This window comes from Anopheles arabiensis, chromosome 2 (assembly GCF_016920715.1).
Source record: "Anopheles arabiensis isolate DONGOLA chromosome 2, AaraD3, whole genome shotgun sequence".
NCBI classification, from domain to species: Eukaryota; Metazoa; Arthropoda; class Insecta; order Diptera; family Culicidae; genus Anopheles; species Anopheles arabiensis.
The window spans coordinates 70,416,560-70,477,507 of record NC_053517.1 but is presented as its reverse complement, the minus strand read 5'-3'; the positions used below and the strand labels follow the sequence as shown (position 1 = coordinate 70,477,507).

At 44.0% G+C, this 60,948-nt stretch overlaps 12 protein-coding genes across 12 annotated transcripts; 7 read left to right on the top strand and 5 right to left on the bottom strand.

Moving 5' to 3' along the window:
- Positions 1–1,864: 1,864 nt before the first annotated feature.
- On the top strand, positions 1,865–4,347 carry LOC120896307 (G2/mitotic-specific cyclin-B-like). Its single transcript, XM_040300313.1, has 6 exons — positions 1,865–2,116; positions 2,343–2,834; positions 2,900–3,085; positions 3,157–3,273; positions 3,347–3,673; positions 3,751–4,347. The coding sequence occupies exons 1-6, from the start codon at positions 2,090–2,092 to the stop codon at positions 4,054–4,056; spliced, it is 1,455 nt and encodes a 484-aa protein (XP_040156247.1). The 5' UTR covers positions 1,865–2,089; the 3' UTR covers positions 4,057–4,347.
- Positions 4,348–4,854: 507 nt separating this feature from the next.
- On the bottom strand, positions 4,855–17,654 carry LOC120896306 (A disintegrin and metalloproteinase with thrombospondin motifs adt-1). The gene is made up of 13 exons (XM_040300312.1): positions 16,846–17,654; positions 9,224–9,296; positions 8,694–8,789; positions 7,660–8,584; positions 7,450–7,578; positions 7,121–7,370; positions 6,763–7,049; positions 6,649–6,700; positions 6,124–6,574; positions 5,788–6,047; positions 5,425–5,688; positions 5,147–5,342; positions 4,855–5,076 (listed from the first exon to the last, which is right to left on the bottom strand). The coding sequence occupies exons 1-13, from the start codon at positions 17,008–17,010 to the stop codon at positions 5,021–5,023; spliced, it is 3,204 nt and encodes a 1,067-aa protein (XP_040156246.1). The 5' UTR covers positions 17,011–17,654; the 3' UTR covers positions 4,855–5,020.
- Positions 17,655–21,181: 3,527 nt separating this feature from the next.
- Positions 21,182–22,560, top strand: LOC120894285 (proteasome subunit alpha type-4). Its single transcript, XM_040296787.1, has 5 exons — positions 21,182–21,317; positions 21,460–21,665; positions 21,740–22,037; positions 22,103–22,226; positions 22,299–22,560. The coding sequence occupies exons 1-5, from the start codon at positions 21,315–21,317 to the stop codon at positions 22,445–22,447; spliced, it is 780 nt and encodes a 259-aa protein (XP_040152721.1). The 5' UTR covers positions 21,182–21,314; the 3' UTR covers positions 22,448–22,560.
- Positions 22,561–22,589: 29 nt separating this feature from the next.
- Positions 22,590–23,893, bottom strand: LOC120894284 (protein immune deficiency). The gene is given in 3 exon segments (XM_040296786.1): positions 22,590–23,023; positions 23,104–23,451; positions 23,453–23,893. Coding segments are annotated over 3 exon segments (843 nt in total). The 5' UTR covers positions 23,780–23,893; the 3' UTR covers positions 22,590–22,855.
- A 116-nt stretch (positions 23,894–24,009) lies between these two features.
- Positions 24,010–28,232, top strand: LOC120894281 (GPI ethanolamine phosphate transferase 2). Its single transcript, XM_040296784.1, has 8 exons — positions 24,010–24,385; positions 24,461–24,860; positions 24,935–25,123; positions 25,784–26,126; positions 26,204–27,191; positions 27,264–27,585; positions 27,649–27,821; positions 27,884–28,232. The coding sequence occupies exons 1-8, from the start codon at positions 24,234–24,236 to the stop codon at positions 28,116–28,118; spliced, it is 2,802 nt and encodes a 933-aa protein (XP_040152718.1). The 5' UTR covers positions 24,010–24,233; the 3' UTR covers positions 28,119–28,232.
- A 204-nt stretch (positions 28,233–28,436) lies between these two features.
- LOC120894283 (origin recognition complex subunit 1) lies at positions 28,437–31,379 on the bottom strand. Its single transcript, XM_040296785.1, has 3 exons — positions 31,191–31,379; positions 30,926–31,111; positions 28,437–30,852 (listed from the first exon to the last, which is right to left on the bottom strand). Exons 1-3 carry the CDS (start codon positions 31,301–31,303, stop codon positions 28,524–28,526), a joined length of 2,628 nt encoding a protein of 875 aa, XP_040152719.1. The 5' UTR covers positions 31,304–31,379; the 3' UTR covers positions 28,437–28,523.
- Positions 31,380–31,748: 369 nt separating this feature from the next.
- LOC120896148 (DNA replication licensing factor MCM4) lies at positions 31,749–35,130 on the top strand. The gene is made up of 7 exons (XM_040300063.1): positions 31,749–31,943; positions 32,014–32,564; positions 32,639–32,737; positions 32,805–33,784; positions 33,857–34,223; positions 34,291–34,743; positions 34,817–35,130. Exons 1-7 carry the CDS (start codon positions 31,859–31,861, stop codon positions 34,910–34,912), a joined length of 2,631 nt encoding a protein of 876 aa, XP_040155997.1. The 5' UTR covers positions 31,749–31,858; the 3' UTR covers positions 34,913–35,130.
- Positions 35,131–35,502: 372 nt separating this feature from the next.
- LOC120896149 lies at positions 35,503–36,568 on the bottom strand. The gene is made up of 3 exons (XM_040300065.1): positions 36,166–36,568; positions 35,820–36,080; positions 35,503–35,748 (listed from the first exon to the last, which is right to left on the bottom strand). Exons 1-3 carry the CDS (start codon positions 36,470–36,472, stop codon positions 35,552–35,554), a joined length of 765 nt encoding a protein of 254 aa, XP_040155999.1. The 5' UTR covers positions 36,473–36,568; the 3' UTR covers positions 35,503–35,551.
- A 2,034-nt stretch (positions 36,569–38,602) lies between these two features.
- On the top strand, positions 38,603–40,282 carry LOC120897234 (rhythmically expressed gene 2 protein). The gene is made up of 3 exons (XM_040301930.1): positions 38,603–39,040; positions 39,173–39,255; positions 39,649–40,282. The coding sequence occupies exons 1-3, from the start codon at positions 38,673–38,675 to the stop codon at positions 40,206–40,208; spliced, it is 1,011 nt and encodes a 336-aa protein (XP_040157864.1). The 5' UTR covers positions 38,603–38,672; the 3' UTR covers positions 40,209–40,282.
- A 1,802-nt stretch (positions 40,283–42,084) lies between these two features.
- On the top strand, positions 42,085–44,570 carry LOC120895078 (COP9 signalosome complex subunit 1b). The gene is made up of 3 exons (XM_040298095.1): positions 42,085–42,272; positions 42,421–43,770; positions 43,842–44,570. Exons 1-3 carry the CDS (start codon positions 42,249–42,251, stop codon positions 43,926–43,928), a joined length of 1,461 nt encoding a protein of 486 aa, XP_040154029.1. The 5' UTR covers positions 42,085–42,248; the 3' UTR covers positions 43,929–44,570.
- Positions 44,493–46,042, bottom strand: LOC120895079 (corepressor interacting with RBPJ 1). The gene is made up of 3 exons (XM_040298096.1): positions 45,841–46,042; positions 45,482–45,762; positions 44,493–45,406 (listed from the first exon to the last, which is right to left on the bottom strand). The coding sequence occupies exons 1-3, from the start codon at positions 45,910–45,912 to the stop codon at positions 44,722–44,724; spliced, it is 1,038 nt and encodes a 345-aa protein (XP_040154030.1). The 5' UTR covers positions 45,913–46,042; the 3' UTR covers positions 44,493–44,721.
- A 2,098-nt stretch (positions 46,043–48,140) lies between these two features.
- On the top strand, positions 48,141–49,248 carry LOC120893910 (odorant receptor 82a-like). The gene is made up of 4 exons (XM_040296122.1): positions 48,141–48,358; positions 48,431–48,878; positions 48,938–49,090; positions 49,174–49,248. The coding sequence occupies exons 1-4, from the start codon at positions 48,141–48,143 to the stop codon at positions 49,246–49,248; spliced, it is 894 nt and encodes a 297-aa protein (XP_040152056.1).
- Positions 49,249–60,948: the final 11,700 nt, after the last annotated feature.

The following is a 60,948-nucleotide window of genomic DNA, read 5'->3' as shown; positions in this document are numbered from 1 at the left end:
GTCCATGCTCGTTAATCGTGACGGACACTTCGCGGATTGGTACCCTCGGCACCGTGGATCTCGACGCACAAGTTTTTGTCAACGATTTTATTCCTCCAGATTGGACCGTCTCATGGAGAAATGTATTGTGTCGCACATGGCAGTTTAGTAGGGAGTGTACGTGATCCGACGGAAGGTTATGTGATTGCGTCGATCGCCGCGCCATCTCAGGATACTTGGCAAAAATTGACGTGTCCACGACTGCTACTGTCGCAGGATTCACATTTACCATTTCGACGTTAGCGGGCTCACCAATTTCACCATCACTCACTGCTATCGTACACTGTTTCTGCTTGTGCTGTTGCTGTTGCTGATGCTGCTGCTGCTGTTGCTGCTGCTGCTGCTGCTGCTGCTGCTGCTGCTGCTGCTGCTGCTGCTGATGCTTGATCCGTGCATCGGTCGCAGATCGAATTGATGCCTTTTTTTCCTCGAGCTGAAGCCGAATCTTTAAATGTTCGAGCTTGAGGTTAGCCATTTTGAGCTCGTACTCTTTTATGGCCATCTCCCGTTCTTGCTGTTGCACTTCCATAAGCTTTTCGAGTGCCGCTTGCCTAGACCTTTTGTGTTGCGCTGTTGTCGGTGAATTTGCGGTAGGAGGCCTTTTTGCAGCATGGAATATAGTGGGCTCTTTTTCCTCTGTAGCCAGCTTATTCGCCGAGGCTTCGCTCTCGCTATGTGCTGCTCTTTTGGCTCTTTTGTCGCCTTCGCAGCTTTCAGCAGGCACCCCAGTCATCGCAATGGCTTCCTTAGAGGACTTTAGACGGACCATCTCCTTAGCTTCGCATTTTGCCACCTTCATCACACACAAATTGCACCAAGATTTTAACATCACAGTGACGCCGACACACCCGTAATGGTACCACTTTCTGCACTTTTCGCAAGGCACCATATCTTCCACGGTGTTATGCTGCTCGCAGCCACTACAATCAAATCCGCGCTTGGTCATCGCGAACACTTTTATAAGAAATAACTTGCGTTAGAAAGTTTCGCACGAATTTTTAAATGTTGCTACGGATGTAGCTATCTATTTATTTCGAGTAGCTTGATAGACGTTTTTAGAACTGGCTTTGTATGTTTCTATTTATTGCGCAGTTTAAAAATTCGTCTGTCCTTTCTGGCTTAATATTTGCTACTAACTGCGTTTGGCGATGGCGCCCTGTTCCTCGATCAGCTGTGCTATTTGACCCTATTTGACCTGCTCGCGAATTGGCCCTTATTTCGGAGATCTGGTTGTCGCACAATCTAATCGTGTTATCTCTCTTTGTGAATCTTGTACGCCATCTGCCGGGTATTTTGGGTATTTGATCGAGTTGTCAAGTCAGCATAATGTTTGTAAATAATGCTGTTCCCTGTCCGATCACATGCGGTCGATATCGTGCCAACAGCTATTTTTAGAATGCATGAGTCGTTTGCCGTCTGCTAAACGAAGTCTTTCTATATTCCGTTTAGGTAGAGAGCATGAGTCATTTAGAAGCCGTTTAGTGGTCGTTTAGTGGATTTGTGGCACTTGGGACAGTCTGTTCCCGAGTTACACGGTTATCGACTTACGCTGATTCGGAGATACGTGGTTTTCTAAATTTGACAGATTAAATGTCAAATCACTACAATTTGATTCAAGTTCGGTATGTATTCCCAAGTGCCACAAATCCACTAAACGACCACCAAACGGGTTCTAAACGACTCAAGTTCTCTACCTAAACGGAATATAGAAAGACTTCGATGAAATAAACAACGCTGTGACGGTTTTGCCATCCATGTACCCCCCGGCACTGTCATCGCAGAACGCATTGAAAACGCACTCTCCTGTAGACAGTTCGCATGTGTGTGTGTTGGATGATGCGAAGAGGCCTTTTGTTTCATTAGCGCTCAACGCCTCCAAGAGTTCGTACGAATTCAAACGGTTTTGCTGTGTCCGGCCGATCGTGAAGCTCGGCAAGCCGTTGGCGTGTGAAACAGCTGTGTATATTTTTGTAGCGCCTTTTTGTGCCGTGTTGTTTGTGCTACCTTTACTTCTCTCATAGTCGAAGAAACTTCTCTAAACCTACTGAAAATGTCCCGCATTATGAGAATTCATGAGGTAAGATGGATTTGTATTGTAGACGCAAGGTTGATGACGCCATTGACTTTGGATCAAACGGGCTGGCTGTGATTCGGCATGGTAAAGCAAAGCCGCGTCAAGATACAAAAATCGATGGCCGCCGGAACCATTTTGCACAGCTTGCCCCACAGTCCTTCTAGAAGAAAGTATTTGCAAAGAGATCGATGAGTACATCTGTTGTTGATTGTTCCCTTTTGTCGTTCAGAACCAGGTAGCAGGAAACCTGCATGAAGGTGGAATGAAGAAAGTGGTTGCTGCCAGACGCCCTGTGTTGGGAGAGCTTGGCAACAAGGTGCTGCGCAATGCTTCCCAGGACCTGCTCGGCAAAGGTGTGGAGAAGGGAGCTGCGCTGAAGAATGCCAACCCGACGCTGAAGAATATTAAGCCACGCGTGGACACTCGATGGCGAAAGGCGGATACTGCTGCGGCGGCAGTTGTTGTTCCCAAAAAAGTAGTCACCCGATCCGATTCGCAAAAGGTTGCGGTAGAGCCTAAACCGTCTGCCAACGCGGATGCTGTAAAGGTGCACGTCCAACTGAACAAAGGAAACGAGGTAAAGCATGTAGCGTTAAAGCGTGAAGACAGCCAGCTGTCGCTGCGGACATTGGCGAAGCAAAATCGTAAGGCTCAACCGAAAAGCGCTCCTAGCAGCGGCACCTCATCATCGGACGAACATGGAATAGTATCAATCTCTAAGGTACGTATTCGAATGTATGGGAAGTCGAAGGTCAATGAGATATAAATTCATATGTGTCTGTGCAGAAACCCGAAAGAGTGGAGGCCCATTCGCAAAAGCTGTTGGAAAACATCGAAAACATCGATGCGAATGATGGCTGGAATCCGATGTTGGTGGCGGAGTACGTGAACGACATTTACAACTATTTGAACGAGCTAGAGAGCAGGCCAGGATATGCGCTGTGCGAGAACTTCTTGGATGGTCATAAAGAGGTAAGTCGTGTGTAAATAAGAGGTGTTATGACAAGAGGTGTGGGTATATTTAACGCATTATTCATACGCAGATTACACATAAGATGCGAACGATTCTGATCGATTGGATCAATGAAGTGCATTATCAGTTCAAACTGGACATCGACACTTACCACATGACAGTGTCGCTCATCGACCGTTATCTGCAGGTAGGTGCAAACTTGTCTCCAGTCTAATGACGTGAAATTAAAACACCCGTTGGCTTTGTTTTGCGCTTTGCAGACGATGAAAACTGTTCCGAAGAAGAAGCTACAGCTGGTAGGCGTGACGGCGATGTTCATTGCATCCAAATACGAGGAACTGTTTCCACCAGAGATACAAGATTTTGTGTACATAACCGACGACACATACCAGAAGTATCAAATTCTCGAGATGGAAAAGGAAATGGTGAGAACGTTGGACTTCAATCTGGGAAAACCTCTTCCAACCCATTTCCTGCGTCGGTTTTCGAAGGCAGCGAAGGCGTCGGACGTAAATCATGTGCTGGCAAAGTATCTTATTGAGCTTGCCAGTGTGGATTACAGTACCGCGCATTACAAACCATCGGAGGTAAGTTAGCATTTTGCCAGGAAATCTGCTTTTCGAGCCAAAACCAGGTACATGTGGTATCGTATGTGTCTTTACAGATTGCGGCAGCTGCGTTGTACATATCGTTGTATCTGTTTCCACTAACATCCAACGGCGGGAACGGTACGAGTGCAATAATCTGGACTAAAACACTGGAGCATTACACGCACTACAATGTAAAGTACTTGGGGCCAATTGTGCAGCGGCTCGCAAAGGTGATCAAGGCTGTTCCCAAAATGATGGATAAGAAGGTTAAATATCCTTGGTTGAAGTACTCCTCGTCTAAATTTCAATGTATTTCGACGCATCCTAAACTAAAAGGATCAGAAATCGAGGAGTTGCTCAACAATGAGCTACGTTGTTAGCGGCCATAATTAATTGTTTTGACTATGTATGACTTAGCAGTGCTTGTCACTTCGTAGGAAAATAGTTAATTTTTTAAATTAATGTTCAAAAGAATGACTGACAAAGCTGCAGGCCAAGACGAAAATGGTTACATTCCTGTGTAGTATGCAAATATTTTAATCAATTGCTAATTGTGTTTTGTTTTAGATTTGTTTAACGTAGTACGAAAAATAATATTAATGGGCATAATACAATATTCTCTTGTTTACCTCTGGTCAATGACGAACGAAAGAAGAGATGAAACTAATCAATACCATGCGTTTTCTTTTAAACATCTATCACAGTAAGGGTTTAGTTAGTAAAGATTCATTGGTGATGGTGACATAACTAATAAACTAATTAAAACAATAAGTTAGTGATTGTTTCGCACATTAATTTGGCTTGATGATTGCTTTCGTACGCGGCTTGATCGTCAGAACTCTTGTTTATTGTACCTCATTTCAGTAATAAGCATATGGTGTAGAGGAATTTGCTTTAATTTGTTTGTTATGTTTTTCTGTCGATAATATGGAATTTTCGACGATAATCTTAATGTAAAGGAGTTTTTTACCATGTCATATAAACCCTCTCTTAAGAAATTTTTAATAAATTCAACAATTTCTTACTTCAACAACAATCTTAAGTTCTCACAAGATCGGAGGGATACAATACCCGTTATTCTTTCATATGTTACAGAATGTTATTTTAAACATACATTTTTCTACAATTGAAAAAGGATTCAATACATCATGACCAAAAACATCTACATATGCACTGCCTTAATTGTAATTAATGGAGACGATTTATTTGGGTGTATATTTCGGGGAATAAATTACATTACAAAAGTTTCGATAATAAATAAACAGTTCCATGCATACCGGCAGCACGGCAAGCGCGACGCGGGTCAGCTTTTACTATCACGTTGATTTATGTGGATGATTTACTTCACGGGTCAACATAGATTGGATTTTTCAAGTCAATATGTTCCTCCAAAACAATATCTGAAAAGTAGAAAAGTGAATTTGAATTAATCACTACATTCGCTACTCGTCACTTAACCAAAGGCGTTACTATTTTCGTTGGTAGTCCGTCCAAAGTCGATGTTGGCAATTAAATTTTCCAAAAACTCTTGGCTTAACCGTTCGGTCACGTTAATCTGAGCAAAGTACTCGAAATGCCGCTTGGTTCTGTTTGTGGATCGTTTAATTCGAACGTTAGGAAGCGCATTGTACGACTCGTTGACCGGTATATCGTCGCTGCCAAAATGCTATGTATAGAAAAAAAGAGATTCCAAAATGAATGAAAGTTCTGTTACTCTAGGAGCCTTTTTGTTAAACGCTAAAGCATACCAAACATTTGCCATTGATGCAATAACGATTCGACTCATTGTGATTGCATCGCGTCCCGAAAGGAAAGTGCCCTTGCTCTCCATTCACCAGGTAGAAACGATGCCTGATGAACGTATCCTGACACGCCACCCGACAGCTTCGATCTGGATCCTCAATGCTGGGCGCTATTTGCATGCCAATACCCGACAATCCCGACACCTTCTGCTGATATCGCTTGCATAGCTGCGTTGCAAATTCGTACGTTGATAACACCTTATCACAGGCCTAAGAGTATTGAGCGAAAACAAAGCAAAAAAAAACAACATCAAAATTCACCCTGAAACGTTGGGTTCACCGAAGAAAGAAGGTTACGAGGACACTAACAATCGTGTTGGCGGTGCAGAGCTGAATGTTGGTGTTGGTCCCGGCTGTCGAGGACACGATTTGCACTCCCTTGCCCCGTTCCATGCAGCTAAAGTGACAGCCTGACTTCACCTCCCAGTTATGCTTACGTCCTTGCAGCTCGGACAACCTGTTGAGCTCCGATGACGAACGCTCACGCCAGCGGTTGAACGTATTTTCTGCCTGACTGCTGTAGCCTTCCGTATCTGGTGGAGGCTTTCGTGCGGTATAGTTCCTTAATGCTTCAAAAACAAAAAAACGCCCAACTGTTGTAAAAATATAGGTCACTAAAAGGTCGGTGAAAGCATTTGGGCGTACCTGTTCGTATCGTAGAACTTTCAGCCCTGCGGTCGATTGGGTATGCGTTCTTGTTCAATGGTAAGCTCTTATAGTCCCGAACATTTTCCTGGTGAATACTGTTGCCACTCCGTTCGGTGTATTGGTACACTTCCGTGCAGAGTGCTCCGTCCATTCGGTAGTAATTGTTGGAGGTATTATTGCAGCTAAACTTTTCACATCGTCCACTGACACAGTAGTATGCATCGTCAAAGTCACCGTTCTGCACCTTACAAGCGGTACCGTCCGGGTAGATCCAACTTTTGGTCTTCGGCACACCTGCCTTTGTTTCGCAAAACACTTTGCACGAGTCTTCCGGGTCTTCGGCAACCTTCTGCAACCCGTACCCGATAATGTCCGGATCGAACTCTTTAGCGCGGCCACAAATTTGATTGGAAAACTCCAGTATCGTTGTCCGTCCGATGTTGTAACACTGCAAAAAGCAAAAAGTGCGAATTATGTGAACGTGTTACTGCTATGCGTGCATTTGCTGTACGTGTGACGAACCTGTTTGGCAATACACGTCTCATATTTGCGGCTAAATCCGGAACAATTTTTACTGTAATCAAATTAGCATATTATCAAATTGTCTGAATCAAACAAGTTATTTTTAAATCTTACCGTTTGTCTAGACATTTTCTTGTAAACTGCCTTAACCCAGTGCTTCCTTCCTTCAGTCGACCGGACTCACCGTATAGACAGCCGGAAACACACTCTGTCGGTTCGCTCCATGAGTCCCACGTTGGTATGGTATTTAACGTTCGCGATATGTCCTGCCGCAGGCTGGCAAATTTCAGCCCCTCTAGGAACGTTTTCTTATCGATCGTTTTGAAAGCGGTGATGTGTTTGCCAGTAGATTGTATCGTCAGGCCCGGAATTTTGGATACACAAACTCCACTTCGGCACCACTATATAAATGAAGATTCGTTTAGTGCCACGTAAGGAGGCTAAATTAGCAGGCATAGGAAATTACACTAACCATTAGCTTTCCACAGTTTGTTCCTTCTAGTGCAGGGTGCGATGTCCACGTGTAACGATCACGCTGACAGTGAAGATCACGGCAAATGTCGGCCAAATCCTGGGACTTGGAGCGTGTACTGTCTTTGCCATACTTCAAAAGACACTGCTGGTCAGCATCGAAACGCTCGCCCGGTAACCGACCTTCTCCAGTGTGATCGAGCGATGATCCGTAGTGTCCTCGATCAAACAGACAGGTAGCTTGAGAAGTTCTAGCGGGAGAGAAATACATACGGTTTATCGCTTAGATTTCACCTTTGCGAGAGATACCGCCAAGAAGTTACCACTTACTTTAGAAACGTGTTCAGGTAATTACGGCTACAGGATGACCATGTGATCTTACCGCTGCCCAATGTCGGTGACATAATGTACAGGCTAGGATCACAGTTGTTTTCCGACGTGTCGTGTCGCATTCCCAAGCTAAACATTCACCAGAAATATAATGTTACTGATGCCAAACCAACGAAATGTGATTAAAAGCGATTAAAATCGAAAACTCACTTGTGTCCAATTTCGTGCGATACAACGAAAACGCTCTCGAAATGTTTTCCCTCATTGATCGTACAGCTTGAAGTGATCGTGCACATGCCGGCAACCGGCGCTAGGCCTACGACCTGGTTGCTTACCTTACCGTTTTTGCTCACCACGAACAGATCCAGCCCCGTAAGTATGACCGCATGGTCAAAGTGTACTGGATCAGCGTCGGAAATGGGATTCATTTTACGCTGCCAGCCGCAGAAACTGTTCAGATAGATGTCAATGTCGCTGGAACGGCGAAGATCTTTCGGATCGTTGTGCAGGATTTCTAGTCGCTTGAGGATGAAGTTGATCGGATGACCAAGCGATGGATGGTTGTAAAGCAGCTGCACACCATTGATCATTGCCAGCACGAAGCGTATCAGATGTGCTTCGGTGTTTTTTGGATAGTTCTTCGACATGTGCCTATACAGATCCTTATCGATGAAGATAGCCGTCTCGATGTGCAGCACGTCCGGCACCTTGGCGTTGTGATTTGAGCTGATGTGCCGTTTGAGCCGTGATTGTTGACTCTGACCGTAGAAAGGAACGGTTGGCCTCCGGCGGGTTGGCTCATTCATGTCCGGTTCGAACATGACTTTCGTTTCGCCACTTTCATCACTTGTTCTGGTTTTGTTTCGGTTCAGAATGACATGTGCCCCGGTACCGAATCGTTCCGGTAGCGGATGTATGACAATTTCCGACTCGTTGGTTCGAATCAAACCGCGCACGCTACCCTCGCACAGGTCGAACGCTGCACGCTCATTGCGATAGAAGCAATCCCGATACTTGAGCACACGATCGTACGAATCATCCAACAGTTGAGTGGAATTATCGTAGCTTTCGATGAAAGCAAATGATTCATCTATCAAAATGTCTGACTTTTGCAATCGCAAAGCAAAATTGTCCTCTGAAATGGAACGCGAGAGTTGCACATTTTATTCGTCATTGTGGCACCACTATGCACGTAGAAGAAGGTCTGCAACGTAACGCATATTGTAACGTTTGGGGACACTTACCGCGGCCGTCGCTAAGGTTGAACTGCAGGAATCCGCTGCCTGGAGTTGACCTGCTTTCACGTTTTCTTTGCCGCACGTTAACTAACTTGAAATCATCTGGAAAACAATTAGTCAACATTGAAATGTGCGAAACAATGGTGTTTTTCTTCTTCTTCTTTTGGCAAAGCGTTTCAAAACCGTAGCAAAGAAATTTATCGACAGCCCGTAGTTCTTTGCAGGCTGAGGAACACGAGGCGTATCGACAACCGACTTTGCTCAATAGGCATGAACTTGAACTCTGGACAAAGAAACCCGTGCAATGCGAGATGTGGTTTGAACTGCAACGCTAAAACAGCATGAAGAGAATGATCATTTGTGTTGCCTAAAGGGCTGTGCAAGAAAGGGTGCCCGCAACCCCAGCCAAAATACACCGCCAATGACCGGAAGGTGTGTCAATACGATCAAAACTCCATTCGACGATAGATTCGTCATCAGCTCAAGTGTTGCAATCGAGACATACCGGTGCCGAATAAAGTATGTACCACACTTACCAGTTGTACGATCACCAAACAGCAGCAGTTGTTCATGTTCCTCGAGGAAATTATGCAAATTCCTTTCATCGATCTGCAACAAAAGAACAGCAAACAGAAGAAGCGTTCGAGCAATTTGTAGGTTAAAATTCATGCAATACACACATTAACAAACAATGCTTTCCATCGCACCCCAGGGGACAGGCGGAGGCAGATCATCTGTCCTACACTGAAACACTGCACGTATCATCATGGCACATTCCATGTGGCGCCTAATGAGTATCGTTTCGCCGCTTGTTGCATATTTGCCGAATAGCTACTGTACGTGCAGCAGCGCATGAGAAAACGGCCCTAGCCCGTCTGCTGCAGCCCAGCATTCTATGGACGGTATGCATTCGACGGAAGAAAGTTCCATTCCACACAACCGAGAAAAAGAAAGGCAAGCGTGCACCTTGAAAAGAATGGTTAGGACATTTCTTTTCCTTCGCCTCCCGTTGCATTGTTGGCCGTTTGGCCGTTTGATGAATGTGCATTGTGCACTGGTCTATTGGCTATGGAGGTTACGGTGAGTACGAAGACCCTTGATTTTCATTAGCATCCGTGGCCTTTCTCCTGTATCTATTTCAGCGATGATACATCTTGACAGCACATTTCACAGTGGAAATGGGTTTTAATTAAATTTTATCTCCCTCAATCCACATGACAATGGGATGCACTTTGCATTTATCTGCAGATGTGTTTTAAATATATAAAAATATTTGCAATCGTTTGTGATTCTCCATGATGGATTGAAATAAGACGATTTAGCAATGTTCAATTCAATGGCATGATCACTTCTGGGTGGCTTTGGATGGCATTTAGGCTGTGGTTGTCTTGTGAATTTTTCTTCTATTTGGCGTAACGCATGTCCTCTACACAGACATGCCCGTACAGATAGACCTGTACAGGCTTTCGAGAACTTATTATTACCACGCAGCCAGACACAGTCAATCCTTGCTACGGGGGGACGGTCCATTCTAGGCTTGAACTCATGATGGGTATGTTTTTATAGTTGTTCGAGTTGGCGACTGTACCATTGGACCGCCCCTCATGAATTATTGTATGTTTTTGACTAATTTTAATACCGGTATTAGATGATACTCTACACATAGAACGAGCCCTCCTGTCATTCAGGGAAATGTACGTACTGTGTTCGTACTCCAAAATTATTCCATATAAAAAATCAAATTTGATATGGGTAGCAGTTGATATTTCAAACCCAGGGCAAGCATTGTGGGACATATTTATAATAATAATAATAATAATAATAATAAATAATATCGATTGCCATCCGCGGACAAAAAAAATGTAAATAAATTGTGCATTTGCTCTCAAAAAAGTAAACTATTTTTTTATAATTTACCATACCAATGAAATACATTCCAATATGAAATGATTCGCGTATTGTTTAGGGCAGTGCTCTCCAACCTTTTAAGGATCTTGGACCACTTGGCTTTGAAAATACACTTGCCGCGGCTCACATCCATTGAGGGCATACATGTTTTAGACTTACTTCAAAGTTTTAAATGAAAAATATGTTTAAATTTTATTCTAGACATCCTTGTTTATAATGTAATCTTGATTGTGGGGAAAGAAATGCACGATATGTATAGTAATAAGCTTTTTCTTCAAAAATAAATTCTCTCACGGATCATGTAAGTTGACGCCACGGACCACAGGTTGGAGACCACTGGTTGGGGTAACAATAATCGTTCAACGGTCACACCAAATATATAGCTATTTGCTATTTTTATACAAGTTCAAATTTAATGATTTAATAATAATTATCTGCAGCTTATATGTTTGTCTGTACTAGCTAAGTAACCCAGTTCCACGCGGATTAGCACAATTTTTCCGTTTTATTAAACATATAGAAGAATGTGCAAACTGAAGAATACAATAACAATTCCAACAATTTTGAAATAGGTATCAAATCAAAGCCTCGTTCCGTCTTATCTGGCATAAAAACTGTAGTTGGTCTAGATCTGCTTCAGTTACTCATGTGCTTGGCTATCAGTTGGTTGCTTATTTTATCCATATAGCAGGATAAACAGTTTTGCGTATGATGGACTTGACTCATTCAACATTTGAACCCTTGACGGGCGAATGCGTTGATGAAATAATTCAAAAAAATTGAGTCGGTCGTGCTTTGCGGCAGGTGGCCAACAAATATAACACAAATTTAAAAAAATCGACTGTTGCATGTGTCCTGCTTCGTCTGGACGTAAACCTGCTTGTCCGTTTTGGCCAAATAATTATTACAGTAGCTACAGTTATTACAGTAGCAGTAAAGTTATTAGGCTGATATCAGTCATCTACAACGCACAATAGAGCCAAATTCAAATTCTTCAACGTCTATGTTTGAATGTAGTTGTTCCACAAGTTGTAAATTAAATGAAAATACTGTCACATATGTTATGCTTACGGATATGTTAGGGTGGAATGATGAATGAAATAATAAATGAGATTCAAAAATAGATGAAATTTGTTGGGAACGATTAACAGATGAATCGGTTGTAATCAGTGCGTTTTATCAATATATGCGATACAAAATTTTATAACTTTGTGAGTATCTCAATAGGGCCCATTAAAAAAAGGCACCAAGCACCAACAACACAAATGTAATTAATTTTGCAAATTCACACAGAATCCAAGAAAAAAATAGAATATTTGAGAATATTTGATCAATGTTTTTTTTTGGAAATTAGATACCAAAATCAAATGCCAATATTTCTACACAAAAACCAATAACCTGGGATTCGCGTATTCGCGTAAGTTTAATATCGCGTTTTTCAGCCAAAAAATTGTTGATAAATGGTTATTTTTGATTGACTTTAGTGCTTTTAGGTACTAAATTACACATTTAATATAAATCTTATAAAAGATTACATTATTTCTGGCTTTTTAGCGATTGGAAACATTTAATGATAATTCAATTTATTTTGCACTTGAAAATTAGAGAAATTTTGCATATATTTTGCATTTGGAGTTGGAGAAATTTGGACTGATTTGACATAAAAACTGTCAAAATTAAAAAATTGCGTAGCTCGAATTCGCGTAACTCGAGTGTCGCGTATCTCGGGGAAAGACTTTACGCAAACTTAGTGGCTACGTGGGGCCCCGAGAAAGCAAGGAAACACCCCGCGCATAAATAAATTTGCTTCTCAACCATTCTTTGGTTTAAAATTCATCGCTCGACAATTCAGAACTCAGTTCAGAATCAACTCTTGTTAATCCGTCACTGCTATTATTATGAGTTAAACAAAGTTATTCCTCGACGAGATAAGAAGCTATAGGGGTAAAAAGAGCACACAACATCATACCTACAACAATGAACCACCGGCAAACATTAATTTTTATTTTAGTCTAGATAGTTTATTCTGTTATATGTTTGAGATTGAGTAATATTGAACATTATATTCAAATGTTTTCGTTAAAGAGCGATTACATTGTTTCAACGTTACCAAAAATTTAGTTTTATTCTGAATGGGTGGTAGCCAACGATTTTCTTTATCGAGTAACTTAAATAGCAAAACTTTTATTTAAAATGTTGTCACATAATAATCAGAAAGGTTATATCTTTGGCAGCTGTGTTTCGAAAGCAGAAAACGAACAACAGGATCGTTGTGCATTTAAGAAAATCATTTTAATTATAACATTATAAATCCAAAGGTACACACTAAACTGCCAAGGTTACTAGAACAAAAACCAAAGTCGAGTACGGTCTAAAACTACAGTATTCTTTAGCATACACTTCAAGCAAGGACGTCAAAAATTGTTGCGAAAACTATAACCCCGATGGAGACTTTAATTACACCCAAACCCATTGTTGAAAAGTAAAATCGTGTCGTCGCTTCGCGTTTGAAAGGTCATCCGATGGGAAAACGTACACCAGCATTGTACGGACCAACGCGGAAGCACGTTCTAAATGCTCCCCCTTTTTTGTGTGGCCATTCTAGGCTAAATTCTCTTCTAGGTCAGCTCATGGTCATAAATCTCACCCCTCAAACTTTATGGCGAGGGCGAGTGCAATGCAAAACAAAACCACCCGCAAACCGCTGCCTAATTATTCGGTTGAAGACAAATGTTTCTGTCGCCTCGGGCTCATCATGTTGCCGATTATCCGACGGGCCAACCCACCTGGCCTGGCAGGTGATAATGAAAATTTAAATAAGAAAAATGATCATCTACACCCCTCCGACCAGTAGCAGCATCCCTTTGCCCGTTCCGTGAGCCACACTGCGCATCTGGTGCGCAATGGGAACGGTGCTACGCATGGAACAGAGCTGAGAACGTAGCGCATAAATTAGCATACCGCCGAATGCAGCTACATTAAGCCACGACGAGAGGACGATGGGACAGGTATGTTTGGCGGGCAGGAATGTCATAGAAAAATTCTGTTACAGTTTCGCTTTTTTTTCTCGTGGCGTGTTGTGTTCGTTTGAAAGCGCTTTCAACGTGCTCCGCGCAAACAATCAGTAATGAATGATTTTGGAAAAAAGAAGAGCGAAGGGTAGCGCCCTTCTATACACGGCACATTATGCGTACGTAGCACAGTTTTTGTTTGTGTTATGGTTTGCCGACGCGCTATCGTGACCTGCACACGATGTAACCATTACAAATCATTACGGCGATCATCGGTCATCTACATCACGCGCGGCTGCGGTTACGGTTGAAGCACACAACCACACCGCACCGGTTCTGTTCTGTCCGTCCGTTTTTTCGACTGTTGAGTCGAGAAGTTCTAAAACATCCTCTCTGAACTACAGGGAAATTATGGGAAACTCAGTGAAGCAATAAACACGTATATAATTGCATTCTTTTCGGTTGCGATCGTCAAGAAGCATTTACTTCGTGAGCAATACTGACTGGCAAGGAAGCTGCACTTCAATGTCACTCTCTGTTGGATGCTACAACTACTTCATTCATAGTTTTTTATGTCGTTCGCTTTCATTTCGGGTGCCAAATAAAGATACGAAACGTGCCCGCACGCACAAGGTGTGAGAAACTCAACTAATTACTACTCTTCCACCCAGTTTTTTCGTTATTCTGATGTAAGTAGCTCATCCGCACTGGTAGCGATGAGCACATTCAAATAGCAAAGATGTTGCGAACATGCTTTAGTGATCGTTTTGTTTCCATTCGCGGGGGGTGGGTTGAGGTTTCTTTTCTTTTGCTTTTTTAGGTACGCCACCATTCGGTCGCACCATTTAGCATTCGCACCCGACGCCATCTCAGCTGATTTTTTCCCGTGATACCATACCGCGAAAGAGGTTCGTCGCTTCGTTCTTTCGAAAGACTTGAGTTTCGGGGTGGTTTTTATAGTGCGATTGCGTAAACCATTTTTGGCCACCCTTCCGGCACAGTGTGGCACAGGTTAAAATGGTTGGTTTGTTTGAAATTAAACAAGAAATAACAACAACAAAAACACACAGACACACAGTATGGTGTGTTCCAGTACGATGGGCTTTGGGCTAGATAGAAATGATAGAAACGGCTGCTGTTGCTGCTGCTTCGGAGTGGCAAAGCGGTTGGTCCATCATTTGCCGCGAGCAAACACTAACGCCCGTGTCCGCAGATTGAAGTTCCGTGATAAATCAAATCAAAGTTTCGTCCAAATAGATGGGTGGGCTGGCGAAAAATGGCGTCCATTACGGCGTGCGCGTACGCCATCAGACCAAAAACAATGCCTTTTGCTGCGGCGCGGTTGTGCGATAAAAGCTAATCGAGCAAGCCCTTGGGGTCTGCGCAATTTCACTTTTACGATGCACTTACGATGCACGATGCTCTCCCGTCGGTGCTTCCTTTTGCCAAATAGCTTCATAACGAGGTGAAAACCGAATAACTAAAGTGATTATCTTTATTTGCAAAGTTAATTGAAATTGCAGCTGCAAGAAAACTGTGCAGCAGTGCAATGTATTGATTCTGGTGTTTTTTTTTTTAAATTGTCTTCTACACTTCGTTTAAATCAACACTAACCCTAACCGATCCTCCCGCGCATGATGTGTTCCGAAAAACGTGGTGTACCAGTTTTACAATCGTTTCAAGTTCATCTCGCTGCGGGATTTCAAAACAATGCCATTAACATTCAAAAATTCAACCTTTCCAAGAATCACCTTCACTAGAACTAACCCAAATGAACTCGAGAAAGTGTAGCAACAACCTGCCAAAAAAAAAAAAAAAAAAACAACAACCACAGAACCTTTCCCACTCCTCTCGGGAGCTGTTTTTGACATTCAAATTATACAAATCCCATTGTGTTGGCTTTGCTGTGGGCGGCTAGTGCCAAAATTTAAATTTCAGCTCCAAAATGTGTCTTCCAACTAGAACCATTGGTAGTGCATTGCTCCAAACCATTTATCCGTCCGTAAGCGTAGCGAAATTATGCTTCCAGCGGTATGGGACTTGGGGTTGAATGGAACCGTACCGTTTGGGGCATATAACTAATGATTCAGCAAGTATTAAGCGTACACGCGGCAAGCGATAAATGTGACAATTTACACTACCGTTTGTGCCGAGGATAATTGTGAATGATTATGTGCGTCATGCTGCGGGACGCATAATCCTTACAAAAAAAGAATACACAAACACACTTTAACAACTTTGCGTTTTTTTGTTTGTTGCGCTCTACGCACCGTGAATGACCTTTGGTTGCGTCTGCATGGGATTCGCGCGCTTCGCAACACAGTTCGCGATTATTGATGGCCCCAATGAGTTGAGTAAACTGTCGTGTGACAATAATCGTGTGCCGGCACTCCGGTCGGCGTACAATTAGAATTTCAGGTCAATGAAACCCACCGATGCTGACCGTTTTTGCGGTGTGTGGTCTCGTCGTTCTAAATTGATGCGTACGGGTACGCAGGAGAAGTGTCATCGTGCGCGCGAAGCGAGGCGTGTGTGCAGCTGCCGGTTGCCGCCCTTTGGATGGTGGTCATTGGGCACAAAGTCGAAGCGCGCGCGCGTTCACACGATGGACAATGCAAAGTGGTGGCGCTGCTGTTCCGGTGGCGCACTACAAATGCACAGTGAGTTAGATTATTAGTGACATTTGATTGTATGGTTAAATTCTGTTATGCTGAGCTACACATGGTGTAACAAACTTGCAGCACGAATGTATGCTGCAGCGTCGCCGTGAAAGACGTGTCCTTAGAATGGCTTTGGGGAGTAACTCATGTTGGGGCATTGAGATTCATCAGCTGGGAATGACATTCAAAGTAACCCCTCCAAGCTACAGACTGGCTTAATTAAAAACCACGCTTCCCATAGCATTCGTACTGGCTTGACAAAAAAATAAACGAAGTCTAGTCAAATAATAAGTATGAGACATTGAAGCTTCCGTTAAATGCAGAAGAAACAATGGAAGGAAATGGAAAAACTTCCTCAAATACCGCTCAATACCGTCTTTGAGGGTTGCATGGTGAGGAAGATTGGAAGTACCATCGCTTTACCATCTGAGTGTGGCCTCGGCGCAAACAAAACACCTTCCTATTTTTTGCCGCAGCATCGCTTGTACTCGAAGTATTTAAATAATAAAAAAAAGTTTGTTTAAAAAAACCTGAAAAAAAGGAAAATAAACTGAAAGACGAACACATTTCTCTTCTCACCTTTGCATTATCTAACACCAAGTGGTTCACTCGTTCCACCTCCATGTGAAGACAGCGGACGGTGGGGTTGCGTGCCGCTATCAAGATTAGCGCCAGCAGTGCAACGATCTGTAGCATAACGCTTCCTACAGCTGTGAAGAACGGTTGTAGTTGTGGTCGCGGCATTTTTCACTTTTCACATAGCTTTCGGATTTCGAGTGACATCTACCGCTGCAGCAGCACGGCTTGCACTCGGTGCATTCGGACACTCGGGAACGGAGTAGTTTGTATGCGCGGTTCGGTAGAAGTACCGCGACACACACACACAGACCTCGTCGCCGTGTTATGTACTCCTGGAGCACTCCTTCAGGTACCGTTGGGTGGCCGCTATTATTCAATCTTCATTTTAATTTCACTTCCTTGCCTCCGTTGCCCGAGAGTGTCTGTACACACGAGGACTCCTCGCGTAGCCTACCGTTTCTACGCGGTCACGCTTCTACATAATACGATTAACTTCTACTTGAGTGACTTTTCCGTATCGAGATGTGCAACCGTCCTCACCGAATGAGGCATACCGGCTGTTCGTTCTCGTCAGGTGCGTTACACCCCACTATCAACCACCCACAATCACTGGAACACACACACACACACAGACGCACACAGACACAGCTCCGCTCGCGCCCACAAACTGTGCGGTTTTACGATGAGCCCAATTTAACGTACAATTATTATTGTTTGAAATCGCTCGAGCTGCTCACAACAATCCCACAATCTGGGCATCGGGCGCGGTCGTATGGCGTGGGCGTGCAGAGCGTAGCGCGTTTGAACACCTCGACCGTTGGCACTTAACTGATGCTAACATTCCGGTCCAGCGACGGACGAGCCCTTGTAGTTGGGCTAGTGCAACGTGCCAAACAAGGGGGGGAGATGCGCATCCCTTCTCCGAGCGACGATTAGTGCGCTCGCGCATCGTTTGCACTAGTTTTGGGGAAAAGAGTTTGTGTGGGCTTTTTTTATCGCTTGCGCTCGTCTCTTGCTTCGGGTCGGGGCGGTGAATGATGCTTGCGGATGGTTCTGATCGTTCTGCGGAATGCTAATTGAACGATGAGCAGCTTTTCATGCTCCAATGTCGTGCACTAATTCTGTGCGCCATGGTTTGCGAGCTTTTCGGCGATTTTCTGTGTAGTTTTTTTTTTTAATGAAGAAAGTTCACATAAAATTAAGAGCAAATAATATTTGAAGATTTGATCCAAGTCTTCAAAAAATATATGTCTTCAATATATATGGGGCGGAAAATATATAAGTTAAGTGGAGCACTGTTGTATACCAATAAAAAAATTACATGAATTTCATTTTGAAAAATTGGTTCCCTTTTGATATCAACAAATATTTATTTGTAAAAAATATTGATGCCTTCCTTTTTTGGCTTAGCGTGGTCATCATGCACGTCTTACAGGCTACCGAGTCTTAATTGTATCACGCAGGCAGATAGCCAGTCCTTGCTAGTGTAAGAAACTAAAACCCATCTTTAACTTTAATAAACTTATTCATTTCATTTCATTTATGTAGTCTACTTAATGGTTTAACAAAATTATTAATTGCTTATACAGGGTTTTCCATAGAACTCAAGACTACGGGACACTTTGCTGAATCTTCAATCGCAAGAATACGGAACCATACGTGATAACTGTATTGGTGAAATCCTGTAGCTATCCTGAACTATTGGATCAGGTGAAGTATGGATAGAAATAGAGAGGTGAAAAAAGGAAATTTAGAAAGGAAACTAAAGAAGGAGTAGAAGAAAAACACTGGCTGGAAATCGCGTCGGTCCGCAGCTTAGATCTAAATGACGCCGAAGAAATGCGTCATGATCAAATAAGTGAAGGGAACCGTTGAAGCATATGTTGCAGTTCAGAAACGAATCACTCATGCCAAATTGAGTTCGACGTCTGGAAAGGGCTAGAGGGGGACGATGTCTTAGTAGACGGGGAGGGACATAAAAGTCGATAGAGGAAAGGAGAGGAGGGACGTCGACTTCATGGAGTAGGATGGAAGCGATAAATGAGCCTGAGTACGACGTGATTTGACTCAAGCCCAAAAAAATGAAGAGAATATGAAGGGAGTTTGTGGCCAGGACCTAGGATTCCCCGGAGAGCAAAAACATGTGAACGCTTTTTGCACTCTTTCGAGTCTGAGGATAGAGGTGGGAGAGCAAGACGATCACACTATGCTCCCGAATTCTAAGTTTTGTGTGACTAGACTGCAATACAGAGCCTTCAAGCACTTTGAGTCCGAAAACTTGGACCCAATAATTTTGTCTTGGTGCAAAGTAAAGCAGACCTTATCGTCCAACCAAAATCCTAGATTTTTCTCTGACTTTACCCTTTGAAGACAGACATTATTACATATATAGTCAAAACGTATGGGATTAGGAGATCGACAAAAAGAGATTGCAGTATATTTAGGGATGGATAACGATAGATCGTTGCAATTACACCACTTTGGAAAGATTGTCGAGATGTGATTGGAGTAACGAACAATCTGATGAAATAGGAAAGAATTGGTCTATGATCAGCTGCCGTCTAGCCATACAGATAACAGATCTGAAGGCCAATGATATTATTTAGAATATTTGATACAAATATGCTTTGAGATATCATGCAGCCAATTCGTAGCATTAAGCATCGTGTGCGGCATGGAGATCGCGTCCGGATTCGTATGTGTTGTATTTGAAAAGCTTCTAGTTAATTAACTTAGATATTAGTTAAAGGACATCATATAATCGAATATTGCTCAAGTACAGAGCTGAAAAAGGATAAATAGGGAGCTCTGAAATAGTTAATTAACACTTAAGGGGTTAATAGGAGCAGTTGAGTAATGGTTAACAAAACGGTGAATCTCTTTATACGTGTACTAGAAACACGTTTACTGGCATGTATAATTTCCCCCGTGAATAGCATCTTCTCAATTTTTGTTCAAAATTAACTAAACATTTGTATAGTACAATCAACCCGGACTACTTGGAAACTGGCTACTGCGTAGTTTAAATCGATACGCTGAATTACTATATTGGTTCCGGATTAGGAAAGATCCATTGTTGATACAGATCAAACGATTGGTTTTGGGCTGCAATAAGACAGGCAGCATTTTTCAATCCGTAGCCGTATGGGTCAGAAGCAGTTCGATGATCGGTATTGATTTGGAATTAGTTCACGGAACGGCATGGGTTTGGCATCAGTTCCAAAACTACTATAGGTTAAGGATCAGTTACAGGAAAAAAAATGAGTTCAGGATCAGTACCAATACTATGGGTTCAGGTTCAGATCTAGTGCTGGTACTATATGGCTTAAGGATCAGTTAAAGCTTCTACCTTTTTGCATACTTTTCCACGATGAAGGGTGCATGTAAGATACCATTCCCCCACTCAGAAGCCTCACAAAAGGTGGATGGTGGTAGTGAGGGGGGGGCTTTGCTAGACAAGTCAGTATAGGGGAGGTACATGAATTTTGGTTATCCTGTTTTACAATTTCTGAACATTTAATAACTTTGCTTGTTTTTTTTTACATGCAGATTTTTCCCTAGGACCTTTTTAAGCCTAATCACTGCCCTTTATATTGAGTCCTCTAATTCCCAACCCCAACCCCGAAACATGATTTCCTGTTGCTACCAATCGAAAGGCCACCTAATAACATTTCTACCTTTCATATAATTTTGCAGCTTCATAAGCTTATTCTGGATTTGATAGAGAGTATTTGCACTACAATTTTTAGATTCATCAACCTTCTACATTGTTAATCTTTAGTTGATTATGGGATAAATAATCGTTTTTAATATGAGAAACATACGAATAATCTAGTTAAAACTCATTCGATTTTGCAAAAACTTGGATGAAAATTATCCCCCAAAAATTATAATTCCCCTCATGGGGACAATCCCGCATAACAAATTCTTGCTACCAAGAGGCAGTGTGTATAAGCATTAAATCCGTTCTAGTTTTGTGAGAACCGATACGCCTTGTTCTCTTTGTCGATTTCACAGTGTAAAATAATTCTAAAAGCTGTGTGTAAAATAATAGGCCAGTGGTCACCAGAGTATTCTTCTCTCTGATCACAGGATGCATCAACTTTACTCGATATAGGTTTATCTATGCCACTAATGGTTTACCCATAGTTTGAAAGTCAGCCCTGAGTATGAGAGGGACTGTGCATGTACCGGTGCGTTTTCCTAACGAGCTTTTAAATTTTAAAATGTTTAAACCACTCGAACTGTAATGTGCTCGACAGCCGGGATTTTGCCGCCACTGCTCGACCGCCCGGATAATCCAACTTTGCCAATCCCGACGGCAATGACAGTTCAAAATACGCTGTGCAATTGACAGTCATCAAAACTGGAGTTACTGTTTACGTCCAAGTTCTGAATAGCTGTGTTAATTTTGCTTGTATTTAGCAATCTTTCCGTAGTTCATCTCGTTTCTACAATAATTATTGAAAATGGTAAGTGTTACCAGCTTAAATGCCGCTAAACATACGTCCCACTTCATTTGCGGGACAGCGGTGTGGAGGACAATGCAGAAGCCGCATCAGGCATTGAGGTTATAACCTGTCGGATTTGTGCTAACTCACCTTTGGGCTGCAGGCTCGTCGTTATGATTCCAGGACCACTATTTTCTCGCCGGAAGGTCGCTTGTATCAGGTGGAGTATGCTATGGAAGCTATCTCACACGCAGGCACTTCGCTTGGCATACTGGCAAAGGATGGAATACTGCTAGCGGCCGAACGGCGCAACACTAACAAACTGTTGGATAATGTGATCTTCTCCGAGAAGATCTACAAACTGAACGAGTGAGCACAATAGCATAGCTTTGCGCAGAAAAAAAATCAACTAAATTATGTTTTTTTTAATCTCCTATTCAAAGTGATATGGTGTGCTCAGTTGCTGGCATTACTTCGGACGCGAATGTGCTCACGAACCTGCTGCGGGTTATCGCGCAGCGTTACCAGCTGAATTACGGTGAGGCTATGCCCTGCGAGCAGTTAGTATCTCACCTGTGCGATGTGAAACAGGCTTACACGCAGTACGGTGGCAAGCGACCATTCGGCGTTTCTATTCTGTACATGGGCTGGGACAAGCACTACGGTTATCAGCTGTACCAGTCGGATCCCAGCGGCAACTATGGTGGATGGAAGGCAACCTGTATTGGCAACAATTCGGCGGTATGTCATAGCAAGAGCTCACTGTTCCATTTGGTTTTACATTAATTTTGTTTTGTAATTTCCAGGCCGCCGTTTCCGCATTAAAGCAGGAACTGAGCGATAGCGATATCAGCCTCGTGCAGGCGCAGGATTTGGCTGTGAAAGTGCTGTCCAAAACGCTCGATATGACCAAGCTCACATCAGAGAAGAGTAAGTGCTGCAAATCTCGCTTCTAGTCGTATTATTATTACCCGGTTGTTTGAACGCCCTTTTTTGTTGCAGTTGAAATGGCAGTTCTTACCCGTGAAAACAACAAAACAGTCATCAAAATTTTGTCCAGCGCCGAGGTGGACGGCTTGATTGCAAAGTACGAGAAGGCAGAAGCTGAGGCAGAGGCCGCCAAGAAGGAAAAGCTTGGCCAAAAGTCGTAATTTGCATGTAAGTGTTTGGTTCGGGTTGAGTTGGCGCAAAAGAAATGGTCGGGCGGAGGAAAATATTGAAATAAAAAAAAGCACCATACGTGGTAGCGTTCACGATTCTTAAACAACCTTTCCTTAATAGCTCGCGGCCGAATTCTATTTTAAAATACTTTATTTACAAGATGCTTGGTATGATTGTTTTATAAATGTTTCGCTTTCCCTACATTCTAGTTGTACTTTATATCATATGTGGGAATGTGACAAATGTGTTTCATTTGTTAAAAGGCACTTCAGAATTTGTTTCGAGCATTTCTAACGTTCGATATCACAATATCCACTGATGAGAAGAAGAAAAGGTATCGGGTATGTTCATTACACACCCGTGTATAATGCGTTTCACTATAGAGGTATGCGATTATGCTAACTGCTCAGTTCGGGAGAATTTTTATCTTCTTTTCGTTTCTTCCACACCTGTTTAATGTAGTATACTGTTTCCTTGTGCTTGTTGTTCCACAACAACGTCACAAGACGACCAAGTGTAGGATCATCATCGTTGCGGGTCCAGTCTAACATAAAGCTGTATATTTGCTGAAAAAAGGATACGACTCTATTAGCGACTGCAATTAATTACACGTTTGATCCCAAAACCTTCCCCTAACCCGACTTACCTCAGCCAGTGTGGAGTTGTCCGCTTCAAAGGCATCGATTTGCCCCTCCGAGTATTCAAGCCTACGGGCGAAGCTTTTCCATTCATAGCCCAAGTGGCGCGACACCGTATCAAGCAGCTCCGTGTCCACCTCGTCCTGGCTCTGCATCATTTGCGAAATAGTGTTCGACAGTCGCAAGTTGGCCCACTTCACGGCGGATCCGGCACCCGGCAACGATCCGCTCGTGGAAGCACCTTCGTCCACCACGGCCGCAGTATTAAACGTGTAGCTGTTTCCGATGTGTAGATTGCTCGCGTTCCTTATCTGATACACCTGCATTCCAGTTGTGTTGGAGATGGAGGTTTGGGGGGGCTGTGAGCGTGTTGTGCTGCACATTGTTCACCACCGTCTGCGGTGTCGCTGTGTGATGATCCCCCGCAACTGGTTCTAACGACTGTGACGATCCGCCCGGAACAAGTGCTAAGTTTTCCATTCCTGGCACAACCTGCACACCATTTGGGAAATTCCCATTTTGCGTAGCAGCAGCAGCAGCAGCAGGAGTGTTGGTATGAGCCATAGTCTCGTCCCCGTACGCATCGGCCTTTCGTCGGGGCGGCAATGGAGCAGCATCGGTCTCTAGCTTCGATGCTGCACTTTTACTGAACAGAGTGCCTATTAAATTTGAAAACTTCACCATTTCTTTGTTTACTACACACGCATAAGCTAACGGAGTGGCAGAGCTAATGTTTCTTTTTCTGCGTATGCTGCTGTTGCGCGTACAGCCAAAACACCTATGGCGTACAGCTGTCAGTTGTCACAGTGACTAATTGTGGACCGAAATTCGTACACTAAATTTCATTCACATATTATAAATAATATAACATTTAAAATATTTAACAAACCTACAAAACGTCCTTTCTTTTTAAATACAAAATTTTTGAAAAAAAAAAAAATTACTGCATCTGGCAACATTTCTGCTTTGTTGTCGATTCCTCCTTGCGTCAACAATAACCCTTGACAGACCATCGCAAAATTGCATTGTTTATCAAGCAGCCAGACGAAGAAACGGGCATCAGCGGAGAAAAATACACTGCCGGTAGCTTAAAATGAAAGTGAAAGTGTTTTAAACTGCCTGCAAGCACATTTGCGCTATGAACGCGCGACAAGATCACATTGCGGTGTACACGTTTGTGGTGTTTTTGTTTTCCTTCAGTTTGTTTTGCTACGGGTTCTTTCCTCTATCATTTTCGCCTTCCACCAAAGCCAACCTAGATGAGCTACCTCAAGGCGTCGGCAATGCCAGGTAAGAATTATGGCCTCCGCTTTTTGGATTCGGATTGTTTAATCGTCTATTCTTTATTTTGTTATTTTATTTCAGCTTTAGCGGCGTTGACTATAAGCCAAAAATATCGAGAGCCGTGTTGATGGTAATAGACGCCCTACGAATGGATTTTGTGCTGCAGGAGGAAAACTTCCAGTTCCTCAACCAGCTGCTGGGTGATGGGAAGGCTTGTCTGTACCGTTTGCAGGTACATCCACCGACGGTAACGATGCCGCGAATAAAAGCAATGACATCCGGTGCGATACCGAGCTTTCTGGACGTGATTCTGAACCTGGGCAGTCCCGAAATGAAGCTGGACACGTTCCTCTATCAAATGAAGCAACGGCAGCAGAAAACAGTGTTTTACGGTGACAATACCTGGACTAACATGTTTCCAGAAACGTTTCATCGCCAGGGCGAGAACTCCGACTCACTCTACGTGAATGACTTTTACAAGGTAACTCGGGTTTTACATTGGTGGGTTGGGAATGGGCGTGGACGATCGTGACTGCAATTGATGTTCTGTTCTAGGGCGACCGAAACATAACAAAGTTTCTTAAGCTGGAGCTAGAGATGTACGATTGGAAGTTAATGATTCTGCATTATCTTGGGCTGGACCACATCGGACACGTGGAGGGCCCATTCAGTGACAAGGTACCGGGCAAGCTGAAGGAAATGGACAAAGTTATAAAAACTATCTATCAAACCATGGACAAATGGGTATGTTATGACAATTTTGTACAAATACAATCGAAGGGAATCTAGTCTAGTGATGGGTAAAGTTGACAAAAATCCGGAGTCGACTTCGATCCAATTCCGATTAATCCGGAATCGACTCCGGAAGGTAGTCCTGCATTATCCGGAGTCATTCTGAATCGTCTAGAATATCGCAGGGTCGTCCGGAGTCGTCTAGAGTCATTCGGAGTCGTTTGGAGTTGTCCGGAGTAATTCGGAGTCGAAGTCGTCCGGAGTCGTTCGAAGTCATTCGAAATCAGTTGGAGTCGATCGTAGTCGTCCGGAGTCGGTCAGAGTCGGCCTTTGAAACAAAGGCCTGTTAAACCGCACGGCTCCTGTGGACTCCGACCGATTCCGGTCGACTCTGATCGACTCTAGACGACTCCGAATGACTCCGATTCCGGCCGACTCCGGACGACTCCGACGACATCGAACGATTCCGGACGACTCCGTACGACTCCGGACGATTCCGAAAGACTCCGAACGACTCCCCGTGACTTTGGACGACTCCAACTCCGGGCGGAGCTGGTTCGGATTTTGCCGGAATCGGACTAACAATAGCCAGAGTCGGATCGGAGTCGTGGCTGCGCTCCAAAGAGCACATCACTAATCTAGCCAATGATCATGTACTATTCATCGTTACAGAAACAGAAGTACTACACCAAACCATTGCTAGTCATAACGGGTGATCATGGTATGCGAGATTCGGGTGGCCATGGTGGTTCGTCACATCCCGAAACGATCGTACCTGTCGTCATTGTGAGCGATCAATGTGCGAAAAGTGAAGAAACATTCCTGCAAATCGATCTAGCTCCCACCATGTCCATCTTGATGGGCGTTGCCATACCCTATGCATCGATTGGTTCGGTCATTGATCCCGCACTGAAAATGCTACATCGAAGGGAAATGCTGCACGCACTGTATTACAACACTCAAAGACTGGCCACGAAAGTGGAACTAATTTTAAATGATAAATTTACAAAAAGCGGTAAGTCGGAAGAGATACGTTTGTCGGTAGTATTTTGTGGAGATGCGACTAACATTTTCTTTTCCATTCCCCTTTAGAGTGGCAAAATTCCTTTGAAGAGGCGAAACAGCTACATCAGAAGTTTATGAAAGATGCAGCCGACATTTCCGCCTACAAACGAACCGTTTTGCTGTACACATCCGTGTCGAAAAAGATAACGCAACTGCTGATTTCAAGCTACATACGATATGACATTCTGTTTATCGTGATCGGCATGGTTATGGCTTTGTTTTGTGCTGCAATTGCAGTTTTGCAGCTTTTGCAAGATACAAATGAGAGCGTTTTAACCCTGCAACCGAAACTCTTTCCCAGCATCAACTGTATGCTTTTAAGCTTTCTTCTACTGAAGCTTTTGTCGTTCGAGAAGCAATCGTCTGCGGAACCGTCCAATTGCTTCCATGCGGTATTAGTCTCCCTGTCGGTGGTCTACTTTACGCTGTGGGCAATACTTTCGCACTTGCTCAAGAGCATGCAGGCATCGCTATGGACACTACTCAAAAGTGCATCGTTGCTTTCGCTTTTCATTTGGTTCGGTACAAGCTTCCATTGTATTTCGCTGGGCAGTAGCTCGTTCGTGGAGGAAGAGCATCAAACTTGGTACTACCTCACCAGCACCATAATGATACTGCTTACCTTAAAGGAGATAAGCGTAATGAACACCACGATCGGCGCGCTCAGTCGACACACGAAATCCGATGCATCGCTGGTGGAAGTGTGCAAAGAGGAACGGAACATTTTCTGTGCCGGTTCGATCGCTTTCTTGTGCATTCACGTTGCTGTACGACGCTTCAATCAAACGGGCGACAAGTGGCAACACTTACCGGACGTGGGCGATTGGCTATCAAAGGAGGAACATAAAGTGTGGCTTAGCCTGACCATGCTGGTCGGGTTGTGCTATTTGGTGTATCAAATCTGCTACATGGCCGGACTGCTCACCACTGTACTATCGCTGACGGCTTCCTTGCTTATCTACTACTACCGTGCTGCGTCTGGCACCGTGAGCATCTTCGGGTTAAGTGCATCCAAGTAATTATATCTAAAAGAACACACCCAAAAGATACAGCACTTGATGAATTTGTTTTTGCACTCCCATTTCAGCTCAGCAATTTGTTTGACCATTTTTTGGATTAATTTGGTAGAAATATTCTTTATCGGATTTTTACCGATGATGTATCGGGCAATTATGGGACGTACTTCGCAAAAACGCACGGGAGAGCTGTTCAACAACTGTATTATCATCGTTGCGCTGCTGTCCGCACTACTGCACAAACCGCACAATGTATTGCTCGTTGGCGCACTGCTGGCTACGAGCAGATTTGTCGCTGAACGTATAGACCGCATTGCGGATGACAAGCACTGTAGCATATTGCTCAAAGTAATCACTCATTATTGGTTAGGGAAAACGTTTTATTTCTATCAGGTAAGCTTTTCTGAGACGCTAAAGAGAAATATTATTAATCTTTATACGTCAATACGTTTGCAGGGTAACTCCAACAGTTTGGCCTCCATCGATCTCAACGCGGGCTATGTGGGACTGAACAACTTCGACATGCTGCGTGTGGGGTTGTTCCTTACTCTGCATACCTTTAGTGGGCCTATTTTAAGTTTCCTCCTATTGCTTCATCACACTTTCTCCGACAACGAACGAGATGCGAAGTATGGACAGCTTAAAGACCATTCAAAATTGATTATTTAACTTTGTTACCTCTTTTTCGCAGGCATCTACCGGTAGTGACTAACGTAAGGGAAAGAATGCTTACACTTACTAACGTACTTATTACCGTACCCGGGAGCTTTTTCATAACAGTCGCTACGGTATTGCGCGACCACATATTCGCGTGGACCGTCTTTTCGCCAAAGATCATCTATGAGTACTTTACCGTGTGGTTGGTATTGATTCAGGTAATGCTAGTCTGGCTACTGCTGCCAAAGAAATCGTGTGCCAGTGTGTGAAATTAAGGTAAATTTGCAATAAAATTAGACGGTGTATGGCTGCATTCCTTCGATTTGTGTACAATTTACGATCCATTTCAAGTGTGTGATAATTTAATAAAGTAACAGGCCTAACATTCTATGCATCATTGTCAATCTTGCTGGTGGAAAGAACTTAATTTGATAACAATTTGAGAGTATTGACTTTCTGGAAGAGGATCATAGTTGTAAAAAGATGAATGAGATTAATGAAATGTTGAAAAACAATTCTACAATAATTGCAACGATTTTCTTTCGATTAACGCCATGTCATGTCAAGTATATAATTGTTCATTTTCGTTTAGATGATAGTACAGTCTTTTTTAATAGATCTTATTAGTTACTATGTTAAAATTATTGTCAAGTGTGTTTCCAGAACAGCTGTTTTTAAAGCAATTTGCTAGCCTGCAGGGCAAAATGTACATCGTCCGTGCTGATGTTAAGTAAAATTTTCTGATAAATATCACTTTTACCGCATTCGCATATAAGCAGGCGGGACGCCGCCAGACGCGCACAGATCGCCATAGCTCGGCCTGGATTGGGCACGATAATACCCGAAAATGCGGCCAGCGATTCGAACTGCGAATAAACGCCCAGAAAATTGCATTCCTCAATACCGGTACGGGTGACCTCCGCTGTAACGGCTTGCAGAAACAGTTGTTCCAAACGGGAACAGCTGCGGATGGTTTTCACCTTCGCGCTGGTGATCATTTCCGTCAGAGCTTGCTGCACGTGTATCATGGACACCGTAACCGACTCGTTCGATTTTCTTGCCTGATCGTCGGCCAATTCGGTGGCCCTGCGGCAAATGTCCAGTGCACGACGGGCATCGCCAGAAACGGCTGCCACTTTACGCGCCACCAGTTGCACCGCATCGCTGTTGAAAGCACTCATGCCTACCAAGCGGGCCATTACGATCTCCTGCAGCTGGCGGAAGTTGTACGGCTGGAACGTCAAACGTGTCAGCCCAAGTCGGGATGAAATTTTGCCCATCAGCAAACGCTCGGGCAGATCCATCGTGTTGGCAATGGTGACAACGATCAGCTGAGCCGTTGGCATGGTGGGCCAGTTCAGTAAGTTGTACACGACATCCTGCCGCTTATTGCAAAGAATGTCCAGCTCGTCCACCAGCAGCACCGTAGTGATGCGCCGCGGTGCTTTCGTGGTGAACCGTTTGTTCAGCAAATTGTACGCTTGCTCCCAGGCTAGTGTCTTCCCTGTCAGCTGCCGATAGATGTGCACATAAGCCTGACGTGGCTCGGTCAATCTCATACCATTGATGTCGACAAACTCGAACTTGGGTATGTCCTCCTCTTCGGACAGATGTTTGAGCGCCCGTAAAACGGCCGTCGTGGTGGCAGTCTTGCCCGTGCCCGGCACTCCCGATATATACATGCAGCCTCCGCAGCCGTCAAAAATCTTGCCCTCCAAAAAGTTGTAAATCTCTTCGTACTCTTTCTCGCGACACGGCAAACTGCTCGGTGTGGCCGACACGTGCAGCCGTTCACGCGCAACAGCCAGTTCGTTTGCACCGTCCTGTACTGGAGCGTCGCGGGAGTGAATGTTAGGTTTAATGGTGCCGTCACGGATGAGCTTCATTTTGTTCGCACTTTTGGGCGTCCCTTTGCTGGCACTTGAAGGAAGTGTGGCACCAACAGAGGACAGACGACTGTTTCGTTTTGGCGTTTTAGGTTCGTCTATCGGCAGAGGTTCTAGTTTTTTGGGCGACAGCTCTAGCAGGCGGGACACGCGACGCCCGTTGGAACATTCCTCGATTATGTTAGATAGTTGAATGTTTCGCTTTGGAGTGCCAACTTGCGATGCGTGTGTGCTGGGTGTTTTCAAAATGCTTTTCCTATGAGAGCGTCCCGACGGGGTGCTTACGCTTTCAACATCCGCAGGCAGCAACGATTTACGGCACTTGGGAGGTGAAACGTGCTCTGGAGGAACGGAAGAAGATGTGACTCTTTTGCGCAACGATTTGGGTGATTCTGTATTTTTTTGATTCTCCGAAAGTCTCAGTTTTATCTTTATCTGCCGCTCGCTCGTTGTTGCTCCGTCCCTGACGATTGAGTAGTTCAAACATTCGTCATCGGTGCCGCTATTGGACGCGTAAGCGCTTGGCTTTGGGTGTAGCCTTAAATTCATTGAGCTTCTACGGACTTTCTGCAGCTTCTCCTGGTTTGCAGTCGGTCTCCTGTTTTCGCTATCGCTTATCTCTATCTCGCTGAGAATGTCCGTAATTTCATCGATATTTTGCTTCACATCAATCAGCTTAACGGCCCAACGATCTTCGATTAATTTACTTTTCTGGTTCGGGCTGAGCGAAGCCATATTTTCCAACGACTTGGTGCGCGTCAGCTTCAGCTTGGGCGTTTTGGGCGTTTCTATGATCGGTTCGTTCGACCGATCGTACATCGATCTTCTCTTTCGTGGCGTTGTCGCATCGACCATCGGAACCAACGCATTTAGGGACCATTTTCTTCCGGATGCTTTTTCTAGCTTGTAGCGAGCGAAAAACGATGGGCCGTGCGAGGAAGATTTCAGTGCTTGTATCTCTGCCAAATTGGTCTGCAGTGGCACGTGTTCCACCCAGCAAAGGTTGAAAATGGTTTCAATCGATATGTCGGGACTGAAGCGAGAATCGGCTATTACTTCACGGGCATCGAAAGTGTAGTTCTCGTCGCCCGTTATCAGTTTTGGTAATGCTGACGGTCTGATTGATGAGAAAAACAAGAGCAAAATAAATTATTTTCAAACGTTCAAACTGGTGCCCCATTGACATTTACCTGGAATACCATTCCACAATCGCTCGGCATGGGTCCATATTGGTGCAGTCCGAATTCAACACCTCGTACATGTGGACGATGCGTGCCACATCACAACCATCGATCGAGTCCGGTTCCGCCGCATCCATGTCGGAGACGAGTACGTAATTACCCACCTCTAGCGTGAGGGCGCCGAAAATACATTTTCTTCGCAACGAAAAGTAAAAAGTAATTAATACATCATTTGCTATGTCTGCCAACCATATCAAGAGTCTGTGCGACTTACGAGTAGAACGCGGCAAAGCGATTTTTCACACAATTCACATCTGGCTGGTACTGCTTGCCTACCCATGTAATCGGCGAGCTAAACTTATTATTATTATACGATTTGCTTTTCATCTTTTTAAACAACTTTTACAACAAATTGGCCACAGCACCGTAAGAACAACACAACCACTGCTATTTGGCGCGAACACAGTGATGTTTATGAAATGAAATGGTTCACAAACGGTTCAACGGTTGAACCGTTTCGTGCATAAGGTCTGCTCAAGCAAAGGTGAGTAGAGATTTGTTTTGTTTATTATTTTATACTTACAACAATAAAAGCGTTATGAGGGATGAGGAATTATAAAACTGAGAGGAAAAATACAACACTTTTTTGGTTATTCACTATTTTATGTGTAGAATACGTATTTAATCTGTAATAAAACAATATAAATTCATTTTCCATTGTATACACTTTTGTGAACCTTGATATTTGCTTGATAAAATTCTTCGTGTTATTATTTTCTTGGCAACTGTCGCAAAGCGCGCGCTTTTTCTGTTTATCAAGAGAATTGCCTCGCTTGTTGTACTGTGTGTGGTGTTGATTGCTAGCTGGTCCGATTTTCTAACTCATTCCCTGCTTTGCTCGTGCTGTTAGTTGTTGTCTGTCTAATTTCATAACGCACTAAAATGTCTAGCCCTGCAAGATCAACCCGTAGCCGTCGGGGTGGAGATAGTTCGCAGGAAAATTCTCAAAGAACTCCAATGAAGCAGAGTAAGACGCGCGAATGAATTGACGTTGAGTACGACGACGCATCACCCTGAAACTTTTTTCTATTTTACAGGCACTTCCAACAGTGAAACGGAAACGCCAATGCGCATTGGAAGCAGCATGCCGACCAACGGGGCGAGTGTGGCGATCGAAAGCTCCGATCAAGTAACGGTGCCCACTTCGCCCGCGGTCGACCAGCCGGTGTTGCAGGCGACCAGTCCCTACGGCCGTGCTGCTGGTATGAGCCAGATTGACATCAGCTCTCCGCTGAACTACGGGACACCCAGCTCGATGGGATCGATTCGTACGCCCAGATCCGGTGTTCGCGGTACACCGATGCGCCAGCGACCGGATCTGCGGGTGGATAAGCTTCCGCGCCAAGTGAATGTAGGCAGCTCGGATGCACATCTCGATCCGATACAAGAAGAGAGCCAAGCCTCGGCGGGTGACATTCCCAGCTCCGGTCCCCGTTTGGTTGTGTGGGGCACGAATGTCGTCGTGACGGAATGCATGAGCAAGTTTAAGCAATTCATCTTGCGCTACATCGACCCGAACGCGGCACAGGATGAATTGACGGAAGGCATCAATCTGAATGAGCCACTGTACATGCAGAAGCTGGAAGAGGTAAAGGAAACGCTAGGGAGCTATACCTACAACTTCAGTGTATTGATTGTATTTTTATTGTTCGTTTTGTACAGATCCACACATTGGAGGAACCGTACTTGAACTTCAATTGTTCGCATCTGAAAACGTTTGACGAGACGTTGTACCGTCAGCTGATATGTTACCCGCAAGACGTAAGTTTAAGAAGGATCGGCATTGTTAAACCGCGTAAGTTAACCAATCGGTTTCTGTTCCGTTCAGGTGATCCCTGCGCTGGATATGGCGGTGAATGAGATGTTCTTCGAGCGGTACCCGGCAGCTATACTTGAGCATCAGATTCAAGTACGTCCGTTCAATGCGGACAAGACACGCAACATGCGTGCACTCAACCCAGAGGATATTGATCAAATCATCACGATCAGCGGCATGGTGATCCGTACGTCAAACATCGTGCCTGAAATGCGCTGTGCGTTCTTCAAGTGCTCGATTTGCAGCTTCTCCGTCGTGGTGGAGCTGGAGCGGGGCCGCATTGCAGAGCCGACGCTTTGTTCGCACTGCAACACGAACCACTGCTTTCAGCTCATCCACAATCGCTCGCAGTTCGCTGATCGTCAGCTGATCAAGCTGCAGGAATCGCCGGACGATATGGCGGCTGGGCAAACGCCCCACAACGTGCTGCTGATGGCGCACGAAGACTTGGTGGACAAAGTGCAGCCGGGTGACCGTGTGACGGTGACCGGTATCTACAAGGCGATGCCGATACAGGAGAACCCTCGTCAATCGGCAATGAAATCGGTTTACCGCACGCACATCGATGTGCTGCACTTCCGCAAGGTGGACGAGAAGCGGCTGTACGAGGAGGAGGAGGGTAAGGACCACATGTTCCCACCGGAGCGGATTGAGCTGCTGAAGAAGATTGCGGAGAAACCGGATGTGTACGATCGGTTGGTGCGCTGTATCGCTCCGTCCATCTACGAGAACACGGACATCAAGAAGGGCATCCTGTTGCAGATGTTTGGCGGGTCGAAGAAAAAGCAGGCCACCTCTGGGCGGCAGAACTTCCGTGCCGAAATACACATTCTCATGTGCGGTGATCCCGGAACGTCCAAATCGCAGCTGCTTCAGTACGTGTACAACTTGGTACCACGCACCCAGTACACATCCGGCCGTGGATCTTCGGCGGTCGGTTTGACGGCCTACGTTACGAAGGACGCCGAGACGCGACAGCTGGTGCTGCAAACGTACGTACTCATTTGCGCAAAGGTGTGGTTCGAATTTCACAAATAATGTGTTTTTTTCTTCCTTCAAAACAGTGGTGCTTTGGTGCTGGCAGACAATGGCGTGTGCTGTATCGATGAGTTCGACAAGATGAACGATTCGACCAGAAGCGTGTTGCATGAGGTAATGGAACAGCAAACGTTAAGCATTGCAAAGGTGGGGATTATCTGCCAGTTGAACGCTCGCACATCGATTCTGGCTGCTGCCAATCCTTCCGAATCTCAATGGAACAAGAACAAGACGATCATTGAAAACGTGCAGCTGCCGCACACGCTGATGTCCCGCTTCGACTTGATTTTCTTGATCTTGGACCCTCAGGATGAGGTGTTTGATCGGCGGCTCGCGGCTCACTTGGTGTCGATGTATTATGCAACTCGCGAAGAGGACGAAGATACGCTAGTGGTAAGTTGCCATTCGACTCCCTGCCTAGTGTCCATTCCATTATAGCAATTGTTTCTCCGCTTTTCAGGACATGAGTGTGCTGCGTGACTACATTGCATATGCCAAGGAACACATCAATCCTGTGCTGTCTGAGGAAGCCCAGCTGCGGCTCATTCAAGTGTACGTCGACATGCGAAAGGTGGGCGCAGGTAGAGGGCAAATTTCGGCCTACCCTCGGCAGTTGGAAAGTTTGATCCGTCTGTCGGAGGCTCACGCTAAGGTGCGTCTCAGCGAAACGGTAGATGTGCAGGACGTCGAGGAAGCTTGGCGACTTCATCGAGAGGCGCTGAAACAATCGGCGACGGATCCACTGTCCGGCAAGATTGATGTCGGTATCCTTACCACGGGCTTGTCCAGTGAGGCTCGCAAGAAGCGCGCAGAAGTAGTGAAGTCAATCAAGGCAAATCTTAAAGCAAAGGGTAAAATCTCCACCATTCCATATCAGAAACTGTTTGGCGAAATCAAGGACGGTTCACAAGTGGTAAGTTAGACTAGCATTGCACAATAATGGAGATCTAAGTTTGATCTTGTTTTTTTTGTTTTTGCTTTTGCAGCTCATTACAAAGGAAATGTTTGAAGACGCTCTCAAGGAATTGCAGGACGAAGGAGTGATCGTTATCGTTGGCAACAACACCATTCGCGTTTGTTAATTTTCTATCCTCATAAGCTTACACTATCATCGTGTGTGTGTGTTTTTTTATGAACATATCGACCCATTGTACCTTGAAATGAATAGTTTTTGGAATAATCCTAAGGTAATATTTTTCATTTACTTCATAATAATAAATAATTAAAAATAATATTTACTTATGTTTGTCCTAGTAAATATTACGATTTTTTGATAATACACATTGCCATCCTTTTCAAATCGTATGAAGTAAATCAATCATGCCAGAGCTTTACTTATGGAGAATCACTACACATTTCGCATTGGTTCGGTCCTTTGTAGAATCAGAATGTGCAGATATGCATCCTATTTTCCCACAACGTGTAAGCATGAACATTAAGATAAACGAGACTTAATTAATGTTTCATGCCTTAGCGGTCGTGACCGACCTCTAGTACAGGATGACGAGTGTTATTTATATCACCGAACCTTCATTTCTTTCTTTTTTTGCTGCGGTTGGACGGGTTAAATGATAATCGAATCAGGGCACGATATTTTACTGAAGCCGACAGATCCATCATCAGTTGCTCAATGTTTACCTGAGTATTCAAAACGCTTTAAGAATGTGACAAATTTGTTTTGCCTATTTGTATGCTACAATAAATTTTATTTTAAATAACTATTACACCTTTCCACTTTCACCTTCTTTTTTGAGCGGTTTCAAATCGTCCAAATAGATGGTGTGTTTTTCGAACAGCTGAACCAATTCTTCGCTCGGCTTATTGTACTCTCGGTCAAACTCGGACCCAACGCTCCAAAGCGACTCCAGATCGTATTGTTCTCTCGCCTTGGTGGAGAAAATGTGCAGAGCAATGTTTCCTACAAGCATGGTACAATGGAACTCCAGTGAGTATAACTATAAAGCGTTTTGACAGCATATTCCACATTACCTAGATCCAGCGCCATCCAGTCGCTGCTAGATTCGCCTTCAATCTTTGGTATGATATCGCTGGGATGTCGTTTCATTTTGAACACCTTCCGCACAAACTCGGCCATTCCTCGCATGTGTCTTACACTGCGACCCGTGACGATGCACATGTAGTCTACGTACTTAATGTCCTTTGGCACCGTGCATACAAAAATATTTATAGCACTGTTCAGTCGCAGTACCGTTACCAAATCTTCTATCTCGTACACTCCTGTTTTGCCTCCTGCAATGAGGAACAAATAATTATGCAACAAAGAGTTAGATTGTCTGTCACCATCTAATTATCCCGGTGGCTGCCGCTTACTTACTGGACAAATTGATACCACTGTACATGTCTGGCAAATCGTGAATCTTTTCCGGCTGTTGTAAACCCGCTTCGTGAATCTGCCGCTCCTCGTCCACGTCTAGAATTACCGGAGCGTCGGTATCTCGAAACACCTGATATTTGGCAGCAATTGAGCGAGCGCTTGGGACGTGCTGTTCTTTGCCCTTCGTTTGTTTGCGGATATCTTCTAGGGGAATTTTCGACGAAAACTCATCATGAAATGATCGGAATGCAGGTAATACTAACGCTCGATTCAACTTAGGTATGGATCTTCGCATAGCGTTGGCCATAGTTAACACCAAATAGCAGTACAGGCGTTGGTAAGAGATCGAAAACAACGTGAAATTAGGAAAGAATGTAACGTGCGACGACAGTATAAACAATAACAAACATTGCACAGTAGGAACAGCTAGGTCATGGCTGGATGACTTTTTTATAGCATAAACATTATGGTATGTTTTGAAAAGTTTCCATTGACAGAAAGTTCATGCGGTCCCCGAGATACACGGTTTATGGGGACCGAAAACGGCCGCAAAATACCGCGTATCTCGGATTTCCGCGTAAGTCGAATCTCGTGAATTCCAGCTAAAATCAGCGGCGGATCTAACGGTAGGCGGACTAGGCGGTCGCCTGGGGCCCCGCCGATTTAGGGGCCCCGTAGATCGCCATTCTATAGTATGCCGTATGGGCAGAGTACAAGCGACAAGGGCCCCCGGAAGGATGGCCGATAGGGCCCCGAGGTTGGCGAATCATTTGTACCCCCCCCCCCCGTCAGCAACAATTTTTAGAGTTTGCGACTGATGATCGAAGGGGGCCCCGCTGATTCATTTGCACCCCCCCCCCCCCCCTTAGCAAAAACTGAAGAGTTTGCGACTGATGATCGAAGGGGGCCCCGACGGCATTTCAAATTTACTGTTCAATCTCCCAACAGCAACTTTAGTGCCGCAACCCCCCCCCCCCCACAACATTTACCATTTACAGAGGGCCTCTACTCGTCGTTCCGCCTAGGGCCCCTGATACCCTAGATCCGCCACTGGCTAAAATATCACTAATATTCGAGTAATTTTGCAAGTAGGGGGCGGTTTTAGTCACTTTATGAATTATTTGATATGATTCTGACTGAATATAACAGTTCAAAACATTTTGAAATAGATTTTAACATTCGATCGAACGGGAAATTATTTGGCAATTTACAATTGGTGTGTCAAATCAGTGCAATTTGCTCAAAGAACTATTAAATTTAGAAAACCGCGTATCTCCGAATCCGCGTATAAGAGGTACCGTGTATCTCGGGGACTGCCTGTATTCATGATAAATTCAAAAAATATCCGTTAAAGGACCGAACTTTACACCGTATTTTTACATGTATGATTGATAAAAATTAATCTAATCGATTGCAAACCTATTTAAATTACTGTGTATTTGTTTAGCATCGGTACATTTGTAACGGATCTCTCTATTGTTTTATCATAATCTTTCAATAGCTTAAGGCCGGGTTTATGAAAATGTTGCGATTTGTTGCCAAATCGTATAGATCAATTGGCCAATTTATGTTGCGGGAACATTTTTGTTGCAAGCGAAAGAAATCGATTTTTGTCATGTTTTTTTTTTGCTGCAGGAACATTTTCGAACCAAAAAAAAAGTTTTACTTAGTTTTGAATTGTTTTTGTGACCAAATACGTGCATAGTTTTTTAAATAAATAGAAAAATCCAGAAATGTTGCCATTGAACAAATGTTACCGCACGATGTTGTAACAGATACGAGCCTAAAATGCTCCTTTTGTTGAACATTTTCAAATAAAATTGATGCAACGTATTAAACACAATCAAGACTATTTTACAAAACTCTGCAAAGCTTTACAATTCGTGAAAAATAAAATAAAACAATGCCACTGAAAGGCGATTTCACAATAAGACAATATGTAAAATGCGATAATTTGTTATCATCGAAACCATTTCGGTTGTTGGATGCTTAAAGAAGAGGACGCTACGCAAATGCTGTTGATATCGATGTAAAAATGACGAGATAGATGTATACAAAACAAGTTGAATGACATAATGCGCCGGTTCAAAGATACGTGCTATGTATGATGGTTGTATTTGTTTCTGTTTGCCTATAAACAGCTATGTCAACAATAAGCGGCATTTGCCCTTTTCTTAGGGACACTCTAAGATGCGTATAGTGATATGATTAAGTAGATAAGCACGTTACACGGAAGACGCGAAAGCAACCATATATCATGGACGTTTTATTGCGTATGCAGCTTTCGTTCGTAAGGTGAAATGCATTCCTCTGCAACATAGGAAAAATATCATATCTTCTGTGTGGGGTAATAGTGCGAAGAAACCGGTTGTACGTAGTAAACTTTTAGCAAGAATATTTGTACAGCTCGTAACACAGAATCCATCCCGACAACACACGAAAAATAAATCAGTAACCAAAACATTGCTCGCCTTATCAATGAGATAAGCCGTGTCACGCACACACTGATGTTCGCCGGGCAAACACAACGAAAAGGCTTGGCCGTGTTCGGATTGGATGCATCTGCCCATCTATCTCGGGACACGAAGAACCAACTGGCCAAATCAGCCGGCGAGGTTGCACGGTTGTTATTACGCTTGCGACTGTTGAACCGCACGCTTCGTGATACGCAAGTAGCTCGTCCCTGGTTTGCGCAAGTTTTAAACCTTAGATTTCGCACGATGAGTTTGTCCCGGTTCCGTTTGATTACGTTCGATGTACATAATACGCTGCTACAGTTCCGCTCTAGCCCAGGCAAGAAGTATGGTGAAATTGGTGCAATGTTCGGTATAAGCAACAACAACAACCAACTAGTCTCAAACTACGTCCAAAGCTGGTAAGTGTTAGATGGCGGGGGCTCCACGGGTCATGTTGGGCAGGGTGCTCGCCCAACGCGATATCGGTCCGGGTGCGATAACGAGGATTCTCCCGTCTTTTCGATTCTCTTTCCCCGTTATCCGATCGATAGGCACAAAATGAATCGGCTCCATCCGAACTTTGGACTGAAGACGAAAATTACCTACAAACAATGGTGGCAGATGATGATAGACGGTAAGTCGATGGATTAACATAAATTACGTAATGCTCAGGACATACGACCTAGCATATTATGCAGGAGTGAGCTGGCAAACTAAACGGAGAAGGAGTAGTTTGTAGCGATCTTGAAAATGACGGTTGTATTCTTTCGAACAAGAGTGGGTCAGTGTCGGATCGATGGATAGAAGCACATGGCCTAGTGTGTGGTTGCCGCCACCCTGTGAATCGTTATCAAGCGGTGCTTTAGTGCCATTGAATCTAATGGCCGATAGGGGCATGCGTGGTTGCGATTGTGCGATCTGATAGGGTCAATGATTTATTTTACAGTGGTTTTACAGCTCTATGATATTGATTTGTTGGTGTATTTTTTACATGATGCTAATCATACATTTTACGTTTGAATTTTAGGCATTTTTAATGAAAATGGTACACACAACACGCCGCCAGAGAAGATTGAACAGATGACCGAGCATTTCATGGAGTACTTCAAAACGAGCGTCTTTTGGCAACATTGCTATGGTTCGGTGGACTTTCTGAATTACCTGAAGCTTCAGCGGCATGTGGAGTCCGGTGGCCAGAAAGAACCACCGTTCAAGCTGGGAGTGATCTCAAACTTTGACCCCCGGCTAGACGTATTGTTGCGGAACATGAAAATCAACCACTATTTCGACTTTGTGCTGAACTCGTATGATGTGGGCTATATGAAACCGGCCCCGGAAATATTTGACCGTGCGATGAAGGCAGCCGAGATTAAGGATCTCAAACCACACCAATGTTTACATATTGGGGCGACACCGGCGACCGATTACTTTGGCGCACGAAATGCTGGATGGTACAGTCTGCTGGTGCACGAAAAGTCGGCGGAAGAGTTGACACGCAAATACGGCCAGTTGGTCGAGGACAACCATGTGTTTTCTAGTCTGTTTGATATTCACAAGAAGATATCGAATGATTACATGAGATGGTAAATGATATTAGCTGTGTGTGAGTGAGTGAAAATGTTACACTTTATGAATAAAACTGTTTTCAATTTGATTCGTTATTGCTCCATTTTGTTTAACTCCATTAACTGTGCTTTTAAAGATTCATTGGGCCTTACTCTATTCAGCAGGTTCAATAATATATCAAACTATCATTCAAAATCGGCTCCGAAAGCGGAATTGACTTCGAAATCGAAGCCGGTTTCAGTATCTCCATAAGACATTTGGATCCAATGATGCGTATTTATAGCCGCAAAGAATAAAAATGTACTTGTAAACGATCCATTCTCATGGAGATCCCCGGACAGATATCGCTTCTGAAAGTTCTTATTTTGATTCAAGAACTGATTCCCACTCCGAAGCTAATTCCAATTCTGGAGTCAATTCTGTTTCCGTTACCGAAACAAATAGCGATTCCCATGTCGATTCCGATTCCAGAGTCAATTCTGATTTTGGAATCGATTTCAGCAGTGGAATTGGCTCCGGAATTGATTCCGAACATGGAATCGGGTAGGTTCGTTTCCGAGTTCCCACCACTAATCCACACACAAGTAGTGATGGGCGTTTCGGAGCGCAACAACGGCCCCGGAGCCGGCTCCGGACTAACGGCTCCGGAGCCGGCTCCGGAGCTGGCTCCGCACCAACGGCTCCGGAGCCGGCTCTGCTCCGACGGCTCCGGAGCCGGCTCTGCTCCTGAGCCGGCTTCGCACCAACGGCTCCGCACTAACGGCTCCGTAGCCGGCTCCGGACTAACGGCTCTGCACTCACGGCTCCGTTCCAACGGCTGCGGTGCCAGTCTTCAGGCCTACCGTTCCGGGGCCGGCGACGAATCAACGGCTCCAGACCAACGGCTCCGATCTAACGGTTCAATAGAGACATCATTGTATGATAGCGTAATAAAAAAACGAATGTATCTTCTCGCACGTGTGGAAACCAATACACGATGTGATTGCAGTATTGACATGCATGACGTTGTGTAGCATTCGTTGGTCTCGCTTTTCTTGACAATATTCAAAAGTCATCGATGTTTTTTTGATAAATTCTTTTAAACATGACCTACTCCGCTATTTATTTATTTACGGATTTTCTCGATTGAAACTTAATAGAAAAAGTTATTTTGGTCCTTTGTGTTAAAACCGGCTCCGGAGCCGTTGGAGCGGAGCCGTTGGTGCGGAGCCGGCTCCGGAGCCGTGGGTGCGGAGCCGGCTCCGAAATTGTCTGGAGCCGGTCGGAGCCGGCTCCGGCTTCGGAGCCGTTTTGCCCATCACTACACACAAGCATACAAATTTGCAAAATTGCTGAACCAGAACGTTATGAAATATTTCACATTTTTTTGCATTTCAGTCACCATCTCATGAGGATCGACCACTGTTTATGGTAGTTGGCTTCTGCACGCACAAGCATATTTCCTAAAAGCACCTTGGTCTCAACTGTCAACACGGTGCCTCAATCATAGTGGCCAGATTATTTTGGCGATAGGTGCATCAAAATTTTATCGGTAGTTTTAGGTAGGTTAAAACTCTAAACTAAACTGGGTTATGCATGCTTTATCTAGGATATGGATTAGATTTGGTTCAGCGGTTACACAAATGAAGGTTTTTCTGAAGTGTTGATCTGAAAATTGTACTAGGAATTCTAAGCCAAAGAAGGACTAAGATGCACATTTTTTTCTCAGTGGTGGGAAGTTCTTTTTCTCGGGGCTCCACGCGACTGCTTAGGGCCGCAGCAGTGTTCCATTGGATACGATTTTATCGTACGTGCTGTCATTTGATTTTCGCTGGATTATTTAGATAAATTTGATTGTTTGGCTGAGTTTTATAGTTCAATGATTAAAAAAATTTAGATTTTTTCCTTCAAAACCTAGATATATATATATACATCGGTATTTCTGGTCACTCTGGCCTCAATGTACAGAAAAAATACAGTCACACACACCGATGAACAAAAGCCAATAGAAAAGGAATTGCAGTGTACGCAAAGGATACAATATTTTCTGCTAAACCTTATTGTTCAAGTTCATCGTGCAAAATGCCTCTGCCCGGATGTTTTTCGGTACGATCTTCGTCTAGAGACATTCGTGCATTCTATAGCCAGAAAGTGTTACACTCGCCATTGTGGGGGTTTCGCTTTGGGCTGAAGAAGATTCTGACTATGATAAACATCGTACACTGTTATGATTATGGTTCTTTTATTTTTGCAGAATGCAGTCGAGCCGATGCAGGTGGATGTACAGCCAGAAGACAACGAAAACAACGAGGAGGACATGTACATAGTGGAAAACCCGTCGATCGATCTGGAACAACTTGCCAACCAGTACACGGGGCTGGCAAAGCTGCACCGGCTAATCTACGTTGCGGACCACTGCCCGACGCTGCGCCTCGAAGCGCTCCGGATGGCCATAAACTATGTGACGACCACTTACAACGTAACGCTGTACCAGCATCTGCACAAGAAGCTGGCAGACAATGTCAGCACGCTGTTTCTGCCCGACGTTGCCTCCCAGTCGACCGGCTCGCAAGAGATACCCTCCTTCGATGCGACCTGGGTTGAGTCGAAGAGCAAAAAGTCTGCCCTGAAGCTGGAGAAGCTAGACTGCGATCTGAAGAACTACAAGGCCAACTCGATCAAGGAAAGCATCCGGAGGGGACACGACGATCTGGGTGACCACTATCTGAACTGCGGCGATCTGTCGAACGCGCTCAAGTGCTACTCGCGGGCCCGCGACTACTGCACCAGCGGTAAGCACGTGGTGAACATGTGCCTGAACGTGATCAAAGTGTCGATCTACCTGCAGAACTGGTCACACGTGCTCAGCTACGTCTCGAAGGCGGAGGGTACGGCCGAGATCGCGGAAACGTCCAAGGACAAGGATCCGAACCAGGTTGTGATTACACGGCTCAAGTGTGCCGCCGGGTTGGCCGAGCTGGCGACCCGTAAGTACAAGTCGGCGGCCAAGCACTTCCTGCAGGCCAACTTTGACCACTGCGAGTTTCCCGAGATGATCTCGACGAACAATGTGGCAATGTACGGGGGTCTGTGCGCACTGGCCACGTTCGACCGGCAGGAGCTGAAGCAGGTGATTGCGAGCAGCTCGTTCAAGCTGTTCCTCGAGCTGGAACCGCAGTTGCGCGATATCATCTTCAAGTTCTACGAGTCCAAGTACGATTCCTGCCTGAAGCTGCTGGACGAAATCAAGGACAATCTGCTGCTGGACATGTACATCGCGCCGCACGTCAACGCGCTCTACACGCAGATCCGCAACCGCGCACTGGTGCAGTACTTTAGCCCGTACATGTCCGCCGACATGCGCAAGATGGCTACCGCGTTCAACCGGTCGGTTGCGGCGCTAGAAAACGAACTGATGCAGCTGATACTGGAGGGCCAGATACAGGCACGCATCGATTCGCACAACAAAATCCTGTACGCGAAGGATGCCGACCACCGAAGCGCCACGTTCGAGAAGGCCATCAACGTGGGAAAGGAGTTTCAGCGGCGTACGCGAATGTTCATCCTGCGGGCGGCAATCCTGCGACGCCATATACACGTTAAGGTTTGTTCTACCTGCGCTGTGTGCTGTAGCAAGGCAATGGCATTGTAAAGAACCGAATTTTGCTCTTTCAGAATCAGCCGAGAGAAAGCAGCAATCATGGTACGGAAATCTGCGTCCCAGCGAGCGGATCATCGAGCGGCACCCTGGCGCGCAATTGATTGAATCTGACCGAGGAAGATTTTTTCGTTCGCTTCAAGAGAAAATCTAAATAATAAACAGCACGCCACGCGCCGATTCGACGCTTATCGTGCGCTGCCCGGCAGAGGAACTTTACTTAGCTACGCTATTTGCAAACCGTGACCGCTTCTAAACGGTCAGTCAGAAACCTTCAAACGTAACAAGTGCGAATGAAATGATAACAAATGAATTACTTTTGGGCTAGAGGTGAGGTAATGAAGGAGCGATGCGATATCGATGTGTGTTGCTGTCGTCAATTTTTTTTGTCGCATTAATAACTCAACTCAATGGAATAAGAATTCAGCGCGCGCTTTACCGATGCAGTCCTAATAGCCCGTGTTCGTGCTAACTACCTTGAGCTATCCACCGTCGACGGGATATCGAAGAGCAGGGAGGAGATAGAGACAGAGAGAGAGAGAGAGAGAGAGAGAGAGAGAGAGAAAGAGAAAGAGAGGAACAGTGGAACAGAGAGCACACACAGAGCGATTGCAGCTGGTACCACATCAGGGACACCGTTTCGGAAGAAAGCAGTAAACACATTTTAATTGCTTGTGGGAGTGGCTCTATTTATACGATATGTTGAGCGAAGTTTAAAATTTTCCAATAAACAAAATTAAATCTAATCCATTCCGTATTTTGGGTAAGAGTCGGTGAGTGGGTTACAACGCTTCCTGCAGGTCTCCGTATCGTACGGTCCTCGCGTATAGGTTTCTTGTTATTCGTAGCAGACTGCTGATATGAAGAGAGTTGTCTCTGAGACGCTCGATTACATCTTTAACGCCTACTGCGCTCACGCCGTGGGCTAGCGGAACGATCTCGGCGCTTGCTGTGCTTGGACAAATCATGGCTGCGTGATGGTCCTGCAGCGTGTGGTGAACGCGACCGGCTACGGTGTCGGCGGTTTTCCCGTCTATCGTGACCCCTTTCACGCTCCCGGCGATCGCCACCATCACCATTTCGCCCATCCGAACGATGGTTGGCCGATTTTTTGCTCTTCTTTTTCGAAGCACGAGTGTCCGGCTCGGAATCAGAAGCGGACGAACTACTGCCATCGGAGCTACTGCTGGAGCTGCTAGAGCTGGAACGTTTTTTACCTTTCTTTTTAGACGATCGCTGCCGCCGCTCGATTTTTTCCAACTTTTTCAACAGTTTCTTCTTCTGCTTCTTCGTCAGCGAGCGGATGAACTCTGTCTCCGGTTCGGCTTGCTCTACTTCCGGGTCCGCGACGAGCTTGTGTGACGTTACCAGCTCCTGTGCGCTACGCTTCATTGCGAGACCATCGTCTCGCAACTGCTGCTCCAGCTCACCCTTCGACAGAACCTGATTGGCTTCAGCTTCGGAATGGATTTTCTTCGCTTCACTCATCGAGAGGGAGTACATGGTGCATTCCTTATCGGTATTAATGTGTCCCCATTTGTGGCACTTTATGCAGCGAACATTGCGCACCTGTATGCCGAACCTGTTCCGCAGGGAAAACAATGAGATCAGTTGTGTTGGTCAGTGTAGAGGGGAAAAAGCAGCAAATACTACTTACGGCTGGTCACGAATCTCCGTGTCTCCCTTGCAGTAGCTTTCACGTGGTGCATTGTACTTGCGTTGCCATTCAAACTTGTACTCGGATTCGTTTGATTCCTGCTCACGCTCCTTCTTCATGCCCGGGGGGAGCTCGTACATAAAGTTGACGCTCAGTTTGTCCTTACTGTCGCGGCTGAGCATAGCCTTGTTGTCGTGCAATTCCTGCTCCTTTTCATACTGGTTCCGGAGCTCTTCCTGTTTTTTCTTGTATGCGTCAGCTTGCTGCTCCGCCATCCATACCTAGAAAATGTCGCAGTGGAAAACACAAAGATTGGCTTTACATTTCTATATTCCCTCAGCGCACCACCAGATGCTTACCCGCTTGAGATTGTCCCGTGAGGCGGGATGGAAAAACTTTTTGCACATGTAATTGTTAAAACCTTTCCCCATTTTCGCGGATTACTTTTGGATCTTGCAGGTAAAGAAAAATTAAGGAAATTGATAGATTTCAGGAGATGGCTCTTGTTTTGTTTTGTTTAGAATGGATTTTATGTTTTTCACTTTGACAGCAGGCATTGACACTGTGGAAAATCCAAAGGACAAATGCTCACTGAGGTGATATAAATTTGTACATACATCGTTCTATTAATTGCAAATTATTAAAATCCATAGTAATGTGGAAAAATTTTATTAAAGAAAAACAGAGTTTGACCTTTAAACTATTGATTTCTTGTTTCTTTTGTTACATAAAAAGAAGAATGATTAGAAATATTATTTCAGTACAAACATATTGCCCACCAGATGTCGCTAAATTATTTATTGCAGATATCCAAACACATCTAAAATTTAAAGGGTTGGTAGTAGTGGTGGGATCTCGGAAGGGGACCTACCCGATTCCGATTCCGTGTTGGGTTTTAATTCCGGAGCCAATTACGATTCTCGAATCGATTCCGATTCGGGAGCCGATTCCAGAACCGATTCCAGAGTTTACTCCGGACTCGTTTCCAGAGTCAACTCCGAATCTGGAGTCGATTCCGAATTCGGAACCGATTTGTCAGGAAACAGTATTGGAGTCTATATTCCTTTACGTTTCAAGTTAGTTACATTTAATTACATTTTCATACCAATTCAAAATCTCATATATGATGATCTCTGATGATCGTAATTTTTTTTATGTTATCGAGCAACAACCGTGTATTTAGATTACTGTCAGTTTTATTTCATTCTACTGAAATGAGTTACCTGACGGTAAAGAAACTGTAAAGAAATTTGGTTCTCGCATAACCAAGCTCAGTTGACTTTCTCAATTATTACTTACTTACTTACTTACTTATCCGGCGCTACAACCGCTTTGCGGTCTTGGCCTGCCTCAGGAGTGTCCGAAACCGCTCACGGTCTCGCGCCTTCGTCTGCCAGTCCGTTATCCCGGCCTTAATGGCGGATGCCTCCACGCCATCTTGCCACCTCAATTTGGGCCTACCACGCCTCCTCTTTTCTTGTGGACGGCCTAAAAAGACTTTACGGGCTGGGTCGTCCGTTTCCATGCGTATAACATGGCCAGCCCACCGGAGCCTGGCGAGCTTTATACGCTGTACGACAGTGAGGTCGCCGTACATCTCGTATAGCTCGTCATTATAGCGGCTCCTCCATTGTCCTTGCACACATACGGGGCCAAGTATCCTTCTGAGCATCTTCCTCTCGAACGCGGCTAAGAGGGTTTCGTCAGATTTGGACAGTGTCCATGTCTCAGAGGCGTATGTGAGTACTGGTACTATATAGGTACTATACAGTCCCAGCTTCGTCCGTCGCAACAGGTTATTTGAGGTGAACTGCTTTTTCTCAATTATTACATCTCATAAATTCTTCTGGAGGTTGAAAACGATACGGCATAAAGATACTGTGGTGGATTGCTTATAGCAATATCTTAGTTGTAATCAGGTAGCCATTGGTTACAGCAACTGTGGTTACACTGAATAGCGAATAAATGGAGCTAGTCTTAGTTAAATTTTAGAACGGTGTACATCGTCTTTCAATCGCTCCCAAAATACGCTATTGAATGGTCCTGTCTTTTCTGGGTTGCGGTTCCACTGTAATTGTGAGGTAGAGGTGTAAACAACTATATACTTAAATATGATTAGTAATCAACTGAACTGCCACTAAGGAACCTACTGTATCCAGCATGTATAATTCAGATCAAAGGGTAAACTTTGCGCAATTTACACATGGCAAGAAAAGGTACACATTACAGCGCTTTTGATGTATCAAATGTCTTTCACTGGGACACATTCTCACACTGAATAATAAAATATACTTGCACAGTGTTGTGCACATTAAAATCATCGCAAGTCACCACGACCATATCATTCGTACCACATCTAACGATCAGTGAACAGTTTTAAGGTGTTTTTTGGTGCGACATGTCTCAGCTCAATGAATTTCCGGCCTATCAATTCCGATTGATTCGTTTCTGTGGTGTCGTGGAACAACCATCCTTAAAAAACAATGTGCGATGTTTGTTTGCATTCACTCTCCTTTGTTCGTTTGGACCACTTCATGTATGGTATCTCGCTAAAACTCCTGTGTTGGATCTGGTGGTAACGTGTGAAGAGATCATGCTCATTCAACTGTGCTTTGTTATGGTACTCAAGTTTAATTTGTTCATAACTTATCGTTCTGGAATGTATAATTTGGTAGAAGCGTTCAAACGCATTCTGAAGTGTATCGACACAGATGATTTTGCACGATTTGTGAAATGCAGCGAGCTGCATGCAAAATTGCTGAGGGCTTACGTGATCGGCACATCTATAGTGCTGTTATTGTACGAGCTGAACGCAATAGTTGCTAGCATTACGCTATCCCTGCAACAGAACAAGGTTTGTTTTGTGACCCCATTCAGGTATTTATTGTTCCTATGTTTGTTAGATAGATGGCAACGTCCTGTTATAAATTTAGTCCTTTTTTGTAACAGCTTCCCATTTGACTATCAACATCCGATCGTGTTTGCTCTTACTTTTTTACACAACTTTGATGCAATGCTGGTAACCGTGTGCACGAGCGTTACGGTTGACTCGTGTTTCTCCGAGATGGCCAGTAATCTTACTATCCACTTCGATATCGTGCGAGAACGGTTTGAAAAACTCGATCTTTCCGCTGCTCAACCGTATGCCGAACACCAGCTAAGAAATGTAATCACCTATCACCGCGAAGTGTTGTCGTTGGCGCAAAAGATGGTACAACTTTACCAACAGTCGGCGTTTTATTTGCTGCTGTTAGTATCTACAATACTGTGTCTGTTGGGCTATGAGTTTGTAATGGTAAGCAACATTTACAAGCGAATGCAAGTTGCAATATTGGCTTCTATTATGATTGGGCAAGCTGCTATTTACACCTACCACGGGTCAGCTATCAGCGTCAAAGTGAGTAAAAAGTATAATTAAAAGCATAATACAATAAATAATCTTTGGTACTACTGTAGAGTGTATCCGTTGCTGATGCAATTTATGGAACCAACTGGTATGATGCTCGTCTAGCCGTTAAAAAGCTGGTATATATCTGCTTGATGCGAGCTCAAAAGCCTGTCATTATGAAGAGTGGCTTCATAGAAGCATCCTTGCCGACACTGAAAAAGGTAAGAACAATCTGTCTGAATAGCATTTAACGAAATGATGAACCCTTTTTATCTAAGGTTTTGGAATTAAATTGTATTCACAGATTTTAAGTTCCAGTGCATCGTACATAACTATGCTTATGTCGCTTGAGGCTGACTTGAACGAGAAAAAAACTTGAAACACAAGTCCTATGAAATTATTTATATTGTACGCGCGTGAAATGTACGCTTCTTACGCAGTTCTGTAGTAATTTACACTGAGCACTTATTCAGCATGTAGCTTATAGATTTGATAAAGGTGCAGCTTTTAAAGCTGATGGACCCTACACGTTCATACAAGAGTGAATAAATGTTAAATGGTGCCTAGTGCATAATACAATATCGCTTGTGATCATTTTTATCATTTTCGTCTAAAATAAAACGTTGATTATCTGGAGTGCTGCGGGTTGGGTGATTGTCATCTACAATTGTGTTGTAAATTGATTGCTAATTGGACCTAGTAGTCTCTCTGCGTATGTAATGGTTCTCAGAAGACATGTTCTACAGGACTATTGAGTATATTGACCAGTGCTGCAAAATGTCATGAGCATCACGAGATATTCACCAACGAAAACAATGAACATATCCGTGGTACACCGGTGGACAAAAAGATAGGAAAAAAAAATTGTTGTGTGTTTTTTGCGTGCAATAGGTGTGTCATCGCCAACAGTTGTTGTTGTTGTTAGTATGGTTTAGAGAGGCTTTGGCTCCTGCGGAGTTCGTTGGCCTCTTATCGCCAACAGATCGAGGCGTATGTTGTTGTTAGTATGGTTTAGAGAGGCTTTGGCTCCTGCGGAGTTCTTTCGTCTAACGTTCGAGGCGTACTGAATTTGCAATCGCTGTTTGTTAGCCTTTTATACTCGCATTTGTGGTGCGCTACTTATCTGAGTTTTGAGTAACAGCAGCGTTTTTCGGTAGTATAAAAAGAGATCCAAACCGTGTTGCGCTTCATTCTTCATTCAGTGGTAAAGGTGAAAGTTTGCGATTTGAAAATTCCACAAGTTTATCATGGGTTGCGGAAAGCACTGCACTCCAGAGGAGCGGAAACATATTCAGGGTTTGTATCGTGAGAACGTGCCTATCAAAACCATCTGCAAGGCGTTCGGCCGTTCGCGGACGTTTGTGGACAACGCCATTCGTAGCGAGGCTACGGGTAAATCCACAGGTCGTCCGCAAAAAACAACGGCTGACGTTGACGCGCAGATGGTTGAGATAATCAGGGCGGACCCTTTCAAAACTTGCAATCGTATTAAGCAGGAGCTTAGATTGCAAGTTTCGGCGAAAACGGTGTCGCGCCGTTTACACGCCGGTGGGTTCTGTGCCCGGAAACCACGAAAGGTTCGTAAGCTAATGCCGCACCACGTAGAAGCGCGCATTCGGTTTGCCGAAGAGCATTTAGCTGCATCCATCTTTTGGTGGAGCAAAATAATTTTTCGGATGAGTCCAGAATCAATCTGGATGGTTCGGACGGCACTAAATACGTCTGGCGCCTTCCTAAACAGGCGTATCATCCAAAAAATACTATAAAACCCCTAAAGCACGGAGGCGGCCACGTAATGGTGTGGGGTTGCTTCTCCTGGCACGGCCCGGGTCCTTTGTTCCGTATCAAAGGGACACTGAACTCGGAAGGATATAGAAACATACTACGTCGTAAGATGTTGCCACACGCCCGACAAAAATTCGGAGACGAAGAGCATTACATCTTTCAGCACGATAACGACTCAAAGCATACATCGCGATTAGTTAAATGTTTTTTGGCAAACGAGGATGTGCAAGTTCTACCGTGGCCTGCGTTGAGTCCAGACCTCAACCCGATTGAGAATCTGTGGTCAACTCTCAAGCGTCAGCTTAAGAACAAGCATGCACGTTCTGCCGATTCGCTATGGAGACGCTGCAAGGCTATGTGGAAACGCATAGACAGAAGCGAATGCCGTAACCTCATCGGCGATATGGCCCTACGCTGTGAGGAAGTGATAGCGAATAACGTTCAACACATTGACCGTTAGAATATGTTTCCGCTCTGTGGAACACCGCAACACCACCTCCCAACAACCACTTAAACAGCCCTTTTCAGGGCTACCAAATATTTCCAACAAGAACTATGTTTTTCGGTCACAGAAAAAAGTTCTTATTTTTATGTCCACCAGTGTACCTAGATGCCCATTTCTGATACTCAATGAAAGTGCGTCATCACATGCCGAACACGACATGCGAATGCTTGTGTCCAACGCGATGCTTTGACTGACGAGCAGAGCTTGATGCCGGCGCAAGCATAATCATGATTTTTTCTAGCTGTGAACAGTGCTCCCAAATGTCATTGTTTCAGTCACCAACACTCATCACTGAAATGAAGCTCAAATTAGATCACGTACACAACTGAGATCACCAGAGGTGAAACTCAAACAGTTGGTCGACCACTCACATAATTGGTAATATTTTGTATAGCACCCAACTCTTGATCACTTACATGGTCACGACATTTTGTGTCGGTGATAATCACGACATTCTTGGAATATACTTTGCGTGTGGTCCTAAGCAACAAAATGGGCATTCTTTCTCGCTCTGAATGCTTTGATTGTCTGTCGGGTCAAACAGAGCGAGAAACCATTCTCATTTTGTTTCTAGGAACCACTCGCCCTCACCGCATATCTCCCATGACTATCGGGATGATCACCGACTGAAAATGTCGCGACCAAGTGACTAACCAAGAGTTGGTTGCACACAATGTCACCAAGCAAGTGATGGTCGCAATAACTGTTGGGGCTCACCTCTGATCATCATAGTAAAGCTCGTGACACTGACATTATTTTGTTTCAGAGGAAATTTGTCATGACTATGTCAGTGACATTTTGCAGAATTAATCACAGTAAAAAAATCATGACATAGTGACTGGCCAAGCGTTGGTCGCAAAAATACCAAGCATCCATTGGTCATACGAACCGTTTTGAGTATCACCATTGATTATCACAATAGAGTATGTGACGCTGACATGGATTTTGTGTCATTCAAATTTTTTATGATATTGACAGTAACATTTTGCAGCTATTAACCTATCATTCCGCGTTTGAGCTGGTCTACCCGGTACCATGAGTAGATTCATTCGTTCCTGCGCCAATACTTTGCCCTGATTACCCGCGAACGGACTTCAACAGGCTACTATCGATAATTTATGCATATGCTGACGTCTTCGATTGTTTCCTTTACGCCTGACCGAGTGCACGCCGCTTATACGACCTAACCGCGGACTACCCTGCAGTGAAAGAACCCTGCGCAGACTCAAAAGTGCTGCGTATTGTGAATATAGATGCAGTAGGTGCAGTGGTGGATTTAACGGTGCGCGGACTGAGCGGCCGCGGGGGGGCCCTTCAATGTAGGGGCCCCGTGTATGGTAATTTCAGCATCAGTGTGATCAGTAGAACAGTGTGTACAGTAGTCTCAGCAAGAGGGGCCAAGTACAGGGATTCTGAGCACCCCCCTCCCCAGCAAACCATTAAAGTGTCTTTGATTCAAAACCTAATGCAACAATATGCCCCCCCCCTCGTTCGCTCTGGGGCTTACTTACTTAGCTAGTATACGAACCTCTTCTCGCAGCTGTCTGAACTATCAACAACCTGGTTGAGTTTGTTAGCCTCCGCCACAGGACCATTGATGCTGGCTCCTAGATCGACGCGGTGTACACAGGCATCGAAGCTGCCTTTGACAGTATCTTGCACGCTTTGTTGCTCGCTAAGTTTGTGGTGCTTCGACTACTCGTGCAGCTGCTGGCCTGGATGTGCTTCTACCTTGTCGGTTGCTCATATCGCGTAAAAATGACATCCCATACGTCGTGCCGTATTGCTGCTTCTTCGGAGATGCCGCAAGGGAGTATCCTTGGACTGCTGATGTTCGTCATTTTACTAAATGACGTAGCTCGGATGCTTCCTCCTGATGTCCACCTACTATACGCGGGCGACGCTACCGGTCATACCAACGCGGCATCCGCCATCATCCCACTCTAAGTACTTTCCAGTGCTGGTGCTCTTTGAATGGTCTTGAATTGTACGTCGAGAGTGTGTTGTCGTTACGTTTGCGAGAAAACGACGCCTCTTAGTGTATGACTATGCGTTAAATGGATCTACCATTGAGCGCAAAAGCTATGTCAGGGATATAGGAGTGATCCTTGATGGAAAGCTTAGCTTCCACGATCAGCTAGAGCACGTTGCCGCTAAGGGAATCCAATTGATGGGCTTATTGAAACAAATGGCATGCGATATCACTGATCCGGTTTGCATTGAGACGCTGTACTGCGGTGTTGGAATACGTTTCAGTAGTGTAGTGGTCTTGAGCTGCTTGCCCCCTGACCCATTTGGAGTCGATCCAGCTCAAATTCACGTGGTTAGCTTTGCTCTCCTGGGGTGTCCAATTGCGGTCGCAGCTTGGACTCGAATCGCTTTACTAAAAGAACTCGAAGCTGAAGATAACATAATTAACACGTAGAAGGTCACTCGGCAGCAGTGGCGGATTAAACCGAGAGTGGACTAGGGCCCCGGGGCCTGGGGCCCCGTAGATTGATAGTCTTTAGTATGCAGTATGTATAAAATTTTACTAGCAACTAGCTACTACGGTTCCCTAAAAGTCATCCTGGCGAATCATGACTCATCATGCGAGACTGGCGAATCATGAATATGTTTGGTAGGTTTGGTGCAATTTTCCAGATTACCTTAATCTTAAATTATTTAATGTATTTAACAAAAACTTCAAATGGTCCCTATCGATTCGCCTAATTAGGTGAAATTAGTTCTGAAAATTAAAATGAAAAGTGTATTTCATTGATAGATTCTTCTCTCTTACTATTCGCTATTGTGTTCTAGGTTTTGGCATTCCAGTAATACTTATGGGTTTGGCCTTACAGTGAATTTATTTACCCGTAGCAGGATACGCAGTCCTGTATATGAGGGTAACGGTTCATAAGAACCCATAAGATCGTACGAGTTGACGATTGTATCGCAGGGCATATTAGCTTTTTTAGCGATAGAGATAGAAGATTTGAAGGTTCAATTGAAGCACCAGTATCATGTCTCAGATAATCCCACCCGAGTTCCGAGCGCGTTGCTAAAAAGCTATGACAGATAAAGATATATTTCTTAGATAGATAAATCTCTTTCCTTAAAAAAGGATAGACATAAAACAAAATTATCCATTCGCTGTTCAATGCATGCAATCGTAGAAACTTTTCTTTTCTCTCTTTCATTTTCATTCTCTCTCTCTCTCTATCTCTCTCTCAATCTCTGTATCTCTATCTCCCTATCTTATTTTGCTATATAACTGCAGAGTCGATCTATGTCTGCTATAAATCACTAATCGATCACTTACTTATTTATTCATAGCAGTATTACCATTGTCATTGTCAATGCCAAATTATTTAATGTCTTGTTTACTCTATTACGGCATCGGCAAACAACGATTTTTAGTCCCAAATTTAGATTTTAACAAATATGGATAGCCAAATATGCTTGAGAATGCCTAGAGTATTATCTCTTTTATAGGGATACAATGACTTATCGCTAGCAGCTCATTACGTTCCGCTGGCAAACGAAAGTGACGTAGAACCGCTGTACAAAACCAAATTAAAGGTATCTGCTGTGCAGCAGTTCTGTTAGTGCTGGGCGTATAATATACTGTCAAACCCATACAGCTTCCAAATTCGTTTGGTTAAGCTGTTAATTTGATTTTATTAGTAAATTATTTCTTTCAATCAATCTTCAAGCTCTTTTTTCTACTTTTTTTGTTCACGGTAAGGAGTAAATTAATATTACAAAAAGCTTTATCAAATTAATTCAAATATGAACTGATTATCATCCCTCAACATTTATTAAGCGTAGCAGACACTAAACGCTGTAAATAATTCGTTTGAGCAAAATACAAAAAAAAACCTTGCTAATATGAAATAACTGTCTATTACCTCCAACACCCACCCCCGGGAGCTGGCATCACTTAGGCCTCACGCTTTAGTTTGCCAACCAACGCGGGACCATTTAATTTTGCTGCTCCATTGGTTCCGTTGGTCGTACACTAATGCTCCAGAAAGAAAATATGTTCGAGGAGTGTGAGCAAAGTTACGGAGGAGGAAAAAAATAGAAACATTGTAGTATTTGAGAGTAGAACAAAAAAAAGTGTCCCAAACCGTTCCACTGAAAGTAAGAACTGAGATGGCCACATCCACAAAAACGGCACCGAACCATCTGGCGGTTCGGCATGCTGGCACACTGGTTACAGCCTCCGGGATTCTTTCCATCGGACAAACGGAGGCACCTCGGATCGCCCCACTACTCAACCCATTCGCTGTGGCAAGGCTTTTGGGCAACTTTCGTTGGTTGTTGCATGCTGGGAGCGTCTATGTGTGTGTGTGTATGCTCCGTTCGAGAAGCGCTGCTTGATGTCGTAATGTTTATAACATAATGCAAAATCTATTTTACAAAGCAGGCACTTTTCCGGTGGTTTTTGGCAGTCTCGGGCAGGCTTTCGGGGCAACAGCACATTCGGGTGCGGTTGCAGCTGGGGTTTCACTCTAGTTGTCCGTTGGTGGAGTGAAGATTTTTTTCCCTCCGCACAACTTTCTCCGTAAGCTTGACTGTTGTTGGTGTGCTCGGCTCTGTCCTGCTGTTATTCGGTATTCACCATTTGTCGGATGTACTGTGAACGAGCGAAAATATTGCCACGCTCTTAACGGCAGCAGCTTTTTACGGGCTTTTTTGTGTGTGCTGCTACCGAATCCTTGTGTAATTGTGCATCGTACGTAGTTGAGTCTGCGTGTGTCTGTATGGGTTGCGGAATGCACGGGACGCAACATGCGAAATATGGTGGCGTGAAAAATGTTGTTCCGGGCAGAATGGCGAGAAGAAGAAAGTCGCTTCGAAGGCGGGGAATGGAAAAATAAACATCAACACATAGTTATTTTATGATGACATAAATTATCTCGCCTGATTATTATTTCAGCATTAAGCTTAAAATATATGGAATCGCTGTTTAATGACGTGCGACAGTCACAGACCCCCGGACCCTGGCTAGGCCGGAACGTGCAGCGGTGGCTCTGAACATGGTGGAAAGAATTCCAAATATGCATGTTATTCGAGAGAAGTGAGCCTGCCGGCTGTGCGCTAAAACGGAAAAAGCAAAGTCGTGTGCTAGGATAAAAAAGTCGTGGCCACGGGAAACAACTTTTCACCATTTTCAAGCCCCTCCTCCCCATATCGGCCGGATGATGTCTTTGTGCCGCTTAGCTAGCTAAAGGTCCGTGTTCTGCCACACGGAAAGGGAGATGTTCAATCAATGCCGTTCACTCGTTCCACCCGAGTGAGCACGCTTCCACACGGTCGGTATCTTCGCTGCTGTACACCGTGCACGTGGGGTGCTTTTATTCCTTGTTCTAGCTTTTACCCATCTTCGGGTGTCAACTAGGAGGAACAACACCTGGAGTAAAATGATGAATATAACAAGCAGCATGCAGCGGGTAAAAAAAACAAACAAGAAAAAAAAGCTCCACACGCCAACCTCCCGACAAAATGAACGCAAAGGACATAATCGGAGCCCTTGATCCCGCACCGATCCGTTCAAGATAATCGATTTGTAAGCAACCCTTCTGGGAGATGGGTCGATAGGATGGATATTGCACCACCAGACCGAGAGCCCAGCCGGTAGATTTCCCAGGCGCGCTCGCTCGCACTGCCGCATCGCCAGGACGGTGGGGCTCGAAGTGGTCCGACGGTTTGCCACTGGAGGCCGCTGGAAGATGGATGGAACATGCTCTCGACAGCCACAGCGGGTAATCGAAGCGGAATGACACTCGAATCGGAAACTGTGTTTCATCTGTTACGGCCAAGATGGTGGGCCGTGTGTAAGTCGCTCCGGGTTTCACGTTTCACATGACGCGCAGGGTTCCGCCGGGTTCGTTTGCCCGGGAAAAAGGTGCTCTCGGTACTCGGTGTGGATAAGATACGAAGCTGCTAGTAGGGCGGCAGCTGTTTGGAGGAGAGCTGTTTGGCAGGCGACATCGCTAGGTTCGATTTCGATTTGTAATGCCCCCGAGGAAGCCAGTCCGGTAACCGGTGGGTTTTCGAACGGAATACGACAGAATATTAAAACGTCAAACTCTGGTACCCGATTCGCAGGCTCGAGGGTTTTTTGAATGTGATCATGCGAGGCACCAGACATTTGAACCGGTTCGCGTCGGGGGTGAAAATTTATCGTCTGGTTAGGTGGTACCGGGTTCGAGCGGATTCCAGCGACGACGATGACACGAAATCGTACATGGTAATCTTTCGGCGGGTTCATTGTTGCAACAGATTCATTGCACAATCCAATGCGCTGCACAGGCAGGGACAACCTGCACACGGGATGCAATAAAGGAACCGATGACAAAGATGGGAATTTGAGAACGTAAATTGCGCCCGGTTGCCGCCCGTGTGCAAACTCACCTCCGGCATATAATGTGCGAGTAGGGTAGCTTTTTACTGCCGTTGTGGCCAACCGTATGAATGGATTAAATGGGAGGTTTATCTATTTTCGAACACTTGGTATATTCAATGAGCTATGAAATTGGAGGGTGCTGAGGAAAAGAGATATTGCAGGGTTTAAAGATTAAAGTTACCGTGAGTTGTTTGTTTATGTTTATAGATGATTTACTTAAACACTCTTTACTCTTAGTTTTTGACAAAGTAAGAATGAATAATAGTATTTTACTTTGCTTAACCCTATTCAAAGGTGGCGTACAAACAATCTTTATCCCAGTTGGTAAAATCTCGTTCACAGTGGGTGAACAAAATTATCTTTAAGGATCACTGGTTCGATTATATTGCCTGTCTTGTACTTCGGCTAGTACCGGAGCAAATGTTATTGTGCATTTACCATTTACCTTATTGTTGGAAACTCGTGAGTGCCCAACAATCTGCCAGGTCACAGCGCGAGAGAGGAATTAGAAAGATGAAGAAAGAGTGAGAGGGAAGTCAAGCGAGCGAGAGGAAAGATAGGGAAAACGATAAGTTTGGCGATAAAAGGGCAGGATGCGCCTGTCCTCGCCTTTTTAGTTGAAACGGAAACCTGTAACAGTGGACTAATTTTTTGATTTCACCATCATCACAATAAAAGCACAAGAAGTGTTATCTAAAAAAATCCACACCGTTTTCAATATCTGGTTTGCGTGAAAGTTCAATAGTCGTTTCTTAGCATAGATGTGTAATTTACGATATTTGGGACTAATCTGATAATTTTCTTTCTCTTTCTCTGGAGTCAATGAACTCTGAGTGTGTCGCAAATCATCACAGTGAGCAAAGAATCACGAATATGTCTAAAAAATATTAGTGAATATTTACATCAGCACCTTCAGTAACTTAAAAATTTAAATCCTTCACATTATTCTACTCCGGGAGCACACTGTACAAACTATTTGTCTGTTAAATTTCACTTATAACATATTTTTTTATAATTATTTTACGTTCTGTTGTAGAATGCATATTCCTAGTGAGGATCAAACCCTTTTTGTACTAGTTTTATGTTATCATCAGCGACGGTTGTCTTGCACATGAAAATTTTGTTTTTTTTTTTCATCTGAAGCGGATCATCTTCAACCCTTGTCATAATAGTAGCTCGTTTTGTTCTATCACATGAAAACCCCTGTAATGATGGACACATAAATGTTAAAAATCTATAGATATTTGAATACAGCGGCCATTAAAATGTGCAGGTGATATTTTAGACTAATATTATATCAGAAAGTATGTGAAAAATCCAATCAAATGTTATGTTTTTGTCATCAATTAAAAACATTTTTTTTTCGAGCAGTCTTAGTATGTTCGGGTAAGACGGACACCTGATATAGGATAGATGAACACTATGAAGGGTAAGATTGACACCGATACAAAACTATGAAAATTGAAGTAGTCTACTATATTTTAACATTACCTCACTATATTTTAACATTCATTCCTGATACGTGCATAAAAAGTCATTAGTTAGTCATTTGCAGTGACGGTTCGTTCTGCCGTCAATTTAGGAATAATACGCGTGGTTTATAACATATCATAGAATGCAGAATCAAAGACATTATTGAACCCCCGATGACAAACAGCTAACGTTCCCCTGATTATGGTAAAAAAGTTTAAGCATTTCCTTTAGGAAATTATTCAAGTCCTCCAGCCTTTCGGGGCTTGTTAATAAATAGATCCTTCTTGGTAATGCCCACCAAGTTAAAATTCAACTCAATGATTTTTGTAAACCCGTATAATCTTTTATCTATTCCTGAAGGATGTCATATCCATGCTTCTTCTTCTTGTTAATTAAACACAAAAGCAAGTTTTGGCATGATCTTTTGAGATCATTAGCGTCTAGCGAGTATTAGCATAACGCATGGCTGCTATTTTCTTTCGTTTCTCGCTTATTTCAATGCTTTCTCTAGATGCTTCATGGTTTATGCCTTCCGGTTATCCTTACTACAGCCCAATTGATTTTTACCAATTGATAACAGAAATAAAATAAATTTAAAAAAAATCCGTCCAGTGTCCATCTTTCGCTACGACAGAGAATCAATCTTTCTCGCTTTGTTGTCAAGATCTGAACTACTGGAAAACCAGCTTTTTTATCAATATTTTCACCAGGTCTTAGCAAAATAATCAGGATAACTCATTCATTTAATAAAACTGCCGAAAATATAAATTATGAAAATTATAGAGCTTAAGATCCGCAGAAGTCAAATTATATTAACAAGAGTGCGCGCGATTGAAAATTTGTTTTGTTTAGGAATTTAACCAAAAATATTCTAAAATGTTTTGTCATAATTTCAGTTTGGATGCTGCATTGTTATACTGAGTTATACAATATTAATTTTTATCGTCCTAAAACGCTTATTTGTAATTAATCTAAATATGATTCAGATATATGACCGCTTAGAAATATGTGCTATTTAATTATAGCAGACATGAGTACAGTACTACAGTTGCACTAATTAGAGTAAACCTGTAAGCAGCACATACATCTGCCTCTAGAATAATGTTTTGACAACAATGTTTAGGAAAGTTTGGATCTTAATAAACATATATTTAATATTAATTACTAGTGATAAGTGAAATGAATCACAAATCAAAGCTCGAAATACTTAAAAAATGTTATGTTAAAACATATCAATCTTGAATCCCTTCCTAGCAAAGGCTGTGACTATTGGGTGGGCTAAGTCTAGAGATCCTGTAAAAGCCGGCATGATGATGGAGGTCATTACGCGGAAAATAATTCAAAATCAGCAAATCCTTTCGCGGACTGCATTTCATGTTAGTAATGTGAATTATGTATTTATTCATTTTTTGCAACAACAAAATTTTAGCGATTCACAATTTATAATTAGTTTGATCAAGTAGGAGTACGAGAGCAGATAGCTAGAACGCAAGAATGCAAGAATAAAAATTAATCATAAAAAATGTTAGACACGCTAGAAAAGACAAATACAAAATATTCCTCGAACCTGTAATGAAAAGATGACCCTTTATAGGAGAAAGTTTTACAAAATTTATCAACTTTTTGGATTGTCTTACATCGTGCGAGCGCGTCCATTCGGTGTACCTCGTATTACACAATCACTTTTCAGACGAAACTGAGAAATTTCATTAAAACTTGTTTTATGTTTATCTCCCCACTTGCTTCCTTTACACACACACACACACACACACTTTATCCAAGGTGTAAGGTTTAGTTAGTGGGCGTTGGTTATCCTTTCTTCGGTTTACCTAACCGCCACCCTAACTTCGATCGTTTGACAATCGTCAACAGTTGTCGGATTTGTACTTTATCGTTAGTATTGTACTTTGCTCGACGCTTTA

Bases quoted from the DNA above. Each gene is read 5' to 3' on its own strand.
- LOC120896307 (XM_040300313.1), top strand. From the start codon at position 2,090: ATGTCCCGCATTATGAGAATTCATGAG. The intron at 2,835-2,899 runs GTACGTATTCGA...GTGTCTGTGCAG, and splicing joins GAATAGTATCAATCTCTAAG to AAACCCGAAAGAGTGGAGGC. The intron at 3,674-3,750 runs GTAAGTTAGCAT...GTGTCTTTACAG, and splicing joins CGCATTACAAACCATCGGAG to ATTGCGGCAGCTGCGTTGTA.
- LOC120896306 (XM_040300312.1), bottom strand. From the start codon at position 17,010: ATGCCGCGACCACAACTACAACCGTTCTTCACAGCTGTAGGAAGCGTT. The intron at 7,579-7,659 runs GTGAGTTTTCGA...GTGAATGTTTAG, and splicing joins TCGCACGAAATTGGACACAA to CTTGGGAATGCGACACGACA. The intron at 6,575-6,648 runs GTTCGTCACACG...TGCTTTTTGCAG, and splicing joins AGACGTGTATTGCCAAACAG to TGTTACAACATCGGACGGAC.
- LOC120894285 (XM_040296787.1), top strand. The intron at 22,038-22,102 runs GTATGTCATAGC...TGTAATTTCCAG, and splicing joins GTATTGGCAACAATTCGGCG to GCCGCCGTTTCCGCATTAAA. The intron at 22,227-22,298 runs GTAAGTGCTGCA...TTTTTGTTGCAG, and splicing joins CAAGCTCACATCAGAGAAGA to TTGAAATGGCAGTTCTTACC.
- LOC120894281 (XM_040296784.1), top strand. From the start codon at position 24,234: ATGAACGCGCGACAAGATCACATTGCGGTGTACACGTTTGTGGTGTTT. The intron at 25,124-25,783 runs GTATGTTATGAC...TCATCGTTACAG, and splicing joins ATCAAACCATGGACAAATGG to AAACAGAAGTACTACACCAA. The intron at 27,192-27,263 runs GTAATTATATCT...CTCCCATTTCAG, and splicing joins TTCGGGTTAAGTGCATCCAA to CTCAGCAATTTGTTTGACCA.
- LOC120894283 (XM_040296785.1), bottom strand. From the start codon at position 31,303: ATGAAAAGCAAATCGTATAATAATAATAAGTTTAGCTCGCCGATTACA. The intron at 31,112-31,190 runs GTAAGTCGCACA...TTCGTTGCGAAG, and splicing joins CGCTTTGCCGCGTTCTACTC to AAAATGTATTTTCGGCGCCC. The intron at 30,853-30,925 runs GTAAATGTCAAT...CTCATCAATCAG, and splicing joins ATTGTGGAATGGTATTCCAG to ACCGTCAGCATTACCAAAAC.
- LOC120896148 (XM_040300063.1), top strand. From the start codon at position 31,859: ATGTCTAGCCCTGCAAGATCAACCCGTAGCCGTCGGGGTGGAGATAGT. The intron at 31,944-32,013 runs GTAAGACGCGCG...TCTATTTTACAG, and splicing joins AAGAACTCCAATGAAGCAGA to GCACTTCCAACAGTGAAACG. The intron at 32,738-32,804 runs GTAAGTTTAAGA...TGTTCCGTTCAG, and splicing joins TGATATGTTACCCGCAAGAC to GTGATCCCTGCGCTGGATAT.
- LOC120896149 (XM_040300065.1), bottom strand. From the start codon at position 36,472: ATGGCCAACGCTATGCGAAGATCCATACCTAAGTTGAATCGAGCGTTA. The intron at 36,081-36,165 runs GTAAGTAAGCGG...TCCTCATTGCAG, and splicing joins CAGTGGTATCAATTTGTCCA to GAGGCAAAACAGGAGTGTAC. The intron at 35,749-35,819 runs GTAATGTGGAAT...CCATGCTTGTAG, and splicing joins CTGGATGGCGCTGGATCTAG to GAAACATTGCTCTGCACATT.
- LOC120897234 (XM_040301930.1), top strand. From the start codon at position 38,673: ATGTTCGCCGGGCAAACACAACGAAAAGGCTTGGCCGTGTTCGGATTG. The intron at 39,041-39,172 runs GTAAGTGTTAGA...TCCGATCGATAG, and splicing joins TCAAACTACGTCCAAAGCTG to GCACAAAATGAATCGGCTCC. The intron at 39,256-39,648 runs GTAAGTCGATGG...TTTGAATTTTAG, and splicing joins GTGGCAGATGATGATAGACG to GCATTTTTAATGAAAATGGT.
- LOC120895078 (XM_040298095.1), top strand. From the start codon at position 42,249: ATGCCTCTGCCCGGATGTTTTTCG. The intron at 42,273-42,420 runs GTACGATCTTCG...TTATTTTTGCAG, and splicing joins CTCTGCCCGGATGTTTTTCG to AATGCAGTCGAGCCGATGCA. The intron at 43,771-43,841 runs GTTTGTTCTACC...TTGCTCTTTCAG, and splicing joins GACGCCATATACACGTTAAG to AATCAGCCGAGAGAAAGCAG.
- LOC120895079 (XM_040298096.1), bottom strand. From the start codon at position 45,912: ATGGGGAAAGGTTTTAACAATTACATGTGCAAAAAGTTTTTCCATCCC. The intron at 45,763-45,840 runs GTAAGCATCTGG...GACATTTTCTAG, and splicing joins CACGGGACAATCTCAAGCGG to GTATGGATGGCGGAGCAGCA. The intron at 45,407-45,481 runs GTAAGTAGTATT...CCTGCGGAACAG, and splicing joins ACGGAGATTCGTGACCAGCC to GTTCGGCATACAGGTGCGCA.
- LOC120893910 (XM_040296122.1), top strand. From the start codon at position 48,141: ATGTATAATTTGGTAGAAGCGTTCAAACGCATTCTGAAGTGTATCGAC. The intron at 48,359-48,430 runs GTATTTATTGTT...TTTTTGTAACAG, and splicing joins TGTTTTGTGACCCCATTCAG to CTTCCCATTTGACTATCAAC. The intron at 48,879-48,937 runs GTGAGTAAAAAG...GTACTACTGTAG, and splicing joins GGTCAGCTATCAGCGTCAAA to AGTGTATCCGTTGCTGATGC.